The sequence below is a fragment of the Acomys minous genome (assembly GCF_964271855.1).
Source record: "Acomys minous genome assembly, chromosome: 5".
NCBI lineage: Eukaryota > Metazoa > Chordata > Mammalia > Rodentia > Muridae > Acomys > Acomys minous.
In genome coordinates this window covers 27,685,694-27,757,526 of record NC_140494.1, presented here as the reverse complement: position 1 = coordinate 27,757,526, position 71,833 = coordinate 27,685,694, and the positions used below count along the sequence as shown (strand labels likewise).

The following is a 71,833-nucleotide window of genomic DNA, read 5'->3' as shown; positions in this document are numbered from 1 at the left end:
CCACGGGTTGATCATGGGTCAGGCCGGTCCTCTGGGGGTGGGGGTGGGGGTAGCAGGGGTTGAAGGAAAAGTACTATCAGTGTCCTGGAGCTTTGACTTCCAAAGTGGATGCTACACACATGGCTTTTTTTCCAGGCCAAGTTAGAGTCCCCTCAAGATGGAAAACTGGGAAAACTTATAAAGCCAGAGGATCCCGAGAGCTTGTGGCATCAGTGTAGTGCAGCTTGTTCAAAGGAGGCACAGAAACTTCCCTGTGTTCACCAGCTCTGGATGCTCCATCAGCTGACGGTATTTCCCTCAGAGCCAGAGGCCCATGAGGACTGGCAGCAGGCCAGCCTGTCTGAGAGATACAGTTGAAAGTTTCGTAGTTCTTTAAGATGTTTGAGGGAGACCACTGAGGTTCCGTTTAGTACTTCGGGGGGTCCCTTTCCCCTCCCCTCAACTTCTCTCCTTCTTAGTTTCACTCCTCCTCTCTCTTTCCCTTCCCACTTCCTTTTACTCTCTGCCCTTCCCTTCTTGGAGAGAGAGTGTGCTGGATAGTTTTATGTCAACTTGACACAAGCTGATGTTATCTGAAAGGAGAGAATCTCAGTTGAGAAAATGCCCCATAAGATCTGCCTGGCAGGCATTTTCCTAATTAGTGATTGACGGTGGAAGGACCAGCCCATGACGGGTGGTGCAACTCCTGGGCTGGTGGTCCTGGGTTATATAAGATAGCAGGCTAAGCAAGCTGTGGGGAGCTAGCAACTAAGCAACACCCTTCCATGATCTTTGGATTGGCTCCTGCCCTCTTTGAGTTCCTGTCCTGACCTCCTTTGATGGTGAACACTGATATGAAAGTGTAAGCCAAATAAACCCCTTCCTCCCCAACTTGTGTTTTGGTTATGATGTTTCATTGCAGCAATAGAAACTGTAACTAAAGACAAAGAGATGGTTCAGGTTGGCCTCAAACTTGCCATGCAACCAAGGATGACCTTGGACTCCCGAGTCTCTTGCTCCCACTTGACAAGTCATGGATTTTTGTTTCTGTTATTGGGCCGAGTCTCCTTGTGTGGCCCAGAATGGCTTAAACTCTTGACCTAAGTCATCCTCTTATGAGTAGTTGGGGCTAAATGGGTGTCCCATTTCAGTAGCTAAAATAACTTTTTAAAAGTCAAAACTGTAGCCTTGCAGAAGAGAGATGTTAGAGACCATCAAATCTCTGTCGATTCTGTAGCTGGAAACACAGAGCCCAGAAGGATCAATCAATGGATCTGAGGTCACTCGTCTTACAGTTCCCACTGCAAGACTAGGTCCCTAGATGGCCTACCTCCTGACTGCCAACTTTCCCCTCAGAGATGCTACCACACAGATGCCTAGCCTTCTCTTCCTTCCTTGGATGAGGTGTTTGCCTTCAGCCTCCCTTCAGTTCTCACCAGGAGGCAGCCCACCAGGCCTGTTGCTATGGCTGGCTTCGGGCAGATTGCTCTTCTTTGGCTGCTGTGACTTTCCTTACCTGCACAGAGCAGGCTCTCTAAACATATTAGGCAGCTAAAGTATTGGAACCATTGTCACTCCCAAATAGAGCTTTTGAAGATGAGAAGAAAGGCTGAATAAAACCTCTATGTTTCAGGTCCTGCCCCTTAGAGATAGACGGGACATTCGCAGATGTGTCTTAGATATTTTTCCTGGAGGTTCTTTCCCAATCTCTGGGGATAAGGTATTGTGATGGGTTGGATGTGGGATGTCCCCACAAACTTGTATTTTGAACCCTTGGTCATCAGTGACTTTGGGAAGTAGTGTGCCTTTAGGAGATGAGGCCTAGTCGGAAGTAGAGCTCTGAGGGCGGGCCTTGAGGGTTGTATCTTGGCCATACTTGTGGTGGGAGCTTGCTCTCTGGTTTCCGTTGTTGGGAAAGAGGTGCATGTACTCCTGATGGCAGCCATAGAGCTGCTCCAGGATACAGCTCTGCCTGACACTGCCAGGATGGACAGTGTCCTCCCCACCCCCCACCCCCAATGCTGACCTCGTCTTCTATTCTGCTTTCGGTGAATCAAATACCAGGGAAGGAGGCCGAAGCAATGATTTGTACGGTGTCCTGGGCATGGGATTGTGTCATCGTAAGCATGCAAAATGATGTGCACAGCAGGGGAAGACTGATTGACAGCTGGGGCCAGAGATGTGGGTCAGCTGACAGAGTGATGACCCAGCACGCACGAAAACTCTGGGTTCCATCTTCAGCACCCTATTAACTGGGTATGATGATGCATGTCTGTAATCCCCGCACCCAGTAGGTGGAGGCAAGAGGATTCTAATTACAAAGTCGACTTTGGGGCCAGCCTATCCTACATGAGACTGTATCAAAAAATAAAATAAAATTGCAACAACAAGAGATTGGCAATTATGTAGATTTACCATCATAGCCTCTTTTTTGGTCAGGCCTCTGTATCCTAAAATATTTGTGTATGTGTTTAATTTTTTCTTTTAAAAGATTTATTTTATTCTAAATGACGTCTGCGTGTGTGTATGTGTGTGTGTGTGTGTGGTGTGTATGGTGTGTGTGTGTGTGTGTGTGTGTGTGTGTGTGTGTGTACAAATGCTGACGCAGCAGAGGCATGGAATCTCCTGGAGATGCAGTTACAGGCAACTGCGGGCAGCCAGACAGTATGTACCAGGAACCACCTGAACTCCAACCTCTAGAAGTGCTGCGCACTCTTATCTGTGCAATCATCTCTCTCATTCCTATATCATAGCATTTGGTTGGGAAACCAACCCAGAGACATGTGCTTGTAGGGTGGCCCCTGAGATGCCGAGATGTGTGAGAACCAAGCTGAAAGACCCAATGAATTCAGACTATTTACAGGAGCACACATGCAACATGCCACTTGTTTGCTGAAGAAAAAATGAGTAAACACAGCATGTAGGAATGAACAAAGTGCTCAGTAGTACGTGTCTCCGTTGGCAGAGAGTCGGGATGTATGTGCGCCTGGAGCCTTTGAGGAACTCGGGGAACAAGGGACGCTTTGTTCGTGATGAGGAACACTCGGATGCTCCCGCACCACACCACTGCAGCTCCGCAGCTCTGTCCCGAATGCTTTATTTCCAGGACTTAAAAAAATTTCTCACATTAACTTGATTTTTATATTAGATTTCAGATTCATGGCCAAAGCATACATCCTGGAGGAACAGTTACCGTCTCTTTACTTAAAATAGCGACAACAGCATACCGGCAGAATCTTGTATTTATAAAGTGACATTTCCACATCTGTCCTGTGCATCTCCTTTTTAGTCAAGTGTTCATATAAAAAAAAAAGAGGAAGATAAAAAAGAATGAAAAGAAATGGGTGTAATTTAAGTAAAGAATAACTTCCTTCTTATTAGGTGAACTTGAAACCAGGTATCATATTTATATAAATACTGTGGAAAATATTTAACCTATTCATACAGGTTAAGTAACTAAGCGATAAGCAAAGTGTGTTTAAATTCTCCCATTAAAGTCAAATGGCACTGGGCAGTTTTTCCACTTTGCAAATACATACCATTAGGAGTCTGAAAGGGAAGGCTGGGGGAACAGAAAGAATTTCTGGCAAACAAACAGGGCTGTTCATTGAAGAGGTTGTGGCTACTTTATGTTACAGGGGGCAAGGAGAGTCAAAAAGTCAAAATAACAAAGCTCAGATGAGAGTCTTAATGATGCAATTTAGTTTTCTCTAAAGCCAAGATGCTTTTGCTCAGCAGCTGGCTGACCAAATCAGAGAAGCAGGATGTATTAGCTAGGGCTTGTATTTAAAAAAAAATATATGCAGGGCTGGAGAGAGGGCTTGGAGCAGTGATTCTCAACCTTCCTAATGATGCGGCCCTTTAAGACAGTTCTTCATGTTGTGGTGACTGATCCCCCACCCCCAGCCATAAAAGTTTTTACATTGTTACTTTATAACAGTAATTTAGCCCCTATTATGAATCATGATGTAAATATCTGTGTTTTCCAATAGTCTTAGGCGAGCCCTGTGAAGGGTAGTTTTATTCATAAAGGGGTTGTGACTCACAGATTGAGAATTGCTGGCTTAGATGTTAAGAGCCCTTGTTTTGCAGTGGACCTGGATTTGATTCCCAGTACCCACAAAGCATCTAAGAACTATTTATAACTCCAGTTCCAGAGAATCTGACCTCCTTGGGCTCCAGGCACACACATAGTGCACATAAATATGCGTGAGCAAAGCACTCACACACATAAAATAGAAATAAATAAATCTAAGAAAAAAGTATATGCAAATTGATCAGAGGAGATGCTTGGGAGTTCTGGGCATGTGCAGGTTTGAAGACTGAAAACCTGTTTATAAGGAGAGAGCCAAGGAAATGATACATTTGTAGGTTTCCTCTTCAAATAGAATTAAATCCAATTTAGTTTTCGAACCAAGCCCAATTACTCCCCTAAACAAACAAACAAACTAACTAACTAGCTAACTAGCTAACAAACAAACAAACTGAATATTGTTGACTGAGTGATGATCTTCCTTTGCTCGTGTGGTTGAACATCTAGCTCTTTGAAGGTCCAGAGAGAATAGAAGCAGAGGAAGAAGTCATCCCATGTAATGCTGGATGCAGTAGCATACACTTTTAATCCCTGCACTCCTACAGCTAGATAAGAGTCTAGACAAGAGATCCCCGAGGCCACTAAGCCAGCAAAGCACAAAGAAGACCCTATGTCAAAGAAAAACAAGAACTGACATGGGAGTGTGCACATGCCTGCACCCGCACACACTCACACACAGACACACACACACATACACACACACTTTAAAAAGGCAGAAGAAGGAAGAATCTTTTCTCTCCTGCAGCTGGCACACATCTCCCCTTGCCACTAGAACATCAAAGCCCCAAGCCCTTTGGTGCCCCTCACTCTGGGACCCCACCAATGCTTCCAGCATCCAGCCCTTCCTCAGGCCTTTGGCTTTAAGCTGAAGGTTACACCATTGGCTTCTGGGACCTCAGACCTTTTCGTGTGAGTCCACCACTGGTAGACCTGGCCCTGCGGCTTGCAGATGGCTTATCATGAAGCTTGTCAGACTGCACAGTCATGTGAGCTGTTTCTATAATGCATCCTTTCTTTTCTACCTCTGTGGATTGCATTGCTTCTGAGTTTCCTGAACGCCTAAACTAATACAAGCCATGGTCAACTCTCATCTCATTAGGAAGACCTAATACATTTACCTGGTTTCACAGACTGCGGATTCTTGTTTCATCTCATCAGAGTCAAGACTGCAGATGAAGATTGTTTTCCCAATCTGAGAGGTAAGAAAGGAACATATGGCTTTAATATCCATTTCTGTGATTAGTAAAGTCAAACATGTTTTAAATGTTTACTGGCCGCCGGTATCTCTTATACCAGTTGCTTGTCCCTGCCCTGTAGATATCTGATCTTTATACACCTCAAAAGCAAGGGTATGGAAGTGGCTCAGGGGTTAAGAGTGCTTGCTGTGCAAATATGAGGAATCTGAGTTCAAATCTCGTAGCTTCATGTAAAAACTCGGGCATGGCCTGGAGCACCTGTAATCCTGGCCCGGTGCAGAGAGGACAGTAGGACTGCTGGTTAGCCACCAGCCCATCTCCATAGCCAGGTTTGGTGAGAACCTTTCTCAAGAACGATGGAGAGTGGGAAGCTGGACATCTTCCTTTGGCATAGGCATCCTGTGATGCCTCCGATCTCTGTGATGTAGGAGCATAACACACACACACACACACACACACACACACACACACACACACACACACACACACTCATGCACACGCTGTCACTCACACACATCCCTATCCATGCAGCTGTCCAGGATGAAAACCTTAAAGATGTCTTTCACTTGTCTGAGCTTCCGCGTTCACTCTGCACAGCCATTTCCTCAGCTGTGGATGGAGGGCCGGCTTCCCTTCAGGAGGCTTGTCACTGCTTGCAGAAGGCTGACAGGTCTCAGTCTGAGTTTCCCCATGCCCCTTCCCAGACTGCTACTCTCAGCTCCTGATGTAGAACTGAGCACACACTATAGGTTCTTGACTAACAAAGGGCAAAGCTGATTTTCTAGTGTCACGTCTATCTCTTCCCCACTGAGTCTTATATCCTCACCGTAATTACCACACCAAGACACCGTGAGCGCTATTCTGCTCTTACTTGCTGCTGGAGCTGTTGTTAAAGTGTGAGGGTTTGCCATCTCTGCACATGTTGACCTTTGGCTCAAAGACAACTCTTCTGTGCAGTGGGCTATTCTGCACTATGTGGGATGTTGAGTGACGTTCTTTGCCCTCCTCACTGATACCAGAACCCTTCTCCTCCCCTTCTGAACACCTTGGTGATGACTACAAAATATGTAAATCTACACACCCTGCCACCCCACCCCCCAACACCATATATCCCAGAGGACAGAATTACCCCAGGTAGAGGATCACAGGCCTAGAGGAAACATGTAAAAACCAAGTCGTGTTGTCTTCCATGACCTTGCCCAGGGCCACCTTTCCAGCTCTAGTTGTTGTGTTGGAAAAGAACAAGGGGTCCTGATTCTGGAAAGGCACACCATGTTGGAATTAAAACAGAGGAGAACAAAGCCCCATACCTGTCATTTAGATTTCCCCAAAACCAAAGAAATAGCGGAAACAAGAAAAATATCCACCACCCTGTGGAAGTTGCAGCCACTTTTTCCTATGCTGGGATTTTGTGCTTTGGAAATGAACATCCCTGCTCCCTTGTTGCCAGGATCAACAGAGGCCCAGCTGGGACAGACCTTTGATGGCTCATGTGCTTTACTAACTAGAATGGGTGAGAATGGAAGCCTTTCTGCAGGAGCAGGAAACATCCAGAGGACGTGAGCGCCCACCACAGGCTGTAACCAGGCCAGGCTGGCCTTTGTGAGGCTGAGCAGAACCGGGCTCAGAAACAGGAACACAACAAGAGTATTTCTGGTCATTTTCCTCAAATCTGCCAGAGGGTTCCCAGGGAATTTTCTGACAAATGCTTCCTATGTACAGCATCCACGAGACAAGAGAGCATTCATGCTACATTTTTTTTCCAGCCCACTAGTTACCCTGACAATCCCAACCCTCACTTTCTCCTCTGCTCCGACTGACATCTGAGAAGGAGACCGCAAAGCGCATACCATTTTATAGGCTAGCCTGATTGAAACCAGCTCTCCCTATAGGTCCCATCGTGCAAGAGACACACACGGGTTTTGTCAAGAGACTGGCTACTAGCAGAAAGGGTTTGATGCTATTGCTAGTGAGAAATTAGTAACTAGATCCTTGGTCTGTTTTCCGCCAACTTTATAATTACACTGTTTCAGTGGTGAGCCAGACCTTTGAGCCAAGGGTAATTTAGAAACTTTAGATTCGAACTGGCCCCCTCCTCCTTCCTTTAATGTTCATCTCCGCTGCCTCTCCATCACCATGCAAACATATAATTTTCCTCCACTCCCTCCTCAGCCCGCTTCCTTGTTTCTGTGACCCTCTCTCACAGGACGAGTGTTTCCCTCGTCCCGAGACATGGTGGGCAACAATCGTGATTGTGTGTATACAAACCTAATTCTCAGCCATGCTGTCACTCTGCAAAAGTGTTACCAGTGTGGGGTCATAGTCTAGCCTCAGGGCCGGGAGAAGAACACGTGGCCCTTATGCAGAGCCCAGGCCTCTTGTGTATGGAAGAACTAGTCTCTCTGCTGAGACTAGGAGTGTACGAAAATTACTTTCTCAAGTACTGGACTTCTTCCACAGTTCTGGAGCCTTTTCAGAGTCTTTTGTATATAAATACTTATTAAATATTAAAAAACAACAACGACAACACAAGGGCTACTTAACGGGAATGTTCGTGTTTCTTAGTTGGCACAGGCCAGCGAGCAAACTACTTGGGAGGCTGAGGCAGGATTGCTGTAGGCTCCAGGCAGAGCCTGGGCTACATAGCAAGAACAGTACACCCAGAAGAAAATCTCAAAAGCAAGGGTAACGAGGAAAGAAAGAGGAGACAGAGGGAAGAACGGAGGGAGGGAAAAGGGGGTGTGGGAAAGAATATTCTGTCAGTTTTGCTTTATATCTACAACCATTCTCCCTCCGGTTTTGTCTTCTTTCACCTGGCTTCTTTTTTTTCTGATGAGTTGTTTTTCTTCCCTTTAAGCTATATTTGTAGGAGGGGGAGCTATATGTATTCACATAAAACTAAGTACACCTTAGCATCCTAAAGTTTCCGAAAGTCTTCCATACTATCTGCCTTTCAGTAGTATACTCTCCCAGCCAGCCTTGCTCCCCACTCCCCCCCAGTGTCATCTTTATATTTGACCAAGTATCCTCAGAAAATAATTCCTCCAAGCTCTCTATAGGAATCTCTGTCACCAAATTCCAGAAAGCCTTTCCCTCAGTGTGTGTCATGGAGTTTTTCATTTTCCTAAGCGGACAGTGCATCTCCCCCCAGAATTTCCTTTACGTTCTTGCTTCTTGTGTTGTTACCGTTATTATTATTATTTTGAGACAGGATCTCACTACGCAGCCCAGGCTGGTCTTGAACTCATGATCCTCCCGTGTCAGCTGGGATTACAGTTGTGTGCCACCATGTCTGACATGTCTCTTCTTTTTAACCCTTCCTCTCTCTACCTCCACTGTTCTCCCAAGAGTCACTCTTGGGAGAGTGGCCCGTGTGTCATGTGTCTTTGTCTGTGCCTCACTGCCTTATGAACACTAGGTCCTCTGCAGCGAACTCAGACCAGAAAGCGGCTGCCACATGGCCGCCCACCGCGGTGCAGCCAAAATTCCCTTTAGAGACAGCTGGTTTCCATTTCAGGAGTCTCAACATTGTGGCTGGACTGATTGTCTTTTCACCTCTAGGTTGGTCTTACTCGTAGCTAAAACATAACCAACCATTTTCCCTAAGCCCTTCTGGGCCACTGCTCCTGCACTGTGCGTCCTGGCTGTGTTTATCTTGTCATGAAGATGCTACGGGAGTCTCCAGAAGCCACACCCTTCCCCTCCAAACCAAGGGAGAAGTGAAAGCAGTTTCCTTTAGGGCCACTGGTTAACAAAACTAGATTACTAAAATGGCTTTTCAAATCGTCTCATTACTCTGTGAGAAGCAAGCTTGTTCAGCAGCTTGTCAGGGCACAGTCCCTTGTCCCGAGATAAAGGCAAACCCACAGGAATCCTGTGAATGGTGAGGTTTGGAGCTATACCTTGGATACAAACCACAGGCTGTGGCTCGGCAGGGCTGCCTTGGTGCAGAAAGCAACCCACCCTTGCCTTTTTTTAAGTGAAAACATCCCAGGATGGAAAGGGGGATTGTGAGAGTGGAATGCTTTGTAGTCATTGGGCTGTGGAGGAGGGTGAGGCACGTTAATAAGTGAGTGTGCCACACTTTCCTGCTCCTCAGCTCCCTGTCCCTGGGGAGCTCAAAGGTATAAAGAACATTCGGGGTTTCCCTGAAGTAACCCAGTAAAGGAGGCGCCCCACTAAATGTAATAGGCCTGCCAGAATACATACATACATGAAGACAATATCGAGGCTACTGTCAAACCTCTTTGAGACATACACACAAGCTTACACTGTATGCACATGTATATAGCACATATCCAACATGTATTGTTTGTGTATAAGAAATGCCTTTGTGGGGCTGGGGATGGCTTAGTAGGTCAGGAAGGCCGCTATGACTCCAAGCATAATGACCTGAGAATTCTTGGTCCCCACTCAGTCGAAGGAGAAAATCAATTCCCAAAATTGTTTTCTGACCTCCATACAGGTGCGGTGCCATGTGCATGCCCACATGCATACAAATAAATATTCAACTGAAAAAAAAAAGCAACTCTTTTGTGTCTTTCTTTGTGATTATATGTAACCTGGCTCTCCAATGTCAATGATAACATGCCACCTCTGGTCTCCGTGCCTCTGTCTGTCCATCAGTGACTAGAGGAGCTGGACCAGTCCTGTGGTTGCTTGGAAGATGCCTCTGCCTTGTGCAGGACTGCTAGTTTCCATTCTTGCCTTCCAGGACCCTGTTCTCCCTCTGGGAAACAGTGTGCCTGTGTGTGACGAGAGTTCTAAGGTTCCTAAGCTTCTGTCCAATGCCATCGTTTGCACACAGCTGGCTTAGAAAGAGGCTGTGACAGGAACAAAATGATCAATTAGTGGATTTGTGTGTTCATTTTGAGGCGTGTGGCCTCACACAAAGCAACTCTGGCTTCATACACAAGACCTACTCAGAGCAATGCGATCTCTGTTGGATTCCTTGCCTGGCCTGCTAGGCTACATGCAAGGCCCAGGTATAATCTAACTTGGCTTTAGAAAGACATTTGTCTCAGTCTTGGTGAACATACTTCTCCAGAAACCTTACCCATTTTGTATCTTGTTGAAGTCTCTTAGGTCTCACACACAGCCTCAGGTCACTCTTTTTTAAAAACCAGGAGTGGCTGGCTATAACCCTGCTGATGGTTCCCAAGGCCCCCAGCTTGCTGTCATATTTCAATGGGTGCTTGCCACCCTTCACTTTCAACTATGTCTAGGAGTCTCCCACTGGTCCACCCTTGCGGAGAGGATTATTTTTCTATTGACTTTTCTCATCCAGGGGTTCCCCTGCCCATCACTACCTACATCTATTCTTGTCTCAACACTGCTGTATGGTGTGCCTGTGATGCCTTCTAACACACCTCACAGTCACCAACCCAGCCCACTCCAACTTTAGATTAAGGCTGGCCTCTGACTTCCAGGAGTCCTGGTGAGGCAGCTCGGAGTCCTGGTGAGGCAGCTCTAGAGAGATGCCTCTTTCCTCCGGTTTCCAAGACACTGCTGTTCTTACCTTTCAAGACACTTCATGGAGCACACAGGGAGAAGCTGGAGTGTGTGAGGAGCTTGAGACTGATTCAGCCAGGAAAGTTCCAGAACCATTCAGAGACTGCGTTGGAAAGAGTGGATGGTAGTTCCACAGAACTTTGAGCATGTAAGTGGGGACAGGGTTTGCAGGCGGCATGGCTTGCTGGGAGAGGGACTGTAAAAGTCCTCTTCTGGGGCACCGCTTTTATGGCTCTTTAGACCTCACTTGGTGAACACTTAGGACAGAAGCTGATCAAAACGAGATACTTGAAAACATGGAGTTGGGAAGATTGCTTAGTGGTTAAGAACAATTACTGCTCTTTCAGAGAAACCCAGATTTTGCTGCCATGGCAGCTTGTGATGTCCTGAAATTCTACTTCTGGAGTACCCAATACCCTCTTCTGGCTTCCCTGGGTACCAGACACATGCACACTGTGGTGCACATAAATGTATGCAGGCAAAACACACACACATGTAAAATAAAAATAATTGCTTCAAAACAGAAAGAAAACAGGTACCTCCTACATGATCCATAACCCAAGGGTACATAATTATGTTCAGAGGTTTGACTTTAAAAAATGAAGATTAAATGGGAGGGTGCATGAGATGGGATAGCAAATGGGATGTAATATGAATTATTTTATTTTTCAATAAAAATGTGTTAAAAATGAAGATTAAAAATTGAAAAGATGACAAATATGCTGATAGGTGTAAATCATTTATAGGTGTTCAGGGTACAGCTGTGCTAGTTTAGCATACCCAGGGTCTTGACTTCATCTTGAGCCAAGCATGTACACACACACACATACACACACACACACACATACACACACACACACACACACACACACACACAAATACATACACATGGCCACACACAGACATGCATACAGTACAAATGTACACACATACAAACACACAGAGAAACACATAGATACACAAACACACACATATATATACACACACAGTTATGCACACACATATGCATATATACACACACATAGACACATGGTCACATACATATACACACACACATGCACACACACATACACACAGACTCATACACCAAAGACAGAAAAAAAAAAAACAAAAGAAGCATTGCCCACAATATTCAAATTTGCCTAGCTCTTATAGGATTATTTATTGAATCTGTTGTAAAAACAGATAATGTATGTAAAAATGCCTTAGGACGTTGAGAATTCATTCTTTTTGTTGCTGCTAAGGATGATCTTTATACTACTAGAGACACGGTGATACATGCCTGCAGCCACAGCTATTCAGAAGACTGAAGCAGAAGGCTCTCATGAGCCAGGAAATTAAAAACCATGCTTGGCAACAAAGTTAGAAATTTTAGTGCACACATACAGGCACACACACACACACACACACACACACACACACACACACACACTATACACATATGCATATATAAACATACATATATACTATACGTGCATATACTCAAACACATATATACACTCACAAACATATTACACACACATATATACACTCAAACATATACACACATATACTCATACACACATGCAGATATATACATATACATACATATACACAGACATGCACACACATACACAGTGTGCATTTGGGTTCCAGCAGAGGCCAGAAGAGGTTGTTGGGTTCCTTGGAGTAGAAGATATCAATGGTTGTGAGCCACCTGTCGTGGGTATCGGGGTGATGTGAACTCTCATCTTCACAACAGAGCAGCAAGCACTCTCTTTTTTTAATATTAAAAGAATTGAGATTATAATATAATTACAATGTTTTCCCCTTCCCTTCCTCCCATCAAACCTTCCTTCCTAAATACATAAACACGACTGGCTCAGTGTGTACAATGTGTATGTATGTGGTCAGGGTTGACTATTTGATATTGGATAAGCAAATCATGTGCTCCTCCCAGGAAGCCTATTCCTCCTGCTCTCAGCCTCCCTCAGGTGCCTGTGGTCCTGTCTAGGGTTGATGCTTCCTGAGCTTTTCCCGAGCCATGCTAGCATGTCTATTGGTATAGTCCTTTCTCAGGTCATGTTCAGGCAGCCATATTGGTGAGGTGTACTTTCTGACATTTCAGGGAGATTCAAAGTCACAGAGAAGTCCCTGTTTCCCTGGTTCTTTCTGTCCCTTCTTCCACAATGGTCCCTGAGCCATAGGTCCCAGCATTGTGCTGCTACAGATATATTAGATGGGACTGGGCCCTACAACTCTGCAGTCTCCAAAGAGTCTGTTGTGAAAAGAAGTTGCCTTAATGAGGAGTGAGAATTATACTTACTTATGGATATAAGGATAGACAGTTAGAATGTAGTTGTGGATTATTGTGGTAGTAAAGTGACAACTGTAGGTTCTCCTCCAAGACCCAGGTCTCCACTAGACATGTGCAATTGGCTAGGTTTCAAGCACCGGGCATGGCTTCCCTTTTTTGAGCAGGTCTTAAGTCCAATGGAGAGCTGGAGGCTATCACAGAGGTATGTGTGCAACTGTTGCACCCTTAGGGTTATTGTGCCGTTCTAGTCGCTGTGTTCGTAGATGTCATAGCTGCATAGGGCTGGTGGTTGCTTCGCCACTTTGAAAGCTTGCATGGTACCTCCCAGTACCATGGAAGCTGGAGGTCAGGGAGAAGGCTTTCAGGTCACGTTCAGCTTGTGAGCATCTGGGCTTCTTTCTGAAATGCATGGTGTCTTCAGCAGTAAGGGTATGCCTTCTATTTCTGGGTGCTAAAAGGGAAAATAGCCATAGCCTATAGGGCTTTGGGAGTCTCTTGAACAACCTTGACCAACAACTCAAAAGAGGGCTTCTCATGTCTGGTGTTGGTTTGTTTGGTGCTTTGTTGTTGTTGTTGTTGTTTTGGGGTTGGGTTTTTGTTGTTGTTTTGTTTTGTTTGTTTTTGAGTTTTTTTGCTTTTTTTTTTTGTTGTTGTTTTTTTCATTAGATGGTTTTGGATCTTTGGAGGAGCATGGTCAGCCTAGACAGGAAAATTTCATTTGACTATATCTATATTTATACACTGACTTAAATGCATTACAAGCGATTTAAAATAGATAGGTAGTAGTTCCTTATGAGTTTCTCAGACACCCTTCCTGTTACTTTATACTCTTTCCTCTCTCTTTTGTAGCTGTCTTCCTTGTCCCCTCTAATTAGACCCCTCCGTTTTCCCTTCTATTCCTTTTATTGCCACGCTGTGCCCCCCATACCTTCACGATGGTCTCTGTTTACTTCCCTGGTTTCTGCAATGACTCTTGGTTGTGCCACTCACATCTAAAGACTTGGAGTTAGGGGCCTCAGATAAGAGAGAAGATGCAGTGTTCTGTCTGCCTTTCTGGGTCTGGGCTACCTCCTCCAATATGATATTTTCTAGTTCCATACATTTACTGGTAAAATTCATGACTTCATTTTTCTTTATAGCTGAATAGGAGTATTTCCATGTGAATATGTACGTAGCACATTTCCTTATGGAGATTCATCCTCTGTCAGATGTAAAGCAAGCAGCAAATGCTCCTAATTGCTGAACCTTCTTCCCAGCCCACTAAGACCCCTTTTAATTTTATTTTTTAAAGGCACTTTTTTTTTGGCCTGGGTTTTTATGACATCTAGTCTTCCTAACCACAGGGCAAGTTTGGCCCAAAGTTCTTAACCTTTGCCCTCCCTTTGTTTGTCTTGAGTCAAGAATTATCAGAGTAAATCTCCCATCTCTGCCAGGGGGCCTCTTAACTCATCTTTTACTGGATTCTGGGTAAGGCTTGGCTATATCTCAGTTACTTTGCTTCTTTTTTTATAGAAAGCTTTACTCAGAGATCAAAGGCAACCTGCAGCAATTTATGAGAAAGGAAGGAAGTGGGAGAAGCTTCCCTGGCTTTCAGGAGGTGTGTTCTAGAATTGCGCATCTATCAGGAAAAGCTGACATCTGCTGTGTTCATGAGAGCTGGGGCAAGGTACTGCTTCCAAGTGTGCAAAGCGGGACACGTGAGCTCCTTGACTGGAACATTGAGCTTCACCCATGTCTGAGTCAGCAGCTCCTAATGCTGAGTGAGCCTCGGGGTGGCCTGGCTCCCTTTGATTACCTAGTTCTATATGTGACATTGGCTGCACAGGGGATGGGATCCAGGGTCCCGCATTAAGCAAGTGCCATCTCACTGAGCTGTGTCCCTCTGTCTCTGGCTGCCCTTTGTACAATGCAGATGCTGCAGTCCTGCTTCTGGTTTAAGGGGTTCCCCAGTACATTTTAAACGTTCATCTCTCAAGGGCCTAATAGATGTCTTAAGGCTCAAAGGGTACCCAAAGAATCTATGTCGTCCTCTTAGCATCTCCTTGATTTGGCCCTTCCCCTCTCTGTAAATGTAACTTTACTTTTCACAGGGCCTCAAATTAAAAAAAAAAATGGTTGCTCTCAACTCTATGATGGACAAAGGGAAAATTTACAAAAATAAGACTGCTTCAGAGGTAAGAGTACGTAAGTTAAAATTATTTGGGAGGCAGCTTTTGCTTCTTGTGTAATTTTTCAGAGAGTCTTTTGACAACAGCACACACAACACAGATTCAAAGGGGCGAGTAAACAGGAAAGGGAAGGCTCCATTTTATTGCTTGATGGTTTAAGGGAACATTTTTAAAGAAATATTTTGAGACTTTCTCTTTCCCTTTTAAAACCATGTGAGGTTATTTTTAGGAGGGTGGGTGGCGGGTCTAGGGGAGTCTGAGGAGCACAGATGGCATCACCATGCTATTTGGGGAACACTGAGAGGGTGATGCCAGGGTGGGTAGGTTTGAGTTTGATTCTGTGTACTTCGGAACTGAATCGAGTCTTTTTTTGCAGCTCTTCACAGGAGACGGGAAGGATAATATTTATCCAAAGCTAATTTGTAAACTTCATCTTCATTTGAAGGTCTGCAGCAGAAACTGCTATTCTGTACTCGAAGGTGGCAATGCAACAGACCAGTTTCTCCAGGGCAGATTCCAGGAGCTGGCCTCTTCAGGCACCTTCCCAGAGGCCTGCAAGCATCCCCCAGGCTCTCCCCAACCTCCCAGCCCGCTCCCCCCTACCTCCCCAACCCCCTCACGCCTCCCCCCGGCCAGGCACTTCCAAAGCAGATCCTGAACCTGCACATTTTTTTTCCTTCTGATAAGAGCACTTTGGACAGGGAGGTGCATGGCTCCTGTCATTAAACTGCAGAGTGGGCACTGTCTGAAAACTTTTCCTCAACTCTCCTACTTCCGTCCCTTCTTCCCTTTAGATCAATGGTTTCAATACTAGGAATGCTGTGACACTTAAATACAGTTCCTCATGTGGTGACGCCCCCACCCCAGCCACCACCACCATAAAATTATTTCTGTTGCTTCTTCATAACTGTGATCTTGCTACAGTTATGAGTTGTAATGGAAATATTTGTGTTTTCCTATGGTCTTAGGCAACCCCTCAAAGGGGTTGAGACCCACAGGTTGAGAAATGCTGCCCTCAAGGTTTTTTACAATGGTCCCTTCTGGATCTCAATATGTTTGTAGCACATCTCAAAAGCGGCACTTCCCTTCTAGGGAACAATGTGTCTTTTAAGCGTACCTTCCCCCCCCCCACCCACACACACACATCCCAGAGACAAATGGATACTTTTCTGTGTGTATTGTAAAGGACGTTGGTGATGTCTGCCACTCTGCTTTCTAAGCTTGTTCTGTGGAAAGTAGCCTTTTACTCTCTGTTCACAACCTATTTATGGGTCTCTGATAGATGGCTAGTTTTTGGCAGGCTTGAGATAAGCCTGGGTCAAGAAAACAGCTTGCTCTTGTCTCCTCAAGTCTAGCCCCCCCTGCCTATCTATTTCCTGCGCTCCTGTTATCTTCAAACACTCCCACCAAGCAGAGCTTGCCAAGAGGAGGAAGGTTGGCAGGCATCTGGCGGGTGTTCTAAAAACAGGCGCTTCCCCACCCCGCACCCGCAGCCCCAACCTTTCTTCTTTATTACCACACTCAGCCCCTCTGCAAGCCGGTGGGGGTGGGGGATACCAAGGACTCTGATCCCCTTTAAAGAAGGGGTCTCAGAGAGCCTTCTAATCTGCTCACTCTCGGCTTGGCTTGCTTCCTCTGATCAACTTAAACAGGTCAGTGGCAGCGTGAAGTTCAAGACTGTCAAGGCTTGTGCTGAGACTGAAAGTGGAGGAACAGTAGGGAAGCTGGTCAGAGCTTCCACAGGCTTATCCCGCAGCAGAACCAGCTCTTCCTCATTGAGTAGAGCAGCGCTTCCACTACTGGGGGGAGGGGAGGAGCTTTTCTGCATGCTGTTTTTCCCCCTCTTCCTTTCAAGTCCCCCCTCTCCACTAAAATGTACACACAACTTGATTAGCCCTTCTGTGTGTTATTCCAACATCTCAGTCCAAATGAACCTTTGAAGTATTCATGGATAGTTTTCCAACTATATTATTTAAAAAAAAAAAAAGCAAGCAAGATAAGTTATCTCTGGCCAGTGCAGACTGTGGGGACAGGACGTCTCTGCATGTTGGCTCTGGGGGTCCTTTTGTCACTGTTGTTTTCCTGTTTTGTCTTCAAAAGGGAAAGCTTTTCTTAACCATTAGCCGCGGACAAGAGTGTGTCCATTTCGGCAAAATTAATAAGAGATAGCGTTTTTTTTCTTCCTTCTAAATGGCCCCATCAGTAATTAACATCGCTTCTCATTTATTCAACTTGAAAGGCTTTCCAGGCTCCCGTGACCTTGCCTGGCTTGGTTAAACTGTGGCCTCCAGCCTGGGAGAGAGACCTAAAGGCAGGGGAAAGCATGCCAGACGCCAGCTCCCAGATGCTTCAGAAACTAGCCGACAAATATTTATTGAGTGCCTACAGTGGGGGTGGGGGGCTGCCTCGTGGAAACAGACACTAGGTCCTGAAGGGAGGGACTTTGGAACAGAAGATAAAAAGGAGTTTGTTTTAAAAAGAGCCCTCAAGATAACAGAGAGCTATGGTGACCACAGGATAAGAGCCATCCATGGGGAGAAGAGCTGAGAGAGCGAGACAAGGCGGAGGTGAGGGAATATTACAGGAGGGAATTTTGAGGAAAGCACTAAGATGTTGAGGATGCAGGTATGCAGCTAAGTTCTCACTCCAAGAAAGGGGCGTGTTCAAGGATGGTTGAGAGTGAAGGCTCAGGAGGAGGTGGGCATTTCTTTCCTTTTTGTTTTTGCTTTTCTTTGAGACAGGATCTCTCTGTGTAGCCGTGAAGGTCCTGGGGCTCACTCCCTAGACCGGGATGTCCTAGAACTCACTTAATGAGTTGCCTACTTGCACACCTGGCCCAACGAGGACTTAACTATGGACGGTTTTTAAGTGGACTCGATCCTAGTTTAACCAACATCTCTCAAAAGCAGAGGGAATATTTTCCTCTCAATTCCACACCCCACCCCAAATCAGGTGAGTGCCCAGGAGGCTCTCAGGTCACACAAGTAGAAATGTCCCTTGGGGGCTGGACAAGTTTGACTCCATATTTTACATGTCATTATTAGCCCCAAACTTCATGGTTAAAATAGCTTCCAGCAAATTCCCACATGCCCAGGAGAGAGTGAGCATGGCAAGGCTTATGAAGATTTGTAATGGTTTATACAAAAACAAGGGCCTCTTCTTCACAAGTTCTCCATTCAATTCCTGTCCCCCTTCACTTCCTCTGTCCCTTCCACCTCCCCTGCTCTGTCCTCCTCCTCTTTCTCCCTGGTGCTCAGGAATAAACCCCCATGTGCAAAAAAAGCAAGGGCTCTATCTCCAAGCTACATTCCTGTCCCCACTTTCTGCATATGTGTGTGAAGATGACACGATGTCCATAAGGAGGCCAGAGGACAACGTGTGTGTGTTAGCATACCTGCCCCCCAGGCTGCTTAGTGGCTTTTGATGTCATCACCTGCTGCCACCAGGGGCACTGGATAAAAAGGACAAACAGCCACTCTCTTACTCTCACTCTGCCTCTCTCTCTCTCTCTCTCTCTCTCTCTCTCTCTGTGTGTGTGCGCGTGCTCTCTCTCTCTGTCTCTCTCTGTCTCTCTCTCTCTCTCTGTCTCTCTCTCTCTCTCTGTCTCTCTCTGTTTGTGTGTGTGTGTGTGTGTGTGTGTGTGTGTGTGTGTGTGTGTGTGTGTGCCCCTGGGAGGATGTCCCCCTTCCTTCTCTCTCCATGTTTCTACAATAAATCTTATGCCATGTGTGTTGTGTGGTACATATTTAACAACAGTGGGACTTAGCTTTTCTCCCGCCATGTGGATTCTGGGGCTCTGACTCAGGACCTCAGGCTTGGAGACAAGTGCCTTACCCACTGAGCCATCTCACTGGCATTCAATTTTATTCTTCTCTGACTCTCTGTCTCTGTCTCTCCCCACTTCTCTCTGAAAACCCTTTGTTATTTTCCATGACCTCATGATGCGAAAAATCTTCACAAAAGAACAGTCAATCTCTTGATTTTTAGCCATCTAGTTTTTTTCTTTACTAGAATATTTTGCTTATTTCACAACTGCTGAGCAAAACGCCTCAAACTGTGATGCAGTGGTTTGCAGGTGGGAACTGAGGAAGTGGCTCCTAACTTCCCTCTAATCCTGCCCCAGAGCATTTACAATAGTCAGGCAGAGTTGGGTGGCTGGATGGAGAGGGAGACACAAATTAAGAGAAAAATATGAAATTTGGAGCCTGGCTATTTGGGTAAAAGTAGGCTCCCAAATTTTTTAGGCTTTCTGTGTGATGCACCCCTCAGTGTGAGAGCACCAGCTACCCCAGAGACCACCCCTCCCCCAACATGGAAGCCATTATTTTCGTATGTCTGAGTCACTTAAAATTGTGGGGCAGAAACATAAACAGAATGAGGAAGCCACCAGCACGCAAGTTTTAAGCTCCTTTGGGCCCTGAGAGAGGTCTCCCACCCTCTCCTCCCACGCCCTTTTTGGTCATACATATATTTAGGAGAATTTAAAAAGGAAATTCAAGAAAATATTTCTATTTTCATTATGGAATAGTACCTATGCATGGACAAGAACCTGCTGACTAGCAAAGGTGACCTGGGGAAAAAGCAAGGCCTGGGGCCAAGGATCCAGTCAGAACTACACTAAAACAACGCAGAGTGGGGCAGGGTGGGAGGGGGCAGGCCTACCGGATCCCATCCTCCGTGGGAGTGACAGGGATTTGAATGAACAAATATGTTCTTTCTTTCTTGTGCTGCACACATTCGTTTGTTGAGACGGGATCTCACTATGTAACCCCAAGTTGGCTTCAAGCCCAAGACAATCCTTCTGCTTCACGAAGCCTTCTGAGTCCCGGGACTTTAGGCATGAACCACCAAGACTGGCAAGAAGTACAGATATGAAAATCAAGTAAAGTAAAAACTGAAGCAGCATGCGGAGAACACAGCGGTGTGAGGTGGGGGGAGTTTAAGGTCCACAGAAGTGCTTCTCTCTCTCTCTCTCTCTCTCTCTCTCTCTCTCTCCCTCCCTCCCTTCCCCCCTCTCTCTTTCTCTCTCTCCTCTTCTTGTGTACTCTCCTCTGACACTGACCCACCACTCCTGCTGTCTGCTTCCGAAGTGTTAGGATCACAGGAGTCTGCCACCATGCCTGGCTCCCAGTTCTGTCCACTGTAAGGAAAAATCACACGACCACCAAGAAAGAGAAGATGTTTTTCCTTGACACTTGATAGAGATGGGCTCCTCTGTGTGGCTTCTGAGGACACAAGACATGTGCCTGAAAATTTGCTGCTGGGTAGAGTTGACCCAATTGGTTTGGATAGAGCGCCTAATCCGATCAAACTGGGGTCACTCACATGCAGGAACCCTGCTGCCAGCAAGAAACTGGTGTCTATCTCACTTTCCAGGAAATGAGAGAGGGAGAGGGAGTACGAGAGCATGAGGTCTTCTAGTCTAGAACAACAAGGAAGTCCTGTTTTCCCTGACTTTCTGGCACGATCGATTGAAAAAGAGCAGTTTATATTTGTCTCACATCCTTAGAGGTTTCCATCTGTGGTTGGCTGACTCATTGCCTTTGGGCCTGTGCTGGGTAGCTAGGAAGTAAAGAGAGAAGAGGGCTGGGTCTGTCCAGTCCTCCATTACTTCCTGCCTCTAGTCTCCACCTTCCTAATGTTCCACCATCTCCCTGTACTGCCACCTTGAGGATTAAGCTTCCAACACATGGCCTTTGGGGACCATCCAGATCCAGACCATTAGCCCTCTGAACCCTGGGGCTCCCTGTTTTCTGTGTCTTTGCTTATGTCCCTTGTAGAGGAATTTTAATTCAGAACATGGTTGCTAGGGCAAGAGTTCACATCAAAAGACCTTCTAAGTCTGTGGGATCTGGCTGGAATAAAGACTTGCCTTTAATCCCAGGAGACAGAAGCAAGCAGATCTCTGAGTTCAAGGCCGGCCTGGTATAGAGCAAGTTTCAGGTAAAGAAAACTTAGATCCTGATGTGGTGATACATACCCTTAATCCCAGCACTCAGGAGAAGGAGACTTGCAGATCTTTGAGTCCTAGTCAGTTCTGTTCAGTCAATTCGGTTAAGAGAGTAAGTTGAGAGGCAGTGCAGAGGTGTTGAGTTTGTGGCAGTTCAATTCTTGGAATTCAGAGGCAGTTTTACTGGGAGAGATATACAGAGGCAGGGTACAGAGAAAGAACTAGCTAGACAAGGGTGAAGACAGAACAAGCCAGAGAATGCAAAGGAGCCAGAAGATTAGAACAGATTGCTAGAGATAGTTTGAGGCCAAGCAGAGCAATTTAGTCAGAAGTTGGGAGAGAAGCCAGTTTGAACCAGTCATCTTGGAGAGGAGTTTGGGCCAGAACAGCTTAGTTGAACCAGCCAGCCAGAGTTCAGAAAGAGCTTAAAAGGGTGAGTTTATGCAGCAGTAAATCTCAGAGGCTAAAAACATTCTAGGCCTAGATAAGATTGTACAGAGGCTAGAAGTTTCTAGGATTAGGCCTAGGTTAGTAGAGGGAGGCAGCAAACCTCCATCTGAGATGATAATTACATCAGGCAAATAAAAGTTACTTTTACAGCCCTTTGGTCCTTTCTATGCATTGATGCCAACCTTCTCTCCCCTGCTCATTGGCCCACATTCTGATTTGTTTTCAGTATTGAAGGGTGAATTTGATGCCTCTTGTACACTGGGCACACAATGGAATGAACTGTCACTTGAGTTTAGCATTGTAAACAAAAGGTAATTAAATTACACTTATGGTCATTTTATCTTTTGATTGGTGCCCCACAGCTCCCTCCTGAGATCCCAGTAAGATGGCAGAAGCAGCCGGGCGTGGTGCGCACACCTTTAATCCCAGAAGAGGCAGAGGCAGGCAGATTGCTGTGAGTTTGAGGCCAGCCTGGTCTACAAAGAGAGTCCGGGACAGCCAAGGCTACGCCGAGAAACCCTGTGTTGGGGGTGGGGATTGGAGATGGCAAAAGGAGCCTGCTTCTTCACACCAATGAGTAAGTACTCTGAGCACCGATTCATGCTCTGAGAGAGCTCCTGGCTTTCTGAGCTGACTGGTCGTTGGTAGCAGCAGTGTTTTGTTTAGGTAGCAGTGCTGGGGATGGAACAGAGGGCCTCAGGCATGGTAGGCAAGCACTGTAAGGCAGAGTCAAACATCAGCCCCATCAGTAACTCAAAGGATTAATAAAGCCTCCACCTTGAACGAGGCCCCTGTGAGACAGGGAGCCGGCCAGGGATTGGGCCACTTAGCATGAGGCTGTCCACCAGTCTCAAGAAGTGTGCATAAATGAAGACACAAGAAAGCACGTGATCAAAGCCTGGACATTTTCCTCAGAGACTCATTTCATCTCGGACCGATCCGAAATGCGATGTGAACATGGGATTGTTGGTTTCCGAAGACCCAAGTCTCTACCTCCCAAGTTTTTCACATGTGTCGGGCCCCACAAACAATACTTAGAAAAGCTGTGAGCTCATATTGAAAGGAACATAGAAATGTAATAGGTCCTGTGTAGTCAAAGGCCAGCCTGGGCTACAGAGAGAGACTCTGTGTCAGAACCCAAACACATGGGAACATAAAAACAAAAAAGTCAAAACAAAACAGTAGCTTTAAGCCGGGTGGGGGTATCACTCAGACCAGACCCAGCTGTGGTAAAGGCTACAGCAAGAGCATTGCCAGATCTCAGGAGTTCAGGGCTACCCAGGGCTAAATGAAACTCCATCTCAAGGAAAACAGAAGCGCGTTTTTAAAAGGAGGCATATGTTCATTAAAAGGAGGCCTGTCTGGGTGGGAACATGCACCAGGGCACAGGAGCTGCTACAAGGATTTCAAAACTTTTATATCCTCCCTGCTTGTCTGTTTTGAGGTAGGGTCTCTCTGCTGCAGCATGAGGCAGCTTAGAAATTGTGCTCCTCTTGTCAGAGCCTCCCAGTGCCACGATTACACTGTTTATTCCATACGCTGCTTGGTAGGGGGTTGAAGGCTGCATATGAAATAGCCTGGCTAGAGTTTTTGGGGGGATGGGTGGGGGGAGGGCGGAGAACCTGCCCTGAATGATGGCTACCACAGAAACTCACAGCTGGTCAAAGTGTAGAGCACGTACGTGTCTGTAGAACGCTCAGCTCCAAATGGAGCATCTATATCACACCCCTTTCCCCAGGAGCAGAAAGACTCTGAGGAGGACCGGAGAAAAAGGATATTACCACCATAGACAATATTCTAGAACACTGGTGCGATGGTCATAAGTGGCGGAAGGAGCAGGGAATTAGAGGCCTGCCTCCACGCAGCAGCCATTTACAACTGGCCTTTCAGCTGCAGGTTCCCGCCCTCCTGTCACCCTGCTCCTCTGAGGTAACTGCATTGACAGGTCAGGCCGGAAAAGGGGTTTCGTAACTCACGCGGGGACAGTCGGCTCCTATATGATTGAAAGCCAGGCCTGTTGGATTTCATTCTGCCCCAAAGGTAATGAGCAATGTCTTCAAAGACAGACAGAAAGGTGCGTTCGGTGGTCTATCCGTAAATCAATGTCTGACAAGCCTCTCTCCCCAGCATGTGGAATGCTCACAAAATGAGACACATTTGTGGGCCTCTTGGGGATCTTTGTTTGAATGACCTTTTTTCCTCTGCTGACCTGGACTCTCCACACTGTATATCAAAACGCGGAGGCCTTTCTTCCTCTCTCCCTACCTTTTAGCAGACTCGGTTACTCATTTACACTTCGGTGATGCCATGAGACTCTGGAAGAAAGAGGTTAGTGTCTTAAAAAACTGGTTCCTGGAAACCAGAGTGTGCCTAAGTAAACTGCCATCTCTTCTGTCTCTTGCACAGTTTATACAGGGCCATTTTTATCATCAAAGATCAGCTGATCTGATATCCAACAAAGTGATCTTTGGTTTACGTTCCTGTCAAAATGGTCAATACCCCTTCAACTGACTTTTTTTTTTTTTTTTTTTTTTTTTTTTTTAGATAGGGTTCCTCTGTGTAGCCTTGGCTGCCTTGGACTCACTTTGTAGACTAGGATGGCCTCAAACTCACAGAGATCCACCTGCTTCTGCCTTCCATAGTGCTGGGATTAAAGGCATGCGCCACCACGCCCAGCTTCAACTGAATTTTTAAATCAGCATTTCTGTGATGGTTGAAGTGTTTGTGCATGCAGATGCACACGTGTATAATAGGGAAGTTTTCTTTAAACATATTTAAATGTCTGTTAGAGTTTTAGGGATCTGTGTGTTTTGAAACCCATTGCATTCCACAGAGAAAGTCATTGTCCTTGCATTAAACAGAGCCCACACAGCAGAGGCTTCTTACTGATTTGTTTATCTGGCCTCATTGCTGTTAGAATTCTGCTTCAGTCTGTGATGTCATTGCTTACCTGCAGTGGGGGCGTGGCCCTGCCCAGGGCTATATAAAAGGACAAACCCTACTCCTAGCCTCTTTCTACTTTCCCTCTTCCTCTGTCTCTGTCTCCGTGCTGTTTCTCTGTCTCTGTCTCTCTCTGTCTCTGTCTCTCTCTCTAGTACCCCTCCCCCGTTCTGTCTCTCCCCATGCTCATTTAATAAACCTCATATAACATAATATCTGGTACCTTGTATCTATCATCTTATTCTCATACCTAAAAATCGTGCTTTGTGTGGATCTGACGGGTTAGTCAACTAAGAGCTTGCAATCAATCGCAGTCCTTTCAAGTGTGAGTGTTGAGACCCAGTCAGGCCAGACAAACTCCTTGTCAGAGACTGATGTGTTGAGAAAGGGTGGTCTCCGCCAAAGAGATAAAAATCCCAGAGGCAGGGGTCTTTTTTTTCTTATAATGTGGCAGAAACTACAAGAAAATAATATCAAAACAAAGGATCAAATATGATGGTAGGCTGGATGCATGGATGGATGGACAGATGGATGTGTGCATGGGTGAATGGAGGAATAGATGGAAGGATGGATGAACTGCTAGATAACTCAGCGAATGCATGCATGGATAGATGAATGGGTAGATATGTGGATGATGAATGTGTCAGAATATATATATATATATATATATATATATATATGTATATATATACATATGTGTGTGTGATTGGATATTGGATGGCTTGTTGAGAGATGGACAGATGGATGGATAAGTCATTAGACAAATAACTGATATAAAGAACTTTCACCATTTGGACTTGAAGACCCACTTCTCTAATTTCCTGATTTAAAGACACACGCATTTCCTTTTCTGCCTAAGTTAGTGTGCCACAGGTTTCTGATGATATCAACTTAACGATCACAGAAGAATACTATTTTGGATATTTGCTGTGTGTTCTATGACTGAAGCATGTGCTGACTAGTTGTTTGTTTCTTTGTTGTCAACGTGTTACAAACTATGGTCATCTGCAAAGAGGGAAACTCAAATAAGAAAGTGCCCTCATCTGGTGGCCATAGGCAAGGCTGTGAGCCATTTTATTGATTCATGATTGATGATTGATGTGGGAGCGCCCAGTCAACTGTGGGTGGTGCTGTGCCTGGACAGCAGAGGCTTCCACCTTGCCAGGTCCTTAGTTACTCAAAGTGCACGTTGAGAAAGCTGTGCAGAGTAAGCAGATACACAGTTTCTCCCTGGCTTCTGTATCAGTTCCTGCTTCCAGGTTCCTACCTTGAGTTCCTGACCTGTCTTCCCTCCAGTGAAAGCTGAAGTAAAACCTTTCCTTCCCAAGTGGCTTTGGAAACACAGGAATGCAGTCTATTTCAAAGCCAGTTCTCACAGGACAGGAAGATCTTACTTACAACTGAGAGATGCCATCATCTTGCCTTTTTGTCTCCGTTGCAGCAGATGGATGAATTCCAAGAAAGAGAAATCTATAGAAAGAAAGTTTAGCAGAAGGGCTTTACTGGTAAATTGTACAAGGATGACTCAGAACCCCATTTAAGAAATTATGGCTGGACCCTCTGTGACCTGGGGCGGATAGATACTGGAGAGTCGGGGTCCAGAGTGCCCCTCTAAGGTCCTGGAGGTTTCATCTCAATTAAAAGAAATCTCCTTTGTTCACTGGCTGCCGCCAACAAAATCCTCTTGTTGGGTTTTTAACTGTACTACAGAACTCTTTCTTTTTAAGTTAATTTTTTAAAAAAGAAAATAGTTTCGCTGCTAGAGCTGTGGCTCAGCAGTTAAGAACACAGGCTATTCTTGGAGAGGATCAGAGTTAGGCTCCCAGCACCCACACACTGCCTCACAATCTAGCTTAGGGGATCAGTTACCGTCTGTCTTCTGTCCTCTTCGATCATTAGGCATGTACACGGTACACATACATACAGGCCAGCAAAACACTCATACATGTAAAAATAAAAGTGTAAAAGTCTCTCTCTCTCTCTCTCTCTCTCTCTCTCTCTCTCTCTCTCTCTCTCTCTCTCTCTCCCTGGAATTTGATTTGTAGACCAGTCTGGTGTTAAACTCATATAGATCTTTTTGTTTGCCTCTTGAGTGCTGTCATTAAAGGTGTGTGTCACCAGGCACAGCTTAATTGAGGAGAAGGAGGAGGAGGAGGAGAAAGGATATAGATTTCATTTCTCAGAGAAGATACCTTGGAGGGCTGTGGTTGGCTTTTCCCTCTCTCGCAGAAACAGAGGGACTGCCTGATTCGGAGCTTAGCCCTAGGACCTAATCATCTGGTAAAAGGCCTGTCCAATAGGATGGCTTCCTATAAGATGAAACAAACTCCCCCTTTTGCTCTTTTGGACCATGGAAGTCAGAGGGGGTGTGTATCTAGGTTTAGGTTGTGATCTGAAGATCCCAAGACCAGCGCTGCCTCAGCTCTTCCTTAGGCCTGACCCACAGAGTGGGCCTGCAAAGTCCACATTTGGGTTCTCACACTGCCACCTCCCTTCTGGGCTGCCTCAGCTTCCTGGACCTTCTTCACCCCAAGCCCCCAAATGATACAGATGATCTGCGAGTCTCATGTACACATCATCAAAAAGGTGGTTGTGTTCTATACGCTCAGTGGAATTTGCAGACGTTGCAAGGTATGGATCAGAGAGAGACCAGAAGGCTGAGGTATAGCTTAGTGGGAGAGCACTTTCTAGTGAGTACACGGCCCCAGGTTCAAGACCAACTATTCTCACACCAGCATCAACAATGAAGAAGCCATGAGAGGTGAACAATAGAGGAAACAGGGGCATAGTCACGTGAGTGTAGATGGCTCATGATACCTAATAAGTGAGCAGGGGTTTTGTTTTTGTTTTTGTTTTGCTGTCTGGAAGAGAAACAGTCCTCTGAGTTTTTGAGTGAGAGGGTGTGGTCAAGTTGAAAGAATGGGACCCCAGAGGATCTAAGCTTTTGAGCTAATGAGTTAAGTGACCTCTCGATTGGCCCAGTTTCAAACCAATTCTAAATTTATGGAGTCTTTCTTCTGTGAACAAGACCCTGTATGTTAGGCTGCAGAGGACACAGCAGAAATGGTTCGGGCCCAGCAAGCTGGAGAGGTTGACGTGTGCAGACAAGCCCATAGCTTCCCTGCTCTCCACAGAGCCTTGTTGCATGCATGCTTAGGTAGAAATTAAATGCTATTGAATACCTGTCAGCATAGTTGGATGTTGAGAGCGTCCACGCTGAAAGCAATCTGTGGGGTTTGGCTGTGCTCAACTTGGAGCAGGCCTTCTTTCCATGGGCTGTGGAGGCAGGAGGCTGATTGGGTGAAGGGTCCGTGAATTATAGGGTCTGGAGCCGGGTCTCCTCCATGAGACCTAGATGTCTTCTTGCATACTGGCGACCAGAGTTGGTGGGGACTTCTGCTGGAGAGAATGCGGTATGACATTGATCTCCCTGTCAATCCTGGGGAAACCCCAGCAGCAATAAGGGAGCCCTCCCTCTGCTTAATGTATTAAACTGTCTCCTCCTCTTTTCATCTCCCAGCCACCTCCTTATCTGTTCTCTGCAGAACTTTAAAAGTGAGACAAACAAACCTCAGAGCTGCGGGATCACATTCCTGTCCTTGTCAGGCCAGCAGGGCCACATGTGGTCTTGCTCTCTCTACTTCTGCCCCAGCTCTCTCATTCTGCCCCCCTCCTCCCTCCTTCTCTGTGTCTTTAACTATTTCATTCCTCAGTCTTTGTCCCTATTTTCATCTCTGTACCCCTCCCCATCCTGCAAATTCTGTTACATTAAGACTCAGGATGTAAAAACCCCAAAACTTTATTTTTAAAACTTGCAGATAGGGCACTTACTTGACACAAGAGGGGTGAGATGTCTTCACGTCTTTTTAAATTGTTTCTTACCCATCCTGTATCTTCTCAACAACGTGGTTTTTTTTTTCCCCAAGCCAGGAAAATGTTTCACTTTAAGTGCTTTTCACTTTCAACTGCAGTTGGCAAAAACAGTATCTTTTCCCAGGGATGATTGGCAGCCTTGTTCAATTTTTCAGTGTACCCAATAGCTCTAGGGGTTTCGTTTTTTGTTTTTCTATTTGTTTTTAATTGAGACAGTTTCTCTCTCTTTCTCTTTCCTTCTTTTTTTGAGACAGTTTCTCTGTGTAGCCCTGGCTGTGTTGGACTCCCTTTGTAAACCAGGCTGGCCTCAAACTCACAGTGATCCCTCTGCCTCTGCATCCCAAGTGCTAGGATTTGAAACAGTTTCTAAAGGTGTGTGAGCATGCTTCTTTGATGGAATATTGACAAGATTAACTGGTGTACCTTGGTTCACTTTTTGTAGATTTTTGAGAATGGAAAAAGATGGTTTGAAAATGAAATGTCTCCTGAAATGCTCATATGTCAAAGCTTTGTCCCAGCTACTCATGATGGGAAGGCGCGATTTATCCTGAGGGCACTGACTCCATCAGTGGGAGGTTAGGGTGTGTGGCTGGTTAGAGGAAATACCCTTGGATGGAACATTTTGCATTTGGCCAAGCAAAGGCAGTTGGACGCAGCACTGCTCTGAGTTTAGACCTCTGCTTCCCAAGGACTCCTGGTCCTCCCAAGGAATCCTTCCTCCAGTGTCTGTAAGACCCGCCCTCCCTTTCTAAGTCTTGTGCCCCTTGCAGAGAGGCCTCTTGTCTTCCCTCCAGCCACCCCTCTTGCCCCTCTTATCTTTTTTTCACACACAATTCAAAGTATCATGTTCATTTCTTTGGTTTTACCTTTGTGGTTTTGTTTGTTTGTCTTGTTCCTTTTTCTTTCTTTGTTGGTGTTTGTTTGTTTGTTTTGCTTTGTTTTGTTTATTTTTGAGAAAGGGTTTCGCTATTGTAGCCCAAGCTGTGCTTGGATTCTAAATCCTTTTTTCTTTTCCCTCCTCAATATTGGGCTGAGCAAGGCGAGGGGACCTCTTATGAGGTGCCAACTTGCTACCAGCCACATCCAATCCTGCATCCAAAAGGCCACGTTTCTGTTCTACCACATGTGTCCAGAGAGGTTGTTTCTGTTGTAAGTTAAAAAAAATAATAAAATATTTATTTTATTTTTGGCTGTGTCCCTGCACGGGTCTATGCGTGGGACTGTCATTGCCTATGGATGCCAGCAGGGGGAGTTGGAGGCCCTGGAGTTCCAGTTGCTGATGGCAGCCGGCTGACTGGGATGGGTGCTGGGAACTGAACTCAAACCTTCAGCAGGAACAATGTGAGTTCTTAACTGTTGAGCCATCATTCCAGATCCTCTTCCAAGATTTTTCCCCCCTTTTTAGCTGAGTGGAAAGTCTAAAAATAAACATAGAAAACGCTGCAGGGGGCTCACTTGTAGGCTAGCATGGGCTTCTTCTTAAGGTCAGGACTGTAGAGATTATGGATGAGTAGGTATGATGGTGTTCACCTGCAACCCCAGTATTCAAATGGGTGAGTTTAAGACCATTTTGAGCTGTGAGACTTGCTCAAAGAGAGAGACCCTGCCTTAATAAACAAAAATCATGCAAGCAGAAAGATTGTGGGATGAAAGAATATCCCACACAATTTGCTGACACTTGGAATTAAAAAAAAATATTTCAGTGTTTGATTTTCGTCTTTTGGTTGATTGTCTGAAATTTAGAAAAAATTGTATTTTTTTTTTTTTGAGCCAGTGCCTCATGTAGTAGCCCAGGCTGTCCTTGAACTCACGGCTCTTATGCCATGCTGCATCGTGAATATCTTGCTTTCCTTTCATTTTGCTTTGTTTCTTTTGAGACAGGTTCTCAGAATGTAGCCCTGGCTGGCCTGGAACTTGCTCTGTAGACCAGGGTGGCCTCCAGGCGCTCTGCCTGCTGTTGCCTCCAGAATGCTGGAATCAAAGGTGTCACTATATCTGGCTCTCTCTTTTCTATGGAGAATGAGAAGAGAATTCTGGGATGTCTTAGCTAACTACCTGTGGCACTTAAGCAGGGAGAGAGAGTACTCCTTCTATTGTTCCATGAGCCCACAGAATTGTAAAGCTTGTCACTTTGTTTGATTATCTAGGGGGTATAAGGGCCATTCTTGAGTGCTGAGACTCACTGGTAGTGTTGGCTGTACATTGGAGTCACCTCTGATTCTTTAGGAGACATCATAGAGAGGAGTTGGATGGAAGTGAGGCGGTAGAAGCAATTGGGGACCAAATTAGAAGCCAGAGGCATCCCTAAAATAATCTAGTGGTCCTGAGGAAGGGGTCCTGGATACACTCGGGCACCAGATTCTCAGTGGGGCATGGGGTGTTGCCTCAGGGTCAGCGATGGAGGGTAGGGACTGCGAGGAGATGGGTAGGGGGCTGAGGAGGGGCCATGGGAAACACAGCAGGAGGTGTCTTTTCAGGAATGGTTTTAAGAAGAAAGGGGAAGTCCATTTTAGAGTGAGTCGGTGAGTCTTCTTGTAACTTGAACTTGGAGATAATTGGACTTGAAAATCCACTTCTTTTACTTAGTGGGTTTGGACCAATAATGAATTTTGATTGCTGGATCTCAGTGATCAGCCAGGGGAATGAGTTGGGCATAAGGAAGTGGCCAGTAAGGGAGTGGACCTTGGTGGCTAGGGAGAGGGGAAGGGCAAGACCTGCCTGTGCTGTGTTTGCCATGCTCAGGCCGGTAGACAGCCCTTCAGTCTCCATACCAAACCCTCAAGGTTTCTATCTGTGACTGACCTGTGGCATTGGGCATGTGCTTGGTAGTAGATCATCGTGGGAAGTGTGGTGGGACAAAGCTCCCTTGTGAACAGGAATAAAACGTGTTGAAGTTATTTTTACGTAACTGTGTTTGTTTTCTTAACCTGTCTATCACGGAAATAATTGAAACTCTTTTATATTTGTTTATAAAGCTTTACAACACAATCTTGAACAGTTTAAGTCTATTCTTAATCCTCTATGTTATCCTGACTCCATCTTAACCCAAACCTCCAAATTACTTGCTTTTTAGTTCTTTCTTTGTTCCAGTTGAACCTTCTTCATCTTTCCTGCACCTGTGCCTGTGGCTGAATCCCCTACTTCCTCCTCTTCTAACTCCTCCTCCTATGGCTGGCAGGAAGTCCAGCCCTATTCTTTCTCCTGCTCATTGATTGGCTGTAAGTTGCTTTGACATATCAGGGAGACAGTTGGGGAGCTGAGCTGTAAAACCTTAAGACAGGAAATTCTCAGAACAAGGTTTGCAGCAAGATATAGGGGGTACAGAAATCAGCATTTGAATTATACAATAGCTTATGCCAACAAAAAGGGAAAGCATGAGCCTAGGAAATGGTTTAGTTATAAGAACACTTTCTATGAAAGCAGAAAGACTTGAGTTCAAATCCTAAAAACTCATGTAAAACTGCCAATGTCTCACATACCTGTAGCCCAGGCATGGAGAGGTAGCAGCTAGCAGCTCCTGGTAGCTTGCTAACCAGCAGATCTATTTGGACTGGTGTAGGCTCAATTTTCTTAACAGATATATTTTATTATGAACTTATTAACCAAGTGTACCTCAATTATAACCTGAATAACCTAAACAATAGGAAAAGAAGATTAAGGAATACAACAATGAAACCATAAGGATATCAGTTCTGACAAATGATTCTCCTGGCATAGTCAGCAGGATTTCTTCTGCTGGAACCTGGAACAACCAGAACCCAGAACCTCAGCTGGTGCCCGGAGCCCTGAAGCCTTCCCTCGAGCGGTTCTCTCTAGGAGCGTCTCGAAGTGGAGCAATGAACAACCAAAACTATCCCAAGTCTCCAAAGGCCCAGCCTCTTGTTTTTGGCTCATTTTTATACCTCCTCTCAGAATTTGTTCAAGGATGTTTTCAACTGGTTAATAACCAATCTACTCCACATGATGGTTTGACTTCTAAGGGGATAAACATCACCTGCTCTCTCACAAGTCTTTTCTAATCCCCCACTTGTGATCTAAACAAACAAACAAACAAAAAAAACCCCACCATGTTTATCTCTTCTTCAGATTGGCATGCTTCAGGTTCAACGATGGACTCTCAAAAAAATTCTGTGAAAATGGAGAGACTTTCGACAGAAGTCCTTCTATGGCCTGTTCATGTGTGTGTGCCCACAGCTCAAAGAAAGCATAGAAATTAAAAAGTAGTTAAAACTAGATATTAAGAAATGGAGGGAAAATGATGTATTAAAATGTGTCTCACACAGCGAAGAAGCAGCTTGGTGTGCACTGTGTGGCCCCAAAGGGAAGAAATGTTATGCTTCTACTTTAAGGATCTGAGAGCAATGACAGGAGCAGGAATAAGGAATCAAATTCACAGTGCTGCAGCAACAGCGACTACATTTTTTAGGGAATATTATAATTAAATTGATGTTTCTTAAAGACTAAGTTGAGATGGAAAAATTCCTAGAAAAGTATAAATTTTAAAACTGAGTTAAAAAGTAATAAACGCCTGGAGGAGCCTATAATTTTTTAAAGAATTTAAGGCAGTAGTTAAAAAACTTTCCCACAAAATAAACACCAGCCCCAGATATTTTTATAAATAGATTTTTAAGTGTATATTTAGGGAACAAGTAGTCTCGCAGAGCCTTTCGAAGAGTAGAAACTTCCTACATGTATAGTGGACAAATAAAATATTGGTTTTGTTATAAGTCTGTATTTTATACATATTTATTTGTGTGTGTGTGTGTGTGTGTGTGTGTGTGTGTGTGTGTATGCGTGCATGTGCACGCGTGTATACAATACCATACATATGAGGTCAGAAAGGATGGACTTGCAGGTATCACTGCCTTTCCACTGTGGGGGCCTCAGGAATCAAACTGAGGTCCTGGGGCTTAATGGCAAGCCCTCTCATCCATTGAGGCATCTCTCCACCTGACTGTGAAAAGCGGAAAGGGCACTGTTAGGAAAGAGACTACACACCGACCTTCTCCACGCACCTGAAGGCAAGAATCCCCCAAGCATTGGCAGAGCAGGCTAGCATCATCAGTACTGCCTTCTCTGGAGTGCCTGATCTAACATTATAACAGGAACTGTATCACACCATCTTAATAGTTCACACAGCACAGCACAGCACAGCACAAAACCCCTCCTGGTGACACAGCCCCAGAAAAGTCTCGGGATAGCGTCTATGAACCATTGTGCTAAAACCTGCGCAGACCAGACTGATGGTGCAACTTCCTTCACCTCAGCAAACCTCTGATGACCAGCAACCCGTGGCAACCCAAAGGTGCTGAAGCAGGAGATCCTTGAGTTCAGAGGTAGCTTGGGTGACACAGCAAGACGCTGCCTCTAAACAAACAAGCCAGGGAGAAACAACAATCAAAATGCAATGAAGATAGAAGTAAGTGTGCTGGCTTTCTGTGCAGTGTGTTAAGTGTGCTGGCTTTCTGTGCAGTGTGTAAGTGTGCTGGCTTTCTGTGCAGTGTGTTAAGTGTGCTGGCTTTCTGTGCAGTGTGTAAGTGTGCTGGCTTTCTGTGCAGTGTGTAAGTGTGCTGGCTTTCTGTGCAGTGTGTTAAGTGTGCTGGCTTTCTGTGCAGTGTGTAAGTGTGCTGGCTTTCTGTGAAGTTTACAGTGCTGCTATGAAGTTTAAGACGGGGACATTCTGAGAGGAGTGAGGATCGGGGTAGGAGGAACAACTGTAAGCCTTTCCTTGTGAGGTGGAAGGAAGGACCAAGAATTCAAGTTGTCCTCTGTTACAGATTGATCCTAAGTCGCAAAATTTTTGAAAAAGCAAATAATAACAACAAAATGACAGCAACAGCAACAAAGAAGAAAAAGAAATATCACTTCCTACAGATGACATAACTCTCCACAGAGGAATTTCCCTCAAGCACAGTTATGCTAGCTGAGGCCCTTAAAGTAGACAAGCGACATCTTCAATGCGGAGTTTAATGGTTGGGTGGATATGGGCATGGTGAAAAATCATCTTTGAAGACAGTCAAGCCCCAGAGCAAGTGACACTGAAGGGGAATGCTTGGTAAAATCTACGCAGAGAGTCTGCACTCTTGGAAGAAGCTGCAAACAGTGGGGCATGTTCATTTTATACAAGTGCAGTCACCCACTTGGAGATATTGGGGCAAAATGGCATCAGGGAATTATATCCTGGCGAGTGCCCTTCCTGCCTTGTGACCTCTTAGCTGCTGCTTTCTCTTCCCCTGACTGTAGAAAGTGAGGATAAGGAGTCTGCTCATATGATTATATAGTCAATTATAATAAAGAGAATGGAATAAATGTTGAGAGAACTATATGAAAAACCAAGAAAATGGCCAATTCTCCTCCAAGTGATAATTAATTCAATGCCGTTCCCCCCAAAAATATTCAAGCAGGATTTATTTTTCTTGCAGAATTTAATAGTTTGTCAAATTTAAATGGGAGGGTGATTAATAAGAGCAATCAAGACAACCTTAAGGAGAACCAGATCATAGAGGCTTATAAAATGTTAGGCTAACAGCAACGTGAATTAGTCAGGAGAGACAAAAAGGATGTAATAAGGAGACCTACAGATGCTAGAAACCTCAGAATGGACAGAGCTGGCAAAGGCAGGCTGTGCAGCCAGTGGTGCTGGGACACTTGGCATGCATACCCGGGAAAAACCTACAAAGGCTGTCAAATGACAGAAGCTGGAGGGCAGAGTGCAAGTCTAAAATGTGGCCAGCAAAATTTAAAGTGTGTGTGTGTGTGTGTGTGTGTGTGTGTGTGTGTGTGTGTGTGTGTAGGGAAAGTGTGTACATGCCTTGGTGTGTGGAGGTCAGAGGACAGCTTTTAGAGATTGGATTCTCACCCTCCATTATGTCCGTCCTGAGGACTGAACTCAGATCATCAGGGTCAGCAACAGGCTCCTTTACCCTTTGAATCATCTCAGCAGTCCAGAAGAGCATTTTTTTATGATCCTGAACCAGCATAGGATTTCTTCAGTACGCACAAAGAGCACAAGGTGTGAGCAACCGACTTAATCAGGATGAAATGACGACGGTTTATCCTTCCGAGGACATCGCTGTGAGAGGGGGACTAGAAAGAACAGGAGCTGCTTTACCAGGCAGCTGGCACAGGGGTCCATGTTGTGAACATCTCTACCAGTGTTTGCAGATCAATAAGGAAAATGTGAACGATTAAAGGCGGAAGGTATGAACAAGGATGGCAGAGAAGAGGAGGTGGTCATTGCTCTTGGTGGCAAGTGCCTTTTCCCCAGCAGAGCAGCCATCTCTTACTCTCAATCTTCTTAAACACTTGCTTATTCAGTGTCCTGCTGATTTGAAACCCTTAGAAAGAAAGGATTATATATTAATATCCAGATGGTAAAGGTGCCCACTTTCAGTTGTTTTGGCTACAAGTGTCCTGGCTGATCATGTGTGCTTATGCTGGTAAGGTTGTCATTCCATACCACAGGCAGGGAGGGGAGCACAGCTGGGTGATGATGGGGAGGGGGGCACAGCCCAGGTGATGATGGGGAGGGGGTCACAGCCCAGGTGATGGTGGGGAGGGGGTCACAGCCCAGGTGATGGTGGGGAGGGGGTCACAGCCCAGGTGATGATGGGGAGGGGGTCACAGCCCAGGTGATGATGGAGAGGGGGTCACAGCCCAGGTGATGGTGGGGAGGGGGGCACAGCCCAGGTGATGATGGGGAGGGGGTCACAGCCCGGGTGATGATGGGGAGGGGGTGACAGCCCAGGTGATGATGGGGAGGGGGTCACAGCCCAAGTGATGTTGGGGAGGGGGTCACAGCCCAGGTGATGATGGGGAGGGGGTCACAGCCCAGGTGATGATGGGGAGGGGGTCACAGCCCAGGTGATGATGGGGAGGGGGTCACAGCCCAGGTGATGATGGGGAGGGGGTCATAGCCCAGGTGATGATGGGGAGAGGGTCACAGCCCAGGTGATGATGGGGAGGGGGTCATAGCCCAGGTGATGATGGGGAGGGGGTCATAGCCCAGGTGATGATGGGGAGGGGGTCACAGCCCAGGTGATGATGGGGAGGGGGTCATAGCCCAGGTGATGATGGGGAGGGGGTCACAGCCCAGGTGATGATGGGGAGGGGGTCATAGCCCAGGTGATGATGGGGAGGGGGTCACAGCCCAGGTGATGGTGGGGAGGGGGTCACAGCCCAGGTGATGATGGGGAGGGGGTCACAGCCCAGGTGATGATGGGGAGGGGGTCATAGCCCAGGTGATGATGGGGAGAGGGTCACAGCCCAGGTGATGATGGGGAGGGGGTCACAGCCCAGGTGATGATGGGGAGGGGGTCACAGCCCAGGTGATGGTGGGGAGGGGGTCACAGCCCAGGTGATGATGGGGAGGGGGTCATAGCCCAGGTGATGATGGGGAGAGGGTCACAGCCCAGGTGATGATGGGGAGGGGGTCACAGCCCAGGTGATGATGGGGAGGGGGTCACAGCCCAGGTGATGATGGGGAGGGGGTCACAGCCCAGGTGATGATGGGGAGGGGGTCACAGCCCAGGTGATGATGGGGAGGGGGTCACAGCCCAGGTGATGGTGGGGAGGGGGTCACAGCCCAGGTGATGATGGGGAGGGGGTCACAGCCCAGGTGATGATGGGGAGGGGGTCATAGCCCAGGTGATGGTGGGGAGAGGGTCACAGCCTGGGTGATGATGGGGAGGGGGTCACAGCCCAGGTGATGATGGGGAGGGGGGCACAGCCCAAGTGATGATGGGGAGGGGGTCACAGCCCAGGTGATGATGGGGAGGGGGTCACAGCCCAAGTGATGGTGGGGAGGGGGTCACAGCCCAGGTGATGGTGGGGAGGGGGTCACAGCCTGGGTGATGATGGGGAGGGGGTCACAGCCCAGGTGATGATGGGGAGGGGGTCACAGCCCAGGTGATGATGGGGAGGGGGTCACAGCCCAGGTGATGATGGGGAGGGGGTCACAGCCCAAGTGATGGTGGGGAGGGGGTCACAGCCCAGGTGATGGTGGGGAGGGGGTCACAGCCCAGGTGATGATGGGGAGGGGGTCACAGCCCAGGTGATGGTGGGGAGGGGGGCACAGCCCAAGTGATGGTGGGGAGGGGGTCACAGCCCAGGTGATGATGGGGAGGGGGTCACAGCCCAGGTGATGATGGGGAGGGGGTCATAGCCCAGGTGATGGTGGGGAGAGGGTCACAGCCTGGGTGATGATGGGGAGGGGGTCACAGCCCAGGTGATGATGGGGAGGGGGTCACAGCCCAAGTGATGGTGGGGAGGGGGTCACAGCCCAGGTGATGGTGGGGAGGGGGTCACAGCCTGGGTGATGATGGGGAGGGGGTCACAGCCTGGGTGATGATGGGGAGGGGGTCACAGCCCAGGTGATGATGGGGAGGGGGTCACAGCCCAGGTGATGATGGGGAGGGGGTCACAGCCCAAGTGATGGTGGGGAGGGGGTCACAGCCCAGGTGATGATGGGGAGGGGGTCACAGCCCAGGTGATGATGGGGAGGGGGTCACAGCCCAGGTGATGGTGGGGAGGGGGTCACAGCCCAGGTGATGATGGGGAGGGGGTCACAGCTTAGGTGATGATGGGGAGGGGGTCACAGCCCAGGTGATGATGGGGAGGGGGTCACAGCCCAATTGATTGTGGGGAGGGGGTCACAGCCCAGGTGATGGTGGGGAGGGGGGCACAGCCCAAGTGATGGTGGGGAGGGGGTCACAGCCCAGGTGATGATGGGGAGGGGGTCACAGCCCAGGTGATGATGGGGAGGGGGTCATAGCCCAGGTGATGGTGGGGAGAGGGTCACAGCCTGGGTGATGATGGGGAGGGGGTCACAGCCCAGGTGATGGTGGGGAGGGGGTCATAGCCCAGGTCATGATGGGGAGGGGGTCACAGCCCAGGTGATGATGGGGAGGGGGGCACAGCCCAAGTGATGATGGGGAGGGGGTCACAGCCCAGGTGATGATGGGGAGGGGGGCACAGCCCAGGTGATGATGGGGAGGGGGTCACAGCCCAGGTGATGATGGGGAGGGGGTCACAGCCCAGGTGATGGTGGGGAGGGGGGCACAGCCCAGGTGATGATGGGGAGAGGGTCACAGCCCAGGTGATGGTGGGGAGGGGGTCACAGCCCAAGTGATGGTGGGGAGGGGGTCACAGCCCAGGTGATGGTGGGGAGGGGGTCACAGCCCAGGTGATGATGGGGAGGGGGTCACAGCCCAAGTGATGGTGGGGAGGGGGTCACAGCCCAGGTGATGGTGGGGAGGGGGTCACAGCCTGGGTGATGATGGGGAGGGGGTCACAGCCTGGGTGATGATGGGGAGGGGGTCACAGCCCAGGTGATGATGGGGAGGGGGTCACAGCCCGGGTGATGATGGGGAGGGGGTCACAGCCCAAGTGATGGTGGGGAGGGGGTCACAGCCCAGGTGATGATGGGGAGGGGGTCACAGCCCAGGTGATGATGGGGAGGGGGTCATAGCCCAGGTGATGGTGGGGAGAGGGTCACAGCCTGGGTGATGATGGGGAGGGGGGCACAGCCCAGGTGATGATGGGGAGGGGGGCACAGCCCAAGTGATGATGGGGAGGGGGTCACAGCCCAGGTGATGATGGGGAGGGGGGCACAGCCCAGGTGATGATGGGGAGGGGGTCACAGCCCAAGTGATGATGGGGAGGGGGTCACAGCCCAGGTGATGGTGGGGAGGGGGTCACAGCCTGGGAGATGATGGGGAGGGGGTCACAGCCTGGGTGATGATGGGCGGGGGTCACAGCCCGGGTGATGATGGGGAGGGGGTCACAGCCCAGGTGATGATGGGGAGGGGGTCACAGCCCAAGTGATGGTGGGGAGGGGGTCACAGCCCAGGTGATGGTGGGGAGGGGGTCACAGCCCAGGTGATGATGGGGAGGGGGGCACAGCCCAGGTGATGATGGGGAGGGGGTCACAGCCCAGGTGATGATGGGGAGGGGGTCACAGCCCAGGTGATGATGGGGAGGGGGTCACAGCCCAATTGATTGTGGGGAGGGGGTCACAGCCCAGGTGATGATGGGGAGGGGGTCACAGCCCAGGTGATGATGGGGAGGGGGTCACAGCCCAGGTGATGATGGGGAGGGGGTCACAGCCCAGGTGATGATGGGGAGGGGGTCACAGCCCGGGTGATGATGGGGAGGGGGGCACAGCCCAGGTGATGGTGGGGAGGGGGTCACAGCCCAGGTGATGGTGGGGAGGGGGTCACAGCCCAGGTGATGGTGGGGAGGGGGGCACAGCCCAAGTGATGGTGGGGAGGGGGTCACAGCCCAGGTGATGGTGGGGAGGGGGTCACAGCCTGGGTGATGATGGGGAGGGGGTCACAGCCTGGGTGATGATGGGGAGGGGGTCACAGCCCGGGTGATGATGGGGGGGTCACAGCCCAGGTGATGATGGGGAGGGGGTCACAGCCCAGGTGATGATGGGGAGGGGGTCACAGCCCAGGTGATGGTGGGGAGGGGGTCACAGCCCAGGTGATGATGGGGAGGGGGTCACAGCTCAGGTGATGATGGGGAGGGGGTCACAGCCCAGGTGATGATGGGGAGGGGGTCACAGCCCAGGTGATGATGGGGAGGGGGTCACAGCCCAGGTGATGATGGGGAGGGGGTCACAGCCCAGGTGATGGTGGGGAGGGGGTCACAGCCCAGGTGATGATGGGGAGGGGGTCACAGCCCAGGTGATGATGGGGAGGGGGTCACAGCCCAAGTGATGGTGGGGAGGGGGTCACAGCCCAGGTGATGATGGGGAGGGGGTCACAGCCCAGGTGATGGTGGGGAGGGGGTCACAGCCCAAGTGATGGTGGTGAGGGGGTCACAGCCCAGGTGATGATGGGGAGGGGGTCACAGCCCAGGTGATGGTGGGGAGGGGGTCACAGCCCAGGTGATGGTGGGGAGGGGGTCACAGCCCAGGTGATGATGGGGAGGGGGTCACAGCCCAGGTGATGATGGGGAGGGGGTCACAGCCCAGGTGATGGTGGGGAGGGGGTCACAGCCCAGGTGATGATGGGGAGGGGGTCACAGCCCAGGTGATGATGGGGAGGGGGTCATAGCCCAGGTGATGGTGGGGAGGGGGTCACAGCCCAGGTGATGATGGGGAGGGGGTCACAGCCCAGGTGATGGTGGGGAGGGGGTCACAGCCCAGGTGATGATGGGGAGGGGGTCACAGCCCAGGTGATGATGGGGAGGGGGTCACAGCCCAGGTGATGATGGGGAGGGGGTCACAGCCCAGGTGATGGTGGGGAGGGGGTCACAGCCCAGGTGATGATGGGGAGGGGGTCACAGCCCAGGTGATGATGGGGAGGGGGTCACAGCCCAGGTGATGATGGGGAGGGGGTCACAGCCCAGGTGATGGTGGGGAGGGGGTCACAGCCCAGGTGATGATGGGGAGGGGGTCACAGCCCAGGTGATGATGGGGAGGGGGTCATAGCCCAGGTGATGATGGGGAGGGGGTCACAGCCCAGGTGTTGAACTCAAGATTTCTGAAGGGTGAGGAAGTCCCAGGACTGAGCCTGTCAAGTGTTCTGGGGCTGTGGGGCTGTGGGTCTTAAAGAGCAATTGAGTATTGCCCAGGATTGCAAGAGAAACCTCAAAGGCAAAACTTTCTTAGGGCTGAGTAGCCATACATGTGTGCGCAAGTGCACATGCATGCACCCACACACTTATTTATTAAAAAAAAAAAAAAGGAATTACAAAAACCTCTTCCCAGTAGTCTGATGTGTATAACACCGTAACAAAAACACAGTTACATATCTTTTCTGATATTATTTCTGTTAATGTGGCTGTGGCTATTTTAAAACATACTTACAGAAAGACCCGGAACAAAGCTTTATTCTTTCTAGGAGTCTTCTGACCTGGCATGGTGGCACATGCCTGTAATCCCAACACTTAAAAAGCAGAGACCGGAAGAGTCTCACAGTTTGAGGCCAGTCTGGTCTCCACAGTGAGTTAGCTAAAGCTATGAGAGACCCAGTCTCAACAAAACAACAGAAGTAAACAGTGTATAAAGACTCAAGAGATCCTCCAGGAAATCTCGCTAACCATTCTGCCGTCCAGGTCAACCTTTTCTTTACAAAGGCCTGTGCACACCTTTAGGTGTTGCTCCTTTATGGAATTTTTATGCATTTGACGCAAGACCCACTATTTCTACACCACCCACAGGTTTTATGCTCATTAGCGCCGTTAAAACTTGAGTCTTCCAGCAATTTAGTTGGGAAGAGAAGAGGGAAAAGACAAAGGTTTTGTGATAGTCAAGATTATGACTTGTCTTGAGTGACAGGAATGTAAGAAGAAGTTGACAAGCATTGGTTGTTGTGACTGTTGCTTGGGTTAGCTAAGCTGCACAGGGGTCGGAGAACCATCAGCAGCTTCTGTCTTACAGGAGCTGCACTGGGATTAAAAACATCTCAGACAACTTGGCTGTCCTTTGATACTTTCAGTGTGTCCTCCCTGGCGCTCTCTCTCTCTCTCTCTCTCTCTTCTCTCTCTCTCTCTCTCTCTCTCTGTGTGTGTGTGTGTGTGTGTGTGTGTGTGTGTGTGTGTGTGTGTGTGTTTGAGAGAGAGAGAGAGAGAGAGAGAGAGAGAGAGAGAGAGAGAGAGAGAGAAAGAGAGAGAGAGAGAACACTCCCATCCGGTATCTTCCTTATTTCTTTGAGGCAGAGTCTCTCTGAGCCAGGAATTCGTAGTCGTTTGGCTGTATTTTCAGCCCCTTGCCTCAATGTTCAAAGAAATCCTTAACCTGGAATCCAGACTGAAGAGAAAGCCTTACTCTTTGGAAGATCTACAACATCTTTGTTATTTTTCTTTGGCAAAAAATTATTCTAGGCATTGAGGAAAGAGAACCACCTGGGTAAAACACATTTGGCTTACAGGAAATGCTAACGTCATCAGCGCAAACCCAATTCCAACATCAGAGCCTGGGGCCTACTTCAGCACTGCAACAAGCCGGCTTGGTGATCATCAGGAAGGCGAACCTGGGAGTCTCCAAGAGTCTAGGGATCCATGCCTATCTTCGGAGATGAACGCAGTGGGTGTGCTGAATGGGGGAGCTCGTCACTGGATTTCCTTTAAAGAGGCTGGCATTTAACAGATGATCTGAGCCTAACTTAAACGCGCTGCTGTACAGTTCCTATGGCGTGGCGCTGTATCTTTGTGGTTCTGTTAGGCATATAATTAATGCCAGTTTGTTAAACTACTGTGTGGAGGCCTGCTGGAAAAGATCTGATGAGAAAGCGGGGAGTGGCATGGGGGTGGGGAACGAGAGAGGCTGGACAGTGTGCAAACTGTACTTAATTATCTTCAGACACAAAAGAAGCAATGCTTCAGAAAGCTGCCACCCAGCTCTCCTTACAGGGGTTGAACACGCAGCAAGCAGCCAGAGATTTAGCACTCCACTTTCCTTTTCTAAATCCCCAGGCCCTGTCTTACTCCCAGGAGTTGCCGGTGGCCCGTGGAGAAGGTAGGCGCCCAGGTCCTGCCTGTAACCACATCTGGCTTTGCTTTCCTTGCTGTTCACTGGCCCCTCCCAACCCCTTTCCCTGCGACATTTGTTTTCTTTTTATTAAATTTCCCGTCTGGATCCTTGCGTCTGCGTTTCTAATGTCAACAACTGCTTTTATCACAGATAATAACTTCCTTTTACAAAAAGGCTGTATCATCCTACCTACATCTCAAATTACACGTTATGAACAAACACTGGGAGTATTTGGTGCTCTGCACAATTAAGCATATTTATAGTAAGTTACATCTATGTTGTGAGAACCAAGAGCAAAGTTGGTTGCAGTTTTCTTAATAATCTGGCCCTTGAGAGTGTTGTCACTACACACCAGAACTTAATTAAGTTCACATGGGGTTGTTTATGAAGTAAATGATGCGGTAGGCCTAAACATGCTGTAAAAACAATTATCAAAACACCAGCAGTTCTTTAAAGCGTTTTCACAACCAGGATCAGTAAAGGTCACAAAATTGGTTGTTTGTCAACAGACAAGCTAGTGTAAAATGATGAAAACTGGCTAAGGAAGGAGTGGGAGAAAAACGGCAAGCTTGCAATGTTCAAGGCACAAGACTGAGCAGAGGCCAGAGTTTCTCCTTTTAACTGGTTTATCGTTCCATGTTGGTGGACAGGTAAGAAGACAGGTGTTTGCTGCTGGCTTGCTGGGTCATGCAAATCTGTCTGATTCCTCATGGCCATTTGGATAGGAATAGGGGATTCTAAGATTTTTCTCTCTCTGCCTTTTAGTTTCTTTGGCTAGTTTGGTTTGTCTATCTTACTGATTTTCTCACTGAGCCAACTCTTTGTTTCATTGGTTCTTTGTTGTTTGTTTGTTTGTGCTTTGTTGATTTCATCCCTACGTGTGATTATTTCCTGTCATCTCCTCCTCTTGGGTGAGATCCCCTCTTTTTGTCCTAGAGCTTTCAGGCATGCTGTTACATTACTGGTATGAAATATCTCCATTATGGGGTACTTAGTGCTATGAACTTGCCTCTTAGAGCCACCTTCATTGTGTCACATAAGTTTGGATAGGCTGTGTACTCATTTTCATTTGATTCCAGAAAGTTTTAAATTTCCTTCTTAATTTCTGCCTTGAACCATTTTTCGTTCAGTAGTGAGTTGTTCACTTTCCATGAGTGTGTAAACCTTCTGTTGTTGATATCCAGGTTTGATCACTGATGGTGTGATAAGATACATCAGGTTATTTCAATTTCCTTGTATCTGTTGAGACTTGCTTTCAGGTTATTTCAATTTTCTTGTATCTGTTGAGACTTGCTTTGAGTCTGAGTATGTGGTCAGCGTTGAAGAAAGCTTCATGAGGTGCTGAGAAGAAGGTATATTCTTTTATGTTTGAGCAAAATACTCTGTAAATATATTTTTAGGTCCATTTGGTTTATGGCATCAGTTCACTCTCGAATTTCTTTGTTTATTTTTTTTTTCTGGATGACCTGTATATTGGTCATAGTGGGGTATTGAAATTAAGCACCATCAGGTTGTGAGGGGTAATGTATGATTTAAGCTGTAAGTGGTGTTTGTTCTATAAAGTCGGCACCGTTGTGTTTGGTGCTTAGATGTTAAGAACTGCAATATCCTCTTGGTGGATTTTTCCTTTAATGAATATTTAGTATCTTTCTGTACCTCTTCTGATTAGTTTTGGCTTGAAGTCTATTTTGTTAGATATTAAAACAGCTGCACTAGCTTGCTTCTTCTGACCATTTTCTTGGAATAGATTTTTCTATCATTTTATCCTGAGGGGTTGTGTATCCTTGATGTTAAGGTGTGTTTCCTGGATGCAGCTAAGATGTGGCTCCTGTTGTCACATCCATTCTGCTAGTCTGCGTCTTTTTATTGAGAGCATTGATGTTGGGGATATTAAGGATCAGTACTTACTGATTCCTGTTATTTTGTTGTTGTGGGATGTGTGTGGGTGGGTGTGTTTTCCGCTCTTTTGATTTGTTGGTCTGGAATGATTCATTCCTTGTGTTTTTTGAGTATTGCCAGCCTCTTTGGGTTGAATTTTTAATTCTAGTGCCTTGTGTAGGGCTAGATTTGTAGGCAGATACAACTTAAATTTGGTTTTATAATGGAATGTCATTTTTTCTCCATCTATTGTGATTAGAAGTTTTGCTGGATATAGTAGTCTAAGTGGCAGCTGTGGTCTCTTAGAGTTGGTATGACATCTGTCCAGGCTTTTCTGTCTTTTAGAGTCTTGGCTTTTTGAAACAGGATTTTTCTGTGTAGTTGTGCCTTTCCTGGAACTTGCTCTGTAGACTAGGCTGGTCTTGAACTCAGAGCTGTGCCTGCTCTGCCTCCTGAGTGCTGGGATTACAGGCACGCACCACCACATTCTGCTGAGTAGTCAGGTGTTACCCTAATAGGTCTGTCTTTATATGTTACTTGGTCTTTTCCCTTTGCTGCTTTTAATAGCCTTTCTTTGTTTTATGCATTCAGTGTTTTGATTATTATGTGCTGAGATGATTTCTTCTTGGGTCCAGTCTACCACGTGCTTGGTGTGCTCCCTGTACTTTAGGTGACCACACTCTCTATTGTATTAGGTTAAGTGTTGGACTCCATGCTTACTTCCTGAAACAGATTGAGAAAATTCAGAGGCTCCATCTTTGTTTTTATTAGATGCAGCCCAGCATTTAAGTCACACCTGGTTGTGGAGGGCTAAAGGCAGCTGGGACAGGTGATATTTCTTAAACCAGGAAACCTGACACAAGGCTTGGGTGGCAAAGATGAGCCTGTATTTGGATCATCACACGCACACTGTCCAGTGCTGACACACCGGTAGAGTAGCAAAGGACTCCCACAGTGCTTCGGCACAGTACATAGGAACTTTGGCAGATCACTCAGGAGGCTTTTTAAATGTAGAAAACACAATCTACTTTGGGTTTATTTCCTTTGTGTTTATAGTCATGTGATGAGCTTTCTTGGTAGCATCTCCAATGGTTGGTTTAAGGATTGACCTTGAGTGATCACTTAGAGTTGTGTTCTGGATGCTGTTAGAGTGGAGTGTGAACTGCTGAGGTAAGCAGGCAGGATTGACACAAAAGTCTCTATCTTGTGTGGTCATAATTAGAAAGCTGAAAAAAAATCTAGCATTTGGGAGCTGAGACAAGAAGATCATGAGTTCAGCTACAGAAAGACAGAAAGCCTGGTTTTTGTGAGCTGGGAGGGTGCTGCTGTTGCTGCAGGCAGCAGCGATGATGGCAATCTGGTTCATGGAGTTGTCTATTGTGCCTCAGCTCTCTTGTTGGGCCCGGATGCAGGTTCCATTTTCTGTCTTATATTAATGAAAAAAATGGAAAAAAGGGAGGCAAGAAGTGGAAATTCAGATGTGAAGACTAAGTCACATGTCCTCTTCTCTCCCAGAGCTGCCTGCTGCCAGTGCCTCAGAGGCAGAGCCACTTGTCAAAATAACCAGGGTCAGGCATAGATAGAGCCTTCTTGAAAGGCTGCCTTCACGTGGAGGATGAGAAATGTGAAAGACATTTTTAGGAGTGTGCATCCCTTTGATACTGAATCAGAGATCTGCACTTGTTTATTGGGGTCTGCACTTGTCCTTGCACACTTGCTCCCCTCACACTGGCCATGCAACCTGGGGCCTCCGGCGTACTAGGCAAGTACGCTGCTCTTGAACTGCCCCAGCCTTCAGCAGACATTTTAAATCATGATCGTCTCATTAAAGGGAGAGCTGGCCCCCTGTGCCCTTACATCCAAGCATCCCAAGGATATCTGCTTGGGAGGACTGATGCTGCCCATTGTGCTCTGGAATGCTATCTGGCCATGGACTGCTGGGTGATTACTTTTGCAGGTGGGAAATTTTGACTTGAAGTTTAAAAGAGAGAAGCCCAATCAATGATGAGAGGCCACAATAATCTCTCCTAAGAGTCAGGGCTCAATTTGATCTCACTTGTGCTCTTTAAACACACTGCAAGACTCTCCAAAGCCTTGCTCTGAGCCATGTACCCGTCAACTTCAAAGTCTCACAGAAAGCATCTGCCCTGTGGGGTGGAGGTAGGACAGGCAGGAAGGACGCACAGCACCCCACCACCACATCTAAAGTTAAATTTTAGAGTTCCCAACCTCAAATGTCAGTATTTTCAAAAGCCTTTCTTTCATATTATGTGTGATGTATGCCAGCAAGTTCCCTCTAACTGTTAATAGCTTTGAGAAATACCATTTTATTTCTTTTTTGAATTAACTTTTAATACTATTATATGAAGTAGTGGATTTAATTTCATATATACATATTATTTTCTCCTCTTACACCCACACTCCCCACCTGTGTCCTTGACCCACCTCTTGCTAGTTCCTTTTCTTTAGAAATACTGCTTTTGATAGATTTAAATATATATATCCTTGCAGGGTGGTGGCGGCACATGCCTTGAATGCCAGCACTCTGGAGGCAGAGGCAAGCAGATTTCTGAGTTCGAGGACAGCCTGGTCTACAGAGAAAGTTCCAGACAGCCAGTGAAAGGACTAGTGACCCTGACTCCATCTTGGGCCTGTCCTCCATCTGACACACCCAGGCCTTCAGTTCTGGGAGAACAAAGAGACCGTCTATTAACCAAGGACAGACAGATGTTCCCAGTCCCAACGTGAATTGCTGTTGCTGACACTGCACACTGCTGACTCCTAGTCTTTGTCACATCCTGCTGGCTCCTGCCTTGTTAAAAATAATGAGTCCTTCTGGTACTGACCAGTCCAGGTATGACTGCCTCCTTCCTGTACACGCCTTTCTGCTTATGATTTTTGCTTTTAAAATACTATAACAAGCTTGCTCTTGATCGTGGTTTTGCTCCTGGGTTTGAGACCATATTCCTGGCTGCTAGTAACTGTTGCCTGGAAAATAAACGTTTTGCTCCACTCCAGGGTGTCCTTGGTATTTTGTTTGCAGGATTCTAGACCCAACACAGAGATACACAGGAAAACCCTGTCTCAACAAAACAAAACAAAACAAAACAAAACAACTTTACCAGTCCATCAAGGGATTATTTTTTAATTACTTAATATAAACTTGAAAAACACTAGGCCGAGCTCACCAGGATAAATGAGGAATGAAGGTGAGAGGAACACATTTCTGAACTCTTCCCAGCATAACTATCTGCTTTACTGCCTCAGTGGTTGGATAATCTGCCAGCACTTGGAAGTTCTGGGAGAGCTGGCTGAGGGTAGCTGCTTCACTGGTGTTGTTTCTGGGAAGCCCATGGTGTGTGTGTGTGTGTGTGTGTGTGTGTGTGTGTGTGTGTGTGTATGTGAGTGAATACGTATGAATGTATGTGAACGTGTGTGTGTGTGTGTGTGAGTCAGTGTGTGAGCATGTGTGTGGTATGTGTGTGTGAATGTGTATGCATGTGTGTGAGCATTGTGTGAATGTGTGTGTGTGTGTGTGTGTGTGTGTGTGTGTGTGGAGAGAGAGAGAGAGAGAGAGAGAGAGAGGCCAACTTCTAATATCTTTGCTGTTGCTGTCTGCCTTAGTAGTTGAGACAGGACCTCTCACTGAACTCATTGGCTAGACTGACTGGCCAGTGAGCTGCTACAATCTCTCTCTCTCTCCATCCTCCTCTGTGCCTCCTCAGTACTATGATTACAGACATGCACACTCTCCCGGCTTTTTTGTGGGATCTAGGAATACAGACTCAAGGCTTTATGTTTGCATAGCAAGCACTTCTTCCTACATTTTGCATGCTTTTCACTGGCAGGAGTTAAGCATCAAGCATTAGCCCTGTGACCTTGCTTATATACTTACTCTAACTTTGTTTTGCTTGGATTTCTGAGGTCAGTCAAAGCAAATAAATGTACAGTTTTGAGATGGCTATATAAACTAAAACACGTGTGTGTGTGTGTGTGTGTGTGTGTGTGTGTGTGTGTGTGTGTGTGTGTGAAACTGCAATTGCCTAAAGGAAAACTAGCTAATGCTATGAATAGAAGGGGTTTCTTGAAAGTGTAAGAAAAAATCTTTAGGACCATCTGTCCCATCTAAACACAAATGCATAGTACATTGGCAAAAAACAGATATTATGTGAAAACTCTGCGCTTTGTCTAATATAAACATTCAGTTTTTGTTCATTAGGTAGTAGACATGGTATAACAAAGTAAACATCTTTGATTTTAAATAAATTTTATGTATAAAAATTTCAATATATATATATGAATATAATGATTAGTTACAGCTATGTAAAGCATTAGGCAAACATTTGGAAGATGATATGAAACAAAGTTTTGAATTAAAAAACTTTCATTATTTGCTTTATTGTATTGGGGGGGGCAGTTTGAGAACAATCTGGAGGAGTCTGTCTCCTCCTTCCACTAGGTAGATCCCCATGAGGGATAACACTCAGGTTGTCAGGCTTGGTGGCCAGTGTGCCAACCCATTGAGCTACCTCACTAGCCCTTAAACACAAATTCAAAAATCACACTGGTTATCTGACTTCTCCTCTTCTGTGTCTCAGTTTCTTAATCTTTGAAATGGAACAGATACCTATGCTTTGGAAGTGTGAAGGCGCTTATTCTATTAAGTACTTAAAATACTTCTTGATCGGAAGTCTAGACTTCATACTCTTACTGGACCCTTTCTGTTCAGGGGACACTAGCATGCTCCCTGACAGGGAAGAAGCCAGGCACCCATGAGAAGAGGAAGCAGCAAGAAGCCTCCTTATCTGCCACTCAGTTCTGTCAAGAACAGAAAACTGCTTTAGTAAATAAAGTCTTCATCCTCTAAGTGTCCCTGTTTTTAAAAAAATCACACTGATACTAGTTTCCCATTAAAGATCTTTTAACTGTTGAAAAGGTTGTTTATATTTTATGACAGAGAGGGGAAAATGATCTTCACTAAAAGGAATGAAAACCATTAAGATTATGTTGTTGTTGGGTTGAGTCTTTGAAATGCTTTTTTTTGCTTCATTTTAATTTTGAGATAGGGCTTTACTATATAGCCCAGGAGAATTTAAAGCTTGTCATTCTCCTGCCTCAGGCTTCCAAATGCTAAGATTATAGACATGTAGCCACATGCCTAGCAAAAATAAGTTTCTATGTGTTTTTTTCCTCCTTTATTAATTTATTCTTGTTACATCTCAATGGTTATCCCATCCCTTGTATCCTCCCATTCTTCCCTCCCTCCCAATTTCCTCTTATTCCCCTCCCCTATGACTGTTCCTGAGGGGGATTACCTCCCCCTGTATATGATTATAGGGTATCAAGTCTCTTCTTGGTAACCTGCTGTCCTTCCTCTGAGTGCCACCAGGTCTCCCCGTCCAGGGGACATAGTCAAAGGTGAGGCACCAGAGTATGTGAGAAAGTAATATCCCACTCTCCACCCTACTGTGGAGAGTGTTCTGTCCATTGGCTAGATCTGGGTAGGGGTTTAAGGTTTACCGCCTGTATTGTCCTTGGCTAGTGCCTTAGTTAGAGCGGGACCCCTGTGCCCAAATCTGCCTATCATAATGTTTTACTTGTAGGCTTCTAGGACCCTCTGGATCCTTCTACTTTGCCATTCTCCCATGATTCTCTCATCTAGAGTCCCACTAGAATGTCCTCCCCTCTGTCTCAGTTTCCTGGTAAGTGAAGTCTTTCGTGGGACCTGCCCCTTGGGCTAATATGCAGATATAAGTGAGTATATACCATTTGAGTCTTTCTGCTTCTGGGTTAACTCACTCATTATGATCATTTCTAGCTCAATCCATTTATCCACAAATTTCTGGAATTCCTTGTTTTTAATAGCTGAATAATACTCCATAGTGTATATGTACCACAGTTTCTTTATCCATTCTTCTATTGAGGGACACTTAGGCTGTTTCCATGTTCTGGCTATTATGAATAAGGCTGCTATGAACATGGTTGAGCAAATTTTCTATGTGTTTTTAATTAGATAATTAAATTTAATTTAAATTCTTTTTGAGAATTTCATACATGAGTACTGTATGCACAGCATTTCCAACCCTCCCTTTTCCTCTTCATATCCTCTCATGTCCCTCACTCCGTCTCATTATCTCTTCTTTTTTATTATTGTTACACACACACACACACACACACACACACACACACACACACACACATTCTACTGACTCCATTTACGTGTGTGTGTGTGTGTGTGTGTGTGTGTGTGTGTTAGTGTTTAGGGCTGACTGCTGGGCCGGGATGACCTACCAGAAGCCTTATCCCTGGAGAAGACTGATTCTCCCTCTCAGCAGTCATTGGTTGCCTGTAGCTCTTCGTTGTGAGGTAGGACATTATGGATTTCCTTCATCCATGCTGGCGCATTGACTGGCAAGGTTATTGTGCCGCCCTTGTGTAGGCTGCTGTATTGTTGATCTCTCATGGGTACAGCGTCTATCATATCTAGAAGACACTAAATTGCAGCAGGCATCCTGGTTTTTGGCTGCTGTAATTTTTTCCACCCCTCCTTCAAGATGTTCCGACTAGTGCTGGGCTCCCCATGATCGTTGATTTAGTCTCTGTGTTTTGATCAGCTGTGGATCTCTGAAGTAGCCATTGTCTGCTGCAAAATAAAGAAGATTATTTGCTGGGGGGAGGGGGAAGCTACACTTATCTGTGGCTAAAATATTGTACTTAGAGTACAGTAAGAACCTACATTGATTTAGGACATTTTCAGCTGTAAGGGTCCTCTTGCACCTATATCTTCTTCAGACAGGGCAGTCAGCTAGCTTTGCAGCACCAAGAAAGAATCCCTACCTAATCCCTGGACAGGGCGTCGAGTCCAACTAAACAGCTAATTGGTTATCCCCAAGATAAAAGTGCCACTATTCCACCTTTGGGAGTAACTGGCTGTGCTGGTCATTGTTATGGATTCTCGGCTTTGCAGCTGGGTAGGACCATTGACTACTTCTTTCTTTTGGCAGCTGGCGGAGCATCTTCTTGTGAGGAACAGACGAAGTCCTGAGTGAACGAGTATTGTTGATATGATCACGTCATGTCAAGGATTCCAATGCCTGAGACCCCTGGAGATGGCAAAGGTGAGGCTCAGAGGATTGACAAAGCCTTCTTCTGGTCCAAGTATGAGTGTTTACAAACAATTGAGCAGTGTGTGTGAAAACCACCCACGTCCACTTCCTCCTTAAAGATGACGGCAGCCTGAGACCCCCCCCTCCTGCAGAAGTGGCCCCCTACAGAGGCTGACCCTACAGAGACTGCCCCCTACAGATATCGCCCCCCCCCCACAGAGGCCGATTCTACCAAGACAAGTTAACTCATCCTCCTGCTTCTGCACATAATACAGTCACTGCTGCAGCATGTGCTCACATGTGCTTCACCAGAGTGAAGCCCATCTAAGTCTCGTGTTTCCAGATGTGTGTCTGTTGTTTCTTTAGTACCCATCATCTCTTCATTCCTGAGTTGTCCCAGTCAGATTCTAAGAGTCCAGTACAAAGTAAATTCAAGGAGACTGGCCAGGTCATGAAGTTCAGTGGGTCTCTCAGCATCCACCAGAGCACAGAGATGACGTGGGACTGAGCAGGAGCAGAGGGACAGGACCAAGCAGATGGTCCAGCCTATCCTCTCAGCTGTGGAGTCATCATTGTCAAATGGAGGACCAGCAATAGCTACTCTTATGTGTCAATGTGTTGCTTTAAAATACTCGGATATTTAAACAAATGCTTGGTAGAGTTTGGTAAATGTTTGAAAAGTCTTCATGTCGCTAGGAAGGGAGGGGATTTTTCAGGACATGACTCATTTAAATGGACTTTAAATAAAGCAGTTTGCCTCCTACAACAAAAGCAAATCTTGTCCAGTCAGCTGAAGACCTTAAGAGAAAAAAAGACAGGTGCCCAGAGGCAGATGAGGGTTGCTCCCAAGGTTGCCTTTAGCTCTGAGCTATGGTACCCACTCTCCCCGGGATTGTTAGCCTGCCTCTCAGATATCAGACATGCCATTCTCCGTAATTGCATAAGCCATTTTTTTTCAGAATAGCACTTCCTCTTTTTCCCCTTTTAAAAAATGTATAATATGTAATATATTTATGATATATTTATAAACACACATACTTCTGTCTTCTGATGTTGGCTTGAACCCAGTCAATGCCTTACATATACTAGGCAAGGGCTCTACCAGTGAGAGGCATTCCAGCTACAAACAATAGAATTCTGTTGTGTGTGCATGTATGTACACTACATATACTTACATGCACACACATGCACTCACACATGCACTCACACATGCATGCACGCATGCATTAATGCATCTCTCTCTCTCTCTCTCTCTCTCTCTCTCTCTCTCTCTCTCACACACACACACACACACACACACACACACACACACACACTTTGTTGGAGAAAGCTGACTAACACCAAGCCCAACAGACCAACTGAAGAAAGAGAAAGGGTCCAAGTTTGGTTTCTCGAAGGCTGACAGCAATTAGGTGGAAACTTAAGAAGTAGAGATATTTTTCCTTGTGGGTGCAGCTTCAAGCAGTGTATTCCTCCATCAGTTTGTACAGAGTAAGTGCCCAAGAGGAGAGTGTGTGTGAGCTCATAAGCAGAGGTCTGGAAAGAAAAGACAGCCAGAGTTAAAGAAATCTAGAAGGGAAGGCATAGAGGTATGACAAAACTCTGGCCAACTTTAGATTAGGTTAACTACCATCATGGAAGGTATATACAAAAATAAAGTAGGGGAAAAAAAAGGGCCAGGTGGCATTATCAACTTCTGTCATTGGCCACCGTACCTCTGACATGAGCCTATGGGAAAAGTAAGCCATGGTGGCAGAGATGAGGGACACACAGGCCACTTCTCAAACTGATATGGTTAATGCCATCTTGTTCAATGGCAGTGGCCCAGATACTCCTTGACAAGACTAACAAGGCTCATTGTGACAGGCAGACTGTACAAGCCTCTCTCTTTCCCGGAAGTGCCCATCATGCATTGCCACAGAGGTATTAGAGTAACTGCCTTTCAGTTAGCGCTGCTCTCTGATGGCTCTGAATGCATGACCTACAGGCAAGAAATTCCACATGGCATGATGTCCTTTGGGGAGCTGCCCCAGCAAAGGACGCATAGGATAGGCCTGGAATAAGCAACGCAGTGACTGGGTTTCATGCCACCCCACCCTGAAGCTTCTCTCTGATCTCTGCTCAAGCCCATACTCGGGGCACTGGACTTTGCATGGAATGCTCAACCCACTGGGGTGGCCCTGCGGCCATGTCTGCCTAGCACGGACTCTTCTGAGCAGCAGTCTTTGCTCTCAAGCATGCCAACAGGACAGTGCAATTCTTATCAAGTCCACGACGATCTCTTTTTAGCTTTTTCTTGTGTCTTAGCTTGTGTCTGTTGCTACAAGGGAATACCTGAGACTGAGTGACTTAAAGAGAAAAAAAAATAGAGCCAGTAAGATGGCTCAGAGGATAGAACACTTGCCATGGAAGTCTAAAGACCTGAGTTCAATCCCCAGGACTCATATAAAGATGGAAAGCGAAAACCACAAAGTTGTACACTGACTTCCGCATGAGGTGTGTCTAACCCCAAAGGTGTATAGAATAGAACATCTTACAAGACAATGATTCAGGAGGCCGAGGAGCTCAAGGTGAAGAGATTGTACCTAGTGAGGGTCTTATTGCTCGTGGGGATTCTGCAGATTCTTAAAAGTCTTAGGGTAACAGATGCAAGCGAGAGCAAGCAAGCCTAAGAGAGTGCGCTATTAAAATGCAGCTACTGCCTCCACTGCACATTAGTCCCTGACTCTGAATAGACTAAATCACTTGAAGGGCCTGTGATCTACTCACTCCACAATGACTTGGTCCCCTACCATCAACAAAATGACTTTGGAGACTAACTTCCTAACACATCAAATTTGGGGGACACTTTCAAACCATAACTTCACCCCTTTCCCTGTGGTAAGTATGTCTGCACAGTGTACTTCAGAGCTTTGCTTGCCCCGTAGGCCTCATCACTCCTTGAGCGCTGTTCACAGACATGGCCACTTCCTCTGAAGGGACAGCCTTTTAGGCCAGCCCCACAGTTGCCCTTCCTCAGGTGACACTGGCCTCCTGTGAGCTGGTTGGAGTGTGCTTAGCCACAAAGTAAGACAACTGGGTGCAGTCAGAGGCTACAGAGCGTGAAGACACATGGAAATGTTTATGCCCATTGAAAAGGTTGATTTGCAAAGTAGTACCAGACTTTCTCATTACTAAAGAAAAAAAAAAACAACGTAATTCTTGTGCTTTCACTGTTAAAATATTCTGGAAGTTGAGCAGGAAAACTAAATTGAAGATAAATCTAAGTTAATTACAGATGCGAAACTTTAAGTGTAAGGACCCGCCCCCATTTCCTTTACTCAAGTTTGTGTTCTATGGATTTGACAGACTTTTCTTGCTTATTATACGGAATTTGCTTTTAATGTTTCAGCTAAACTCAAGAACAGAAAAGCAAAGATGGTCTCTCGTTTGGATGAAGCATCCTTTCTGGCTGAGCTATTTCCTTTTGGATTAAAGAGAGCAGCTGGCACACTTCTTATCTTCTGTTTCAACCCCTTTTCCTTCCTCTGACTTCCTAGTACGCTGTGCATGTGTGCGCTGTGTCTGCTGCTGCTTCATTTGTCACCTTGCAGGCCCTGAGAAGCATCTAGGTGAAGGTGGCCCTTGGTGTGTCAGTGATAACTGAGGGGGCGGAGGAGACCTACCCTGAATGTGGGCAGAGCCTTCTCATAGCCTGGGGCCCCAGATAGAATAAAATGGGGGAAAAGAGAGGGATCCTGGTAGCACAGACATTCTCTCCCTGCTTTCTGCTGCCGTGAGATGAGTCCCCAGCATGCCCTACAGGCTTGTGTGGGCTAAAACTGCTGAAAAGGTGAGCCGAAGCAAACCTTTCTTCTTTTAGGTTGTTTCCTCAAGTATTTTGTCACAGTGATGGAAAGACTGCCCCACAAAGCTAGATCCAGAAGACAGCCTCAGCCACCTCACCACTGCACCACTGGCCACCCCGCCATCCCACCACCGGCCACCCTTCCACCTTGTCACCCATTATTTGAGAGCCATGAGAACAGCCCAGCCGTACTGACTCCCAGAAGTCACCTGGCTCCTCACGATGCTAGCAATGAGCATGGAGGGAACGGCCCTGACTTCTGTTTCTTCAGTAGGAAATAAGCCAGTGAAACTGGGTAAAAATAACTTTTGAAGCAAGGTCATAGGCCTCTACCTAAGACCTTTCCGCTGTCTTCTCACAGGCCTGCTTCTCTCCCTGGGAAGCCGAGAGTCACCATTTTCGAGGCAGGCATCTTCGCTTGCCAGTCCCCCTCTTTAATCACCAGCCTCCTCAGGCTTTGCGTTCCAGCAACGCTAACATCTTCCATCCCCCATCTTCTGTCTCCTCTTCCTCCTCTCCCTCCCCACCTGATCTCCCTTCGTTTCAGTATACAGAACAGAAGAAACAATGGCTCCTACACACCAGGCAAGCTCTCCACACCCACACTGCCTTTCCTTCTCCTGACATTAAACATCACCACACTATTTTTGCAGTCTTCCTTATTTTCTCAATATCTCCTTCAATCTCTAGTGTCCTTCTTTAAAAAAATCACACCCCACACTATATACATACTACACACAAACACCCCACACTACACACACCCCACACTACACAGAGAGAGAGGGGGGGGGACGGAGGGAAGGAGGAAGGGAGGGAGGGAGGGAGGGAGAGAGAGAGAGAGAGAGAGAGACAGACAGACAGACAGACAGACAGACAGATCTCTCCTTTTACCAGCTAGATTCCAGAGATGAGACTTGGGTTGTGGACCTAGGAGGAAGAGCTCTTCCTGTCCATTGTCTTGCTGGCCCCTCCAGGTGCTTTCTGAGGAGCTGTTCCTTCCTAAAGATATATTTTAATTATCTCCATGCTTTTTTCTTTTCTCTTCTTTAATTTCAGTCATTATCATAATGCTTCCTTGGTCTCAAGCTTGTTGACACAAGTGAAATGATACGTGTTTGGTGGGTAAGACACTGGCAGGAGCCACCTGCAGCCTCACGGGTCCCTTCTGTTTCGCAGGGCTGTCATCCTGCCACTCCGCCTCCATCACAGTCACAGTGCATGTGAGTAAATGAGGAGAGACACTACTTCATGGGGGAATGGAGTCCGTTGTGATTTTCATGCAGGTGCTTACTGTCAAAACTAAGCACTTCAGTGAGTGAACAAATAGCTATCTTCTAACAAACAAGAATCCGGAGGCACAGACTGTGCTAATTCCTTTTGAGCTGCGACAGTAAAGGCTGTTTCCCTTTTGGCTAGAACACACCCCAGAACACGCACAGGAAACCTCTCGGGATGTAATCTATACCGAGCTGTTTATATCTGCCTGTTTACCTACCCTCCAGACCGTAAGAAGCCAAAGGTCTGGCACTGCCTCCTCACCTCTTTGCTCCTAGGTCCTGATACTGTTGAAACATGATCAATGTTTAGGATGTTAAGTTTTGGCCTGTGATTTATGTAAATCTCCGGTTCTTCACACCAGAGCTTTGTGGAAGTCAAGTGCAGGCTTAGCAACAGCAGGGAGATGTAGACTGTAGTACATTACAGCTCCAACATCTGCACTTCAGGACATAGGAAACAAAGCTATAAATGCTCTGACAACTGTAATTAGGTGAACCGACTAGCCACTCACCCTCAGAGAGCTGCATGCCAAGGGCTCTGCACACGAGTCTGTATGCTTACAATGTGCATTGCAACTAGGAATGGGAAATGTCTTGGTGGCCCTTAGAAGGCCCTGGGATTGACTCTTCCTGCCCTAAAAGATCACAATCGGATGAGTTTTATCTGTCATTGCTCTCTTTCTCTGTATGTATGTCTGTGTGATGTGCGTAAACATGCACTTGATCCCTTTGTGTGTAAAAACAGAAGTGTTCACATGCCATGGTGCACTTGTGCAGCTTGTTTTAGCCTTTGCCTTTTGCCTTGTTTGAGACAGTCTCTTGTTGGCCATGGCATACGCCAGACTAGTTGCCCACCCCTCATTAGCTTCAGGGGAATTCTCCTGTCTCCACCTCTCATCTCATTGGAGCTCTAGTGTGCTTGATTGCTTTACCCACCGAAGTGCCCTGCCCCCTCCCCTCCCCCCCCCCCCCCGCCCGCCATTTTCCCTGTAATAGTCATTCCTTGCATTGGGCAAGAATTAAACTGATCATGTGCTTTTTAAAAATGTATTTCACAGCATAGAGGAACTGATTTGGTTTCGTAAGTATATAAAAACTATTCTACTAGGGTATTGAGGCTCACACTTGTAATCCCAGTACTTGGGTGATCAAAGCAGGAGGATTTCTAGAATAGGGCCAATTTAGGCTACATGGCAAATTCAAGGACAGCCGGGAGATGGAAGGACACCCTGTCTCTGAACTCCCCCCTAAACCATATACCCCAGACAGAATCAAATATAAAGCTACTCAAGCCCCATTTGTTTCATTAGTAAACTTCTAAGATCTATTTTGAATGCCTATGCCTTTTGATTTTATTTTCCCAGGTAAGAATAGTTTTTCAAGCATTCTTAAAAGCCGTGTTTTTTTAATTTTACCCTGTGGCGCCATCATTTAAGGCCATGTCTTTGCCTACATCAGGCTCCCATTCTTTCTCTGTACAACTATGTGCATGGAGGCTCTGCTGGAATTTTCCATTTGTTTCTCCCCATGCAGAGCTATTTTATTTTTATGCATTTCTCTGTGCTCGGTCCTTTTTGTCCTCTTGCTTTCTTACTGGGCTTGGCAAATGATGCACTTGCAGGAAGTGAGAGTATTCGTTGATCTCCCTTGCTGGTTCCTGTCTCCTGGATGCCACCAGCAGCAGCCAAGTTCCCTCGAGGCCCAGGTCCCCAGTCCCACAAGCTCTTCTGCCGTAGCTTTCTTCCTGGCCTTAGAAACTCCTTTTATTCTTGTTGCTTCTTCAAGACTGGGAGTCGGGCCTGGGCATAAACCTCAGTGGTAACGAATCCTTAGGTTCAATCGCCATCTCTCTCTGTCTCTTTCTGTCTCTGTCTCTCTTTGTCTCTCTCTGTCTCTCTGTCTCTGTCTCTGTCTCTCTCTGTCTCTCTCTGTCTCTGTCTCTCTGTCTCTGTCTCTGTCTCTCTCTGTCTCTCTGTCTCTCTGCCTCTCTCCGTGTCTCTCTCTCTCTCTCTCTCTCTCTCTCTCTCTCTCTCTCTCTCTCTCTCTCTCACACACACACACACACACACACACACACACACCAGGCAAATAAAGAAAAGTTCATAAGTAGCAATGGCTTCTTACAGGGATCCTTGGCCCCTCCCCGTCTTTGCTGTTCTTTGTAACTGCACCTGGCGTGTTGGAGTAGCTCCTATACTGAACACACCTTGGCTCTATTGTTTGAGTATGCCTGCTGTTCTCTGCTCAAACCTCAATGATATGGAGAGGTTGGGAGTAAATAAGAAACAGTCCCTTCTGCTTTGGAGGTGATGTGGCCCTGGAGGTGAGGGAAGCCAGCTGCTGTGCACATAGCTGGAAAGCAGAAGAATCCTAGAGGCCGAGGCGCCTGGAGAGAACAAGTCTTGGAGACATCCTATGATTCGCCCCTCAGCAGTACAAGGCCACACCTTGTCTGTGCTGGCTTTGAGCTACAGCCTCATGTTCCATGAGCTACAAAGTAAGTCTGAAGAATGGAATAACAAAGCAATGTAGAGGGGAAATCTACTTCTGCCCGGTGAACAGAGATGTGTTATTTTTAAGTTTTATTTATTTTTGAGAATGGAAAGAAATGAACAGTTAGGAAAGCAACTACTGTTCTTTCAAAGAGAAAAGAATTTTTTAAAAGTCCCCACAAATGTAAAAGTTAACATAAATTGAGAACAAAATGCTCTTATTTTTCTGTTTTGCTAGCACTGGTATGTACATAGTCCATTTTGATGCCCTGTTCCTAAGAAACTTCTATGGTAGGGACTAGCAAAAGTGCTCACGACTGAGTTTCAGTGTAACAGGGTGGCACTGAACTCATTTTAGAGAGTGTGGTCTAGTAATGAGGGCTGAGGTTTATGTCCAGTTCCCTTGATGGGCCACAAGCATCTCCCAGGGTCTCCTCTCCCTGGCTCTGAGACCCCAGCCTCATGGCCTAAGTCCAGGTTCGAGCTTTCCTTCTGCCCTGACCCTGAAGACTGATGAGCTCCTCCCCTTCTGACACTTGGTCCCTGCCTGGTGCTTCTGCCGTGCACCTGGTGTTGCTCCCCCAGGGTTCTGTACAATACCCTCAAGCCTCCATTGTGGGCAATGTCAAGCCCCCTCAGAAATCATCCTGTATAATTAATTTAATGAATGGTCCCTGGATGGAACCCAGGGACAGTCACACATTAGGTAGGTCGTTTATCACTGAGTGATATTTCCAGCCCCAATCCTGATTTAAAAAATAACTTATTTGACTCATTTTAAGATGGGCTCAAAAGAATCTATGACATGAGGTAAGGTGGGGTCAGCTCTCCTTGGCTATAGATATTGTAGCTGCTGACAGAATATGAGGCTTTGTGGACTTGCCTTCCTCTCTCCAACTCTACTCATCCCCCCTCTGCTCCCTTCACCTCTCCTAATCCAACTGTACTCCAATCTACCTGTTCTTTAGTGGTGCTCAGACAGGAGTGGGAGGGAGACACAAGAAAATGAAAGGAGGAAGACTGACCTCTAGAATTGTTTCTCAGTGAAAGTAGGCGTGAATTTAGATAGAAAAAAAGGTTAGTTTGGTTTCATTGGTTTTGTTTTTTATTTTTAGTTAAGCTTAGCTTAGTTACTTTGCTGCTGTTATGATAAATTGCCATGACCAAGACAATTTATGGGTAGAGGGATTTATTTATTTGGGCTTATGGTCCTAAAGGGCTAAGAGTTCATCAGGCCAGGTCGCAGATAATAGCAACAGGGACAGCTGCGAGCTTACCTCTGGAACCACAACAGGAGGAAGGGACATAGAATTAGAGCTGGATCTCCAAACTGTCCCCAGGGACACGGTTCCTCTAGAAAGGCTGTGCCTTCTAAGTAGCATCACCTAAAGAGCATCACCAGCTGAGGACCAAGTGTTCACATGCGTGAGAACAAGGAGAGTGACTCATTCACACCACTGCAAGGTCTCTGGGGACTTTGTGTGTTGCTCTCAGGACCTCAGTGTTAAGACTGAAGGCAGAGGGAAGACTTATGACCTCTTCCTGGGGGAGCTACATGCATGAGTGATACTGGAATTGGAGGCCACCAACGAAAAGCATAGAATTCTCTGTCTTACCCGTTCCAATCAGGGCAAGGAATTAGTCCACCCCTTGAAAATGAATTCTTTCCGTTGAAGGGCAGTGGAAGGCTGAGGAGGACTCTGGAGGAGTGCTCTCTGATGGTGCGGGCACCAGCCACGAGCCACTGGAGCCTGAGGTCATTCCAAGAGACTCCTAAGTGGGGACACGTGTTCTGAGGACCCACACAGTCACATGATCCCCTGCAGGGGAAGACACTAAAGGCTATGGCTCACAGTGCAGGGCTTCTGTCCTAGCGCTGTGAGAGATAAGATGAGAGCCAGCCCTCAGGCCGGCAGTTAGAAAGGGCCTTGGTGTTACTATTTTTCCTGCTTTGAGGTTAGGTGTGGCCTCTCTGAGTGACATCCCAACCCACCTTCTTGAGCTGGGGTCATCACCTCATAACTGAACATGGGGACATAGTGAAAAATTTGGCAACACTAAAGTGCGTGATAATGCACAAGAGCCAGGAATTAATTTAAAATCAAAGGTGTAACGAACTAGGGATCTTTCTGGCAATGTGTGCCATTGTTGCATCACCGAGCTGCATTGCATGCAGCCTTGGTGCTGAACACGTGATGTGCACTTTGTATCACGAGCAGTATCACACCACACAGTGCCAAGAAGCATTGCCTGAAACACCTCAGGTTTGACACAGTGGTACATTATGAACTGTGGTGTTTTATGGGGCCACACAGTTTCCTGCTCTTACAGAAACATAATGGTTTAATTATAGAAGACTTCAATCATTGCTCAGTACATAATATCAGACTAATGTACCTTTGAATTGTATTGTGTTAGAATGTTTGATTTTAAAAACAATCTTTGAATTGCTCATTTGAGGTTTTTTTTTTTTTATTTTTTATTTTTTATTTCTCAGGGGCTATTGAGGTTGTTTGGTGGGAAAAAGCTCCAAGTCTGACCATCTGAGTTGAAGTCTCACAACCTACATGGTGGAAAGGGAACACTGATCCCCAGAAGTGTCCTCTGATCGTCACAGGTAAGTTGTGGTGCACACACTCCCCTCAAAATAAGTAAATTATGCATACATCTATATTTAAAAATAGAAAGTCTTAAATAAATTTTGGGTTGAGATTAGGCTATGATTTCTAATAATTTGAGAACTGTTCATAAATATACTTCTTTTTGTACTTGTGTGACATGTCGGTCTCTGCTCTGATTGTTTATAAAATCAAAATGTTAATTGCATTGGAAAAACATTGAAGGTGTTCTGTGGCCTGTTGTGTCAACTCTTCAGCCAAGACTTAATTCTTTCTTTTCATTAGTATTCAAATTTGTTTTACTCTTTAATAAAACAGATTACGATAATAGTGCTGCTGCTGCTGCTGCTAATGATGACGATGAGAGACCACATCCCATCTTGTCCAGACTGGCCTCAGACTTTGCCATGTAGCTAAGGATAACCACAGGCTCCTCCTCTCCTGAGTGCTGGAATAGTAAGATTATGTCATTATGCTTAGCTTATGCAATGTTGGGGAATTGAACTGAGCTGTATCCCCAACCCTGATTGCTTAAAAGCCATTTTTATTTGCAAATGCCTGACTTGTATGTCTATTGTATATACATCTACATATGTAAGTTGCATAAACTCTCATAGGTAAAAAAAAAATGGTCTAGAGTGAAAAAATGCAAGAATCCTTGATCTAGAAGACTAAAATAACCTTGTTCTGCCCACATTCCAGAGTGGACAAGGTCAAATGATACAAACAATGACATGTGATGGGTTGGGCACTATTTATATTCAAGATACCATTGCGGTTTTGCCCTTATGTGTCACACAGCCACTAGGTAACCAGGCAGTGTGACTTCTACTGGTCAGCCCCCTGCAGGTATGTCCATAGCAAAGTGCAGTGTAGCCCCTGTAGCCTAATTTGGGTGAAATAAATCACCTAATGAAAGCTATCTGTGGACATAGTGAAGGGCAGCTGGGGGCATAGAGAGATCCACATAAAGATACGGCTGTTGCTGTGCTTACCAAAGGACATAGGGCTTTACATTTATGGCAGTAGCCACCTGGGTTAAAAAAAAACAAACAAACAAGTCAATGTTTGCTTAGGAAAACAGCAAGCGTGTTTTCATTCACATTCTGTTGCTCTTTCCAAGGTCTTCTGATGTCGGCCTAATTCTCTCCACCATGCGTGGGGATCATCATGGCATTGTTACCACTCCTGGTGATGCTTTTGTTTTAGACTCTTTTCCTCAGCAATCTTGTCCACATACTGTAGTGGATGTAAACATGTTTCTGTTTTGATCACAAGCCACTTCTGCTGTCTGACCAGTCCACACTCAAGCTCTCCTAAGCTCTCTTGCACATGCATGCCCCTGCTTCTGAAGTGGTCAGATGTGCCCTTTGCCTTTCCCCTCCCACATGCCCCTCAGCTTTCCTTTGGAGTTCAGACTCTTGCCTCCACAAGACAGTTCCCATGCGCTTCCACTCTCTCTGGGCTCCCTGTTCTATGTGAATGGCCTCATCTTACTCTTCCTAGAATTGTGGAGACTCTCTGATTACTACCAAGTCTATAATCAGCCGGTTGGCTTCTTCTCTTTCTTTCTGTTGACATGTCCATCCTGTATCAGAGATGGAGTCACAGTTTGTGTTTTAGATGTCATCTTGTGCCTTCAGTTTTATACCTCCTATAGCTACCTTGCCTCCTCCTCCCTCTATAGAGAATTGGTCCCAGTAGCATGTAAACATTTTTTTCCCTTTTTCAAAAATTTGTTTATTCACTTACATCATGGTTGCAGCTCCCTCCCCCATCCCATCCCAGTCCCAGCCTCCCTTCCTTTTCCCCACTCTTTCTCCCCTATTCCTCAGAAAAGGGAAGCCCCCTTCACATCCACCCAAGCTCATAAAGTCTCATCAGGAATGAGTGTGTCCTCTTCCCCTGCAGCTTGGCAAGGCAGTTTTGCCAGGGGAAAGGGATAAAAAAAAACAGGCAACAGCATCCATGTCAGAGACAGCTCTGGCTCCTATTACTAGAGGACCAACATGAAGTCTGAGCTGCCCATTGACTACACCTGTGTAGGGGACCTAGGTCCAGTCCACGCACGGTCCTTGGTTGGTGCTTCAGTCTCAGCAAGCCCCTCTGGGCCCTGGTTAGCTTCCTTTGTTGGTCTTTCTGTGGAGTTCCTGTCACCTCCAGGCCCTTTTCTCCTTCCCCCCACTTTTCCACATGACTCCCTACCCATTGCCTAATGTTTGGCTGTGAGTCTCAGCATCGGTTTCAAAGTACTGCTGGGTGAAGACTCTCAGAGGACAACTCCGCCAGGCTCCTGTCTGCAAGCATTGCAGAAGATTGTTAATAGTGTTAGGGATGGGTTTCCTCCCATGGGCTGGGTCTTGGGTAGGGCCAGTCATTGGTTGGACATTCCCTTAATCTCTGCTCTATTTGCTCTATCTTTATCCTTGCACATTTTGAGGCAGGCAAACAGAGTTGAAGGTTTTTTGTGGGTGGGTTAGTGTTTTCTTCCCTCTACTAGGAATCTTGCTAGTTAAGGTGAGTCCTCTCAGTCTCTATGGCCCCTGCTACTGGGAATCTCTGCTAGAGTCCACCTCATATTCTCCCAGAAGCCTCTCCTGAGTTAGGTCTCTAGTTTATCACAGAGATGCCCCCACGGACAGTTTCTTTTTTCTCTATAGGCCTTCTGTCTTCCAGCCCTCACTTCCCCAAGGTCTGAGCTCCACCTTCATATCTCTCTGTGCTCCTTCTCCTGCAGAGGAATCTTTCTCTCTTCTTTAAGGATTTTCTAAAATAACATTTTACTTATTATAATTTATTTACTTTACATCCTGATTGCTATCCTCTACCTCTTATCTTCCCATTCCCACCCTCCCTTCCTCTTCTGTCCTATTCCCCTCCCCTGGACGTCTCATGGGGGCTCCTCCCTCACTGTCTGATGAGCCTATCAGGTACCATCAGGATAGCCTGCATCCCCTTCCTCTGAGTGCTGCAAGGCCGTCCTGCCAAGGGGCAGTGATCAAATCATGGGCACCTGAGTGCATGTCAGAGGTTCAACAGCAGCACCGCTTCTCTTCCCCACAAAGGAAGAATGAGCTGTCCATCAGCTACATCTAAACAGGGGGGTCTAGGTTCTCTGCATGCTTTGTCCTTGGTTGGTACAACAGTTTGTTCAGGCCCCCTGAGTCCAGATGCACTGGCCTTGATGGCCTCCCTGTGGAGCTCCTGACCTCTTTGTGTCATTCCATCCCTCCACTCTTCCATACAACTCTCAGCACTCCACCTAGAGTCTGGCTTTGAGTCTCAGTATCAGTCCTGATCTCCCTCTGGGTGAAATCTCAAAGAAGACATCTATGTTGGGCTAATACCCACTTATAAGTGAGTATATACAATGTGTGTCTTTCTGGCTCTGGGTTACTTCACTCAAGATGATCATTTCTAGTTCCATCCATTTGTATTCCATCGTATGGATGTACCACAGTTTCTTTATCCATTCTTTAGTTGAGGAACATCTAGATTGTTTCCAGATTCTGACTTTTATGAATAAAGCTGCTATGAACATAGTTGAACAAATGTCTTTGTTGTATGGTGGAGCAACTTTCATATGCTCAGGAGCGGTATAGCTGGGTCTTGAGGTAAAACTATTCGCAATTTTCTGACAAAGCACCAGATTGATTTCCAAAGTGGTTGTACAAGTTTGCACTCCCACCAGCAATGGAAGAGTGTTCCCCTTTCTCCGCATCCTAGCCAGCAAAAGGAACATTTGGGTGGATTCAGTGAGCCTCCACATGAACCTGAAGCATCACATAGAAACAGGAACTTCAGGACTCAGATTACAATATGAATATGGAAGCACCTGGCTTTTACCTTGGGGAGACGTTCTTTATTCCTATACTGATATTTCCAAATATCTAGCTTAAATTAGTTTCTTTGCGTCCAGGAGTATTGGTAGGTAGCATTTCCCTAGCATGCGAGAGGCCTTTGGGGGTCAGTACAACAGGAAACAAACACATGGAAATGACAGGAAGAGCATGTGTTACTTCTTGTAATAAAAGAAGTTTTAAAGAAACCTAGAAGTTCTTTATACGAACACACACACACACACACACACACACACACACACACACACACACAGAGTAAAACAAGACAGCTTGAGATATCTCAGTGGGATTCTTTGCATCTGTTTCTGGATGTCAGCTTAAAGTATGGGAGATGAGATTTCCCAAAACAAACAAACAAACAAAGTGAAAGAGAAAAAAATGCAGAAGACAGATAGGGTTGCGGAGGGAGAGAGAGAAGTTGAACCGGTTTTAGTTTCTGAGCTGACTGGGTAACAGGCAAAGGGCGGGCTGGAAGGAAAGGCGCCTGGATGTTTGTGTGTGGTGTTCCACTTGTAAAGTCGGCAGATATTTTTACAGGTACCAGCGAGTTCTTCCTGAATATCTGTTAATGGGGACAGGCTGTGAAGCAGCAATATGAAAGATAAATGCTTTTCTGGAGAGGAATTTTAGTGCAGTGTGGAAAATGAAAAGAGGAAAACAATTAAAGATTGAAAGGAAAATCCAGTCAGGGGCCAACCCACACCTCCTGTCCTAATGAGCTCCCATACCAGGCAGCTGTGGCAGGGGCAGCAGTGGGGCATTCCGTGGGCTCAGGCTCCCTTCTTTCTTCTATACCCTGAGGGTGGCTATCATTTTTGGGGCGCAGAACTCCTTAAAAATACAAAGAGATCACCTACCACAACCCTTTCCTTGCATTCTCCCATGAAAGTGTGCTTTTCCATAATGAGCAGCTAGGATGGCGCATTCTAGTCAGCCCTAGCGGAAGTGGGCTTACAGCCTCATGCTCCTTCCTTCTCAGCTCAGCCTCATTTTCTCTTCTGTCCACCTTTGGCCAAGTCTCTCTCCTGAGATGACTGTTTTTGAAGCCACAAGCTCACCCAAGCCTCAGAGGAAGCCGCCTGAGCCTCAAGGAGTGCCAGAACTCAGTCTTGCTCAGTTGACTTGGGAAGCCCAAATCCTGGTTAACTGGAAAGGTTGGCTACCTTCTTCAACTGAAGTCAGAATGAATTAAGTCATCAGACAACTGGGAGAATGTGGCAAATGACAGTTTTCACTTTTTTCTACTGCGTGGGATATGCCTCACTCGTAGGCAATTAAGTTATACTTTTTTTTCACAGCTCTGGTTTTCCAGTTTTTCTTTTTTACTAAATCTCTTTATAGCTGGATTCCATCCCCCTCCCCGTTCTCCTCCCAGTCTCACCCTCATGTCCTCTCCTTCCATTCCCCCGTCTCCTTCTTCTAGGAGAAGGGTAGGTCCCCAAGCGGTACTCAGCTCACCCTGGTACCTTAAGTTACACCAGGATAAGCACATCCTCTCCCGCTGGCGCCAGACAAGGTAGCTTAGCTAGGGGAAAGGACTTCAGAGGCAGGCAGCAGAGTCAGAGAAAGACAGCCCCTATACCCACTGTTTGGAGATCCACATGTTGACCACACTGCACATGTGCTATATATGTGTAGGGGTCTAGGACTAACTAGCTCATGCATACTCTTTGGTTGTTGGTTCAGTTTCTGGGAGCTCCCATGGGCCCAGGTTAGTTAACTCTAAGTCTTCTTGTGGGGTCCTTGACTCCTCCAGCACCTCTACGCTTCCTCTCACTCTTCCACAGAACTCCCTGAGCTTGGCCTATTTTTTTTTTTTTCTTTTCAAGACAGGGCTTTTCTGTGTAGCCTTGGCGGTTCTGCACTCTTTGTAGACCAGGATGGCCTCAAACTCACAGAGATCTGCTTGCCTCTGCCTCCGGAGTGCTGGGATTAAAGGCCCTAAGATTTGTTTTGATTTTTTTGTGTGTATATGTCTGTGTGTTTGTTTGTATGTGCATGAGCTTTTGCAAGTGTCCTCAGAGGCCAGAAGAATGTGCCAGATCCCCTGGGACTGGAGGTGTGGGTGCTGTGAACCAAATGCGGGTCCTCTAGAACAGCAGTGGGTGCCCTTTATCACTGAGTCAGCTTTGTAGTGTTCAAGGGGGACATCCTCTTCTGGCCTCCATGGGTACCAGCCACATATGTGATAATACATACACTGCAGACAACACACACACACACACACACACACACACACACACACTTTAAAAAGAAGTGGTCAGATTTATATCAGGAGAGAGATAGCAATAGAGATTGGGCCTAAGCCAAATTTTTAGCAATTTCTGTTTTAAGTAACGAGGGTGGCTTGAGAAATAAGCCTCAATAGAAGGTCTTCTTGAATTCTTAGATGGATTTAAATATCTCTGTCATGACCCACCTACATCTGTACCCTTTTCCACAGCACCATAAAACCTTAAACTTATGTATGTGCATAAATTCCTGGCAAAGAAAGAACTTGGCTTCTTATGTCTGTATTTCTGACATCAAATGCTATGACAAATATTCCGTGGGTACATAATGAGCTGGCAAATGAACTAATAACTGTGCCTATGGGTTAAAAGGATTGTTGAAAAATAATGGAAAATACCTTTGTTTTTAAGTCTACTGTGGAACAAGATATGAACATTTGTCATGTAAAGCTGATTTTAATTTTCCTTAGACAGCAATTAAATGCAAATGCTTGTTGCTTTGTCAAGGAATTAGAAAAATGTTTTTCCTATTGTTAGGGGGATTGTGAAAGTGTTTTCTCAGCTTGTCTTCCAGGAGGAGGAGATAGGGCGGCCCAGTGTCCCTGACTCTAGCTGCCAAAGGCTGTGCCTTGAACAGGAAAACAAAGGATCATTTTTTTAAATCTTCCTCAAGTGCTTTTGGTAACTGACCACAGGCTGCCACCACTGTCCCTCTGCTGGGTTAGGTCCCTAAAGTGACCTTAGGACACTGCTGGGAATGGAGGAGCAATAAGATGGAGTGAGCTCTCAGCCCTGGTTGGGGACACTGGCTTTATGATTTTATGATGTTCCTCTTTATCCAGCCTTAGTTTCCCAACGACTTGGGATCACAGGTTTGTGTCACTATGGCCAGCTTTATAAGCATTCATTTCTATCATCATTTTTCTTTTATTATTTTCCATGTCCTATTTTTAATTGACATTTAGTGTACATACACACTCATATGGCACACACACACACACACACACACAAACACACATGCCACAATGTATATGTGGATGTCAGAGGACAACTTCCTGGAGCTGGTTCTTTCATTCCATCCTGTGAGTCCTGGGATTGAACTCGGGTTAGTGGCAGTCACCTTTACCTGCTGGTCCATCTCACTGGCATCATTTGTCTCTTGTGGTGTAAGGGATGGAAGCCAGGGCCTTGGACGTGCTAGGCAAGAGCTCCGAACTGTGGAGTTGAAGGGAATCCCAGGGGTCCTATTTTCCCTCCCACCCCACATTCTTCCTTCTTACCTTTCTTCCTTTTTGTTGTGTTTTCTTGTCTGCCTGTCAGGTTTTTGTTAACTTCAAAAGTATCCCACCCCTCTGGACATGCTTGGTCCAGAGGAAGGCTGAACCCATCAGAATGTATGAGTGCCCCTAAAGAGTAGACCACATATGACACACAGGACTGGATGGGAGTGGACACTGTGTCCTTCTGCAGTTAGTAAGGCTTGTGGAGCCACGGTCAGCCTCAGTAGGCCTCAGCTGGACCTTTGGAGTCTCTCAGGCTCAGGCTGCCTTCCATGCCTGTGCTCGATGTAGAACACCACACGTCCCCCTTCACCTTTGACCTATGTCAAGATCCTAGAACAGTGGTCCTCAGCCTTCCTAATGCTGTGATTCTTTCAGTCAGCTCCTCATGTTGTGGTGACCCGCCCCCCCGCCCCCCCCCCCACCAACCATGCCATTACTTTTTCATTGTTACTTCATAATTCTAATTTTGCTGCTGTTATGAAACGTATTGCAAATGTCTGTGCTTTCTCATGGTCTTGAGTGCCCCTTGTGAAAGGGCTGTTCACCCCACAGGAGTCATGACCCACAGGTTGAGAAGTGCTGCCCTGAGGCTCAGTGCCTGTCACAGCAGGTGTAGAGCGCCTGGCGTTCCGCCTTGACATCTTCGCCGTCAATCTTCAAGCTTCCCTGTATGAACCATACATAGTAATTCCTTCTGAGGGCTCAGGGTGAATCCAAGGAGTGGGAACTTTTACATCTCGTCACCTTTGTCTTATCACAGTCGGAGTGTCACCCACCAGACTGCTGGGAACATACACCCGGGCTACGCCAAAGATTCCAAAGAGGGAGAATAAGGGTGTGATTGCACTAGGATTTGCCTTTCTAGTCTTTGGCTCCTTGAAGTGCAGGCTAAACAGTGGAGTTCAACAAATGCTATGGGGCAATGGAAGGATATAAATCTAAAAGGCACATGAAATTAAATAATTCAGTTTGTGAAAATCATGTTATTTCATTTTCAGATTGACGTCTTAACATGCTTGGCTCCCAAAAAGCTTTTCTGTCACTTTCATGGGACAGTGGGCATTGCACTTATTGTTTGTGTTGAGACAGGGTCTTGATGCATAGCCCAGGCTGACCTTGACGTTGTGGACCTCCTGCATTTCCTCAGAAGCACTACAGTGGGCATCTTCACTCTGAGTCCCGGGAGGACCCTCAGCCATCCGAGGGAAGCCTCTGAAAGAATGACACAGGCAAAGAGAACACCGGTGGGTTCATCCCTTTCTTGGAGGGGCATCTTCAGGGCTCTGTATTATTCTCAACAGCTCTCTCCTCCCCTTCTCCAGTCCTGAGATGTCTTCTAATACTGGATCCCACCGTAACACCCCTGGCAGTGCACACAAGGGTGCCCCTTTGTGTTGTCATGGCAACCAGGAAATGAAGAAATCACTTCTACTTTATCTCACCTAGAAGCCAGTTTATGCACCTCTTGTGCATTGGACAGATTGTTTTGTTACTACAGCTTTCGGAGTCTCCCAAGCATCAGTTCAGCCTGTTTCCTGCTTGAATTGCGCCTTGATTCATTATGAAAACAGAGTACCAAGCAGTGCCCTCGGCATAGATGCAGGATGGTGGGCGGCCCTCCTTTGAGCTGGGAAGTTTGGGGGAGGTCTGCTCTCAAGATGGTGTGCATTTGTTTTCAGCCAGCCTCAAGATAATAAGAGTACGCTTGAAAATATCAGGCTGCTCTTGCTTCGCTGATCAAAAGAAAGGAGCTGTTTTAGATGCATAATCTGGCTTCTGGCATTGCCACAGATCGACTCCGGTAGCTTGTTTTGTTTCCTTAGTTAACACGCAGACACTGAAAGGGCCTGATGCCTGAAGAAGAGACCAGCAACACCCCCAAGCTGGAGTCAGTCTACGCCAAGACAGAATACAGTAAAAGCAGGGAAAAAAATTTCATTAAACCAGACATGTTTGAAATATGGGGAGTCGCTGTGGGACCACGGTGAAGAGTGATCAGACAGAAGCATTAAGTGTCTCCATTGTAACAGCAAAGCCCCAGTTTATGAGGCGACTTTGAACCCAGCTGGGGTAATGGGTTCATTATTCTGGATAATACCCACTTCTAACCACGAAACAATGTTAAAATGCTCCGAGTCTTTAGCGGTATGAATGAACAAATGCTGAGTTTCCATGAAATTTTCAGGGACATATTTTACCCCCACCCCCACCCCCATTAAAAAGTACAGCTATTTCTTAAATGTGGTGAGCCTAAAATGTGTTTCCATAGAAGCAATTGAGTATTGTATAGTAATGCCTAACTGTCA

The 71,833-nt window shown here is 46.5% G+C and overlaps 2 long non-coding RNA genes across 3 annotated transcripts; one reads left to right on the top strand and one right to left on the bottom strand.

The window, feature by feature from the left end:
- Window positions 1–33,294: 33,294 nt before the first annotated feature.
- On the bottom strand, window positions 33,295–42,490 carry LOC311597367. The gene is made up of 3 exons (XR_014779205.1): window positions 42,390–42,490; window positions 35,316–35,793; window positions 33,295–33,410 (listed from the first exon to the last, which is right to left on the bottom strand). It is a non-coding gene; the product is annotated as an uncharacterized lncRNA (long non-coding RNA).
- LOC311597365 lies at window positions 33,792–62,075 on the top strand. Of its 2 annotated transcripts, none has more exons than XR_014779203.1 (4): window positions 33,792–33,875; window positions 47,325–47,667; window positions 51,818–51,931; window positions 62,033–62,075. It is a non-coding gene; the product is annotated as an uncharacterized lncRNA (long non-coding RNA). The 2 variants fall into 2 exon arrangements; XR_014779204.1 differs by lacking the exon at window positions 33,792–33,875 and adding an exon at window positions 42,843–42,920.
- The last annotated feature ends 9,758 nt before the right edge of the window (window positions 62,076–71,833 follow it).